General features: G+C 43.1%; 1 protein-coding gene across 3 annotated transcripts; it reads left to right on the plus strand.

Moving 5' to 3' along the window:
• Positions 1-13,921: 13,921 nt before the first annotated feature.
• LOC111953616 (trifunctional purine biosynthetic protein adenosine-3) lies at positions 13,922-49,321 on the plus strand. 3 transcript variants are annotated; one of them, XM_023973000.2, is made up of 21 exons: positions 13,922-14,209; positions 16,096-16,245; positions 16,398-16,493; positions 16,720-16,894; positions 17,066-17,177; positions 21,442-21,510; positions 21,791-21,916; positions 22,036-22,123; positions 22,240-22,325; positions 22,596-22,764; positions 29,770-30,001; positions 30,629-30,726; positions 32,070-32,179; positions 32,531-32,729; positions 33,026-33,277; positions 33,630-33,782; positions 37,948-38,151; positions 38,421-38,585; positions 47,215-47,487; positions 47,764-47,879; positions 48,575-49,321. In XM_023973000.2, the coding sequence occupies exons 2-21, from the start codon at positions 16,101-16,103 to the stop codon at positions 48,770-48,772; spliced, it is 3,066 nt and encodes a 1,021-aa protein (XP_023828768.1). In that variant the 5' UTR covers positions 13,922-14,209; positions 16,096-16,100; the 3' UTR covers positions 48,773-49,321. The 3 variants fall into 3 exon arrangements, with proteins under 3 accessions (XP_023828768.1, XP_023828769.1, XP_023828772.1); XM_023973001.2 differs by having other exon boundaries at positions 30,632-30,726; XM_023973004.2 differs by lacking the exons at positions 30,629-30,726; positions 32,531-32,729; positions 33,026-33,277; ... (4 more) ...; positions 47,764-47,879; positions 48,575-49,321 and having other exon boundaries at positions 13,929-14,209; positions 32,070-32,140.
• The last annotated feature ends 22,768 nt before the right edge of the window (positions 49,322-72,089 follow it).

Below are 72,089 nucleotides of genomic sequence, written 5' to 3' on the forward strand. Positions count from 1 at the left end.
TCCATGTTCTATTTAGCTAACAACCGTGCACTGTTTTCATAATAATCACCTGACCACATCTGCAAACTAACCTAATTACCACAATTTATGACAAGAATCTTTGGCCCCAACCCTGATTTGACTTAACACAACAGTCAACCACAACACTCATCCAGCAGTCTACTCTGACCACAACCGACCACCCTTAGAACGTCCTCATTATACCACAATTTCTCTAACTGGACCACAGGCCCTCAACCATGACCACCAAATGCTCTCTCAACTGTGTTTGTGTGTATGTATGCGTGCATGCGTGCTTGTGTGTTTCTGTATTTATTATCCACTGTTGTATACCTGTGATACATCCTCCTCTCTGTCTCTTCCCCTCTCCCAGGTGCCACACACACGCAGCTGATAACTGGGGCGCAGTAGGCCAGTGGTGGGCGTGTGCTGGGTCGCCACTTCCCCCCTCCACTAACGCCGGCAGGTGAGGCTGGTACCCTGGCTGGCACGGTGGATCCAGAAAGGGCCAGTGCCTGTGGCCACCATGAACACGCAGCTGGCATGGCACCACCAACTCATCTTTGGGGTCGGACCCAACGCTGTCTATATGACCAACCCCATGGATGTGGGTAAGTCGTGTGTGTGTGTGAGAGAGGATAGCCTGTGTTTGATTTTATCCATTCTATGTCCCAGTGAGTGAGTTGGAGGTGCATCAGGATGTGCTGCTGAGATTGACAGCTGATGCCCCTCTGTCTAGCCTATCAGACGACCAGTCTGACCCACGCTAGAAAGCCCTGGATGTGGAGGGTGAGAGAGAGATTTCACCGCTCTCTGTTACACTGGTCATATTCCCCTGCTCAGATGCTATACCTATCTAGGCGTTTTAAGATCTGGCATGCGTCAGTTATGCCTGGGCAGAGGAAGGCGCCCTCTGTCTGTCTGTCTGTCTGTTTCTCTCTCACTCTTTCACTCTTTGTCTCAGAATAATACACAAACAATTTAGTTCTGCCAAAGCAGGATGTCAATGATGAGTGTGTGTGTGTGTGTGTGCGTGCATGCGTGCGTATGTGCGCATACCTGTGCTTGCGTATATGCGCACACCTGTGCGGTTGTGTGCGTGTGGTCAGGAGGGCAGGAGCTTCTCCACAACCCTGAACTGCCTTTGCTTTGATATGGCTGGACAGTGGACACATCATTACCAAAAATCTTGCTGTGATTGGACAATACATATTTGACCTTCCCACTATTGTTGCATGTATTCGGTGAGGGGAAACTGGTGATAGAAATGTCATTAATAGAGCTGACATGGTTCTTTATTCTACAGGTAAGAGAAGCTTGTCTGTTCCACATAATATATTTATATCAGAACATCCCACAGCGTTGCACCCTTCTGAACGTGGCCCAGGCGTATTCAGTGAGGTGAAACACTCAAAAACAGATAGAAACTATAGAATTGATAGAGCTAACTCAATTTCCTATTCAGACATTCTGATATGTCTATCTAATATTGGACAGTCATGTTGTACACAATACATTTTTATCTGAACATCCAGTAACGTTACTCCCACCTGAACAAGTCCCTGCTGCTGTACAATAGGATATCCGTCCCTGACAGTAATACCTTGTTTGAACAGTTTTCTTGGTCGTATTCACTGACATCAAACAGAAGGAAATGAACCGAAACAGGGAGTGACTCCCTGAACTTACCCAATAAGAAACACTAATATTCCTTTTCCATTGCATAACGTTTTGCTACAGTATGCACTAATGAATACAACCCTGATCTTATGTGTGTGACGTTAAGAATAGCCTACTTGATGTATGCCCCTGCACCAGTGGAGGCTGCTGAGTGGAGAATGGCCCATAATAATGGCTGGAACGGAGTGAATGGAATGGCATCAAACACATAGAAACCATGCGTTTGATACCATTCCACATTACTATGAGCCCGTCCTCCCCAATTAAGGTGCCACCAGCCTCCTGTGCCCGGCACATTGAAATGTTGCACGGTTTGAAACCCTGTCTACTGCAGCAGGACAATCAACCATAATGCACCACTCTGTGCAATGCCAGATGAGCGAAATCATGTGGCACTGGAATGGAAATGTGATGTTGTGCTCATTTACTCAGATACAGATTAGGAATATGTCTGAGTGTGCTCAAGATTTTTGGCTACCACTTATTTGGCCAGTTTACCAGACACAGATTAAGCCTGGTCCTCGACTAAGAATGATGTTCAATGGAGATTCTCCATTAACAATAGCAGTTGAATCCAGGACTAGGCTTGATCTTTGTCCAGGAAACCAACCAAATATGAAACAATGTTTAAATCAATCAATGTGTATCTGTTGTCGTTCCAGGTTGTGATGTTTGTTATGTTAACTCCCTTTTATTTGTAAGCTATCAAAATACAGAAAGAGAGTTGGACAATCTATATTTAGAAACTCCCAGTAATTTCTTGGGTAAAACACCAACGTTTCGGCATCACTGTGCCTTCTTCAGGGTAATGTCATGAATGCTTGAATCAGGTTATGTAGACAAACAGTGCAATTAGTGTAACCAATGACAATAGTGAGGGGTGTGAATTAATTGAGTGAAACTGTTAAATACAGTGCATTCTGAAAAGTATTCAGACCCCTTCCCTTTTTCCACATTTTGTTACATTACAGCCTTATTATAAAAAAATTCTCATCAATCTACTCAAAGTACCCCATAATGACAAAGTGAAAACTGTTTTTTAGAATCGTTTGCAAATGTATTAACATATTTAAACAGAAATATCACTTATTTACATAAGTATTCAGACCCTTTGCTATGAGACTCGAAATTGAGCTCGGGTGCATCCTGTTTCCATTGATCATCCTTGAGCTGTTTCTACAGCTTGATTGGAGTCCACCTGTGGTAAATTCAATTGATTGGACATGATGTGGAAAGGCACAAACCTGTCTATATAAGGTCCCACAGTTGACAGTGCATGTCAGAGCAAAAACCAAGCCATGAGATCGAAGGAATTGTCTGTAGAGATCCAAGAGAGGATTGTGTCGTGGCATAGATCTGGAGAAGGGTACCAAAAACATTTCTGCAGCATTGATGGTCCTGAAGAAAAAGTTTGGAACCAGCAAGACTTCCTAGAGCTGGCCGCCCGGCCAGACTGAGCAATCGGGGGAGAAGAGCCTTGGTCAGGGAGGAGACCAAGAACCCAATGGTCACTCTGACAGGGCTCCAGAGTTCCTCTGTGGAGATGGGTTGAACCTTCCAGAAGGACAACCATCTCTGCAGCACTCCACCAATCAGGCCTTTATGGTAGAGTGGCCAGACGGAGGACACTCCTCAGTAAAAGACACATGACAGCCCGCTTGGAGTTTGCCAAAAGGCACCTAAAGGACTTAGACCATGAGAAACAAGATTCTCTGTTCTGATGAATGCCAAGTGTCACGTCTGGAGGAAACCTGGCACCATCCCTACGGTGAAGCATGGTGGTGGCAGTATCATGCTATGAGGATGTTTTTCAGCAGCAGGGACATGGAGACTAGTCAGATCAAGGCAAAGATGAACAGCGCAAAGTAAATATGTGTATCTCCCCTCTCTCTCCAGATGAAATCTCGCGTCTTGTGACGGCCGGCCGCCCAACAACCTGCCGCTTGACCCGTATCCCCTCCTCTCTTTCCAGACATTTCCGGAGACCTCTCCCTATACCTTCACCTCGCTCATCAACTCATCCTTGACGCTGGCTACGTCCCTTCCGTCTTCAAGAGAGCGAGAGTTTGCACCCCTCTTGAAAAACCAACCTCACTCGATCCCCTCCGATGTCAAAACTACAGACCAGTTTCCCTTCTTTCTCTTTCTCTTCCAACTCTCTTGAACGTGCCGTTCCTTGGCCAGCTCGCTGCTATCTCTCTCAGAATGACCTTCTTGATCCAAATCAGTCAGGTTCAAGAGTGTCATTCAACTGAGACTGCTCTTCTCTGTGTCACGGAGGCGCTCCGCACTGCTAAAGCTAACTCTCTCTCCTCTGCTCTCGTCTTCTAGACCTATCGGTGCCTTTGATACTGTGAACATCAGCATCCCTCTCCACCTCTCCGAGCTGGGCATCTCCGGCGCGGCCCACGCTTGGATTGCGTCGTCTACCTGACAGTCGCTCCTACCAGGTGGCGTGGCGAGATCTGTCTCCGCACCACGTGCTCTCACCACTGGTGTCCCCCAGGCTCTGTTCTAGGCCCTCTCCTATTCTCGCTATTTACACCAGTCACTTGGCTCTGTCATATCCTCACATGGTCTCTCCTATCATTGCTATATGCACGACACACAATTAATCTTCTCCTTTCCCCCTCTGATAACCAGGTGGTGAATCGCATCTCTGCATGTCTGGCAGACATATCAGTGTGGATGACGGATCACACCTCAAGCTGAACCTCGGCAAGACGGAGCTGCTCTTCCTCCCGGGGAAGACTGCCCGTTCCATGATCTCGCCATCACAGGTTGACAACTCCATTGTGTCTCTCCCAGAGTGCTAAGAACCTTGGCGTGATCCTGGACAACACCCTGTCGTCTCAAACCCTCAAAGGTGACCCGTTCTGTAGGTTCATGCTCTACAACATTCGCAGAGTACGACCCTGCCTCACGCAGGAAGCGGCGCAGGTCCTAATCCAGGCACTTTCATCTCCCGTCTGGATTACTGCAACTCCTGTTGGCTGGGCTCCCTGCCTGTGCCATTAAACCCCTACAACTCATCCAGAACGCCGCAGCCGTCTGGTGTTCAACTTTCCCAAGTTCTCTCACGTCACCCCGCTCCTCCGCTCTCTCCACTGGCTTCCAGTTGAAGCTCGCATCCGCTACAAAACCATGGTGCTTGCCTACGGAGCTGTGAGGGGAACGGCACCTCCGTACCTTCAGGCTCTGATCAGGCCCTACACCAAACAAGGGCACTGCGTTCATCCACCTCTGGCCTGCTCGCCTCCCTACCTCTGAGGAAGTACAGTTCCCACTCAGCCCAGTCAAAACTGTTCGCTGCTCTGGCACCCCAATGGTGGAACAAACTCCCTCACGACGCCAGGTCAGCGGAGTCAATCACCACCTTCCGGAGAACCTGAAACCCCACCTCTTTAAGGAATACCTAGGATAGGATAAAGTAATCCTTCTAACCCCCCCCCCCCCCCCCTTAAAAGAGTTAGATGCACTATTGTAAAGTGGTTGTTCCACTGGATATCATAAGGTGAAGCACCAATTTGTAAGTCGCTCTGGATAAGAGCGTCTGCTAAATGACTTAAATGTAAAATGTAAATGTAAATAGAGATCCTTGATGAAAACCTGCTCCAGACCCCCCAGGACCTCAGACTGGGGCGAAGGTTCACCTTCCAACAGGACAACGACCCTAAGCACACAGCCAAGACAATGCAGGAGTGGCTTCGGGACAAGTCTCTGAATGTCCTTGAGTGCCCAGCCAGAGACCAGACTTGAACCTGATCAAACATGTCTGGAAAGACCGTTATTTACTTTAATACATTTTCAAAAATTTTGAAAAAACTTTTTTTCTTTGCCATTATAGGGTATTGTGGTAGATTGATGAGGCAAAAAAACAATTGAAACATTTTAGAATAAGGCTGTAACGTAACAAAATGTGGAAAAAGTCAAGCGGTCTGAATACTTTCCGAATGCACTGTATATATTTAATTGTTTCCAAATTATAAAGATTTGTTACATGTAATCTTTTGGTTCAACCAAAATGCATAATAAGCATCATCAACAGGGGAAGATGTTGGGATGTATGCTGATGTTACAGTATAACTGTACGTCCGTCCCCTCGCGCGAACCAGGGACCTTCTGCACACATCAACAACGGTCGCCCACGAAGCATCGTACCCATCGCTCCACAAAGGCCGCGGCCCTTGCAGAGCAAGGGGGAATACTACTTCAAGTCTCAGAGCAAAGTGACGTCACCGACTGAAAGGCTGCTAGCACGCACCACCGCTACCTAGCTAGCCATTTCACATCGTTACATTCACCCCCCTTTCAAACTCCTCCTTTTCGCAGCAACCAGTGATCCGGGTCACGGCACCAAGAACAGTATAACTTTACATCCCTCCCCTCGCCCCGACCCGGGCACCTTCTGCACACATCAACAACGGTCGCCCACGAAGCATCGTTACCCATCGCTCCACAAAGGCCGCGGCCCTTGCATGAGCGGGGAGACAACTGAGCTGGCTCTAGGTTCATCTAGAGAATAGATTGTATCGTCACCGACTGAAAGGCTGCTAGCGCGCACCACCGCTACCTAGCTAGCCATTTCACATCGGTTACATTGATAACCCGTAGAAATGATGTATGAATTTATAAGACTTGTTCATAAAAAGTTATTGTTCATATGATGCGCCTGAGATCCAAGTAAATTTTCAGACCACTAGGGGTCAATGTTTTTAGACAGGATATCCGGTAGGCCTCCCTCTGTAGTAGTAGGATCTCAATGTTACCTCCTCTCCTTGGTAGGTGAACATGCTCAATGTCTGTGTATTTGATGGAAGAGATAGGATGGTTAGCTTCAACAAAGTGCTCTGCTACTGGATAGTCAGTCTTCTTACACCTGATTGAGCTGCGGTGTTCAGCTATGCGTTATTTTACTTGTCTTTTTGTTTGTCCTACGTAGGCTTTCTCAATGAGCAGGTGATGAGATAGATTACTTTCTTTGTCTTGCATGAGATGATACCACTAACGGATATGTGGGTGTCTGAAGAAGTATGTTTTTGTAGTGCTATTGCACTGTGTGCATGAGCCACATTTATAGTTCCCATTCGGAATGGGTGTCAAGAGTGTCTGAGTGGGCTCAGGGGGAAGGTCAGATCTCACTAAGCTATCCCCAATACTGTGACCATGCTTATAGACTACCAGTGGGGGTTCCTTGAAGAGATGCGCAATTGTTTTGTCTGATTGCAAAATATGCCAGTGCTTTGTCAGGATTGCTTTCATTTTCTCTGAACACACACTGTTGAATTGTTTATCTTCTTCGGTTTAGTTTTTAGCTTGGTGTTTGAGATATTTTCAGCATTGCAGCATCAAGGGTTTTGTCCTTGTAGCTTCTCATTTTGAATTTATCTGTCATTTTCTTAGCATTGCTGTCAAAATCTGACTCGTGGCCACAGATTAGTTTAACCCTGCGCAACTGGCTATATGGTAGACCATTCTTGAGGGGAAGGGGATGCATACTATCCGCACGCAGCAGGGTATTGCGGACTGTGGGCTTTGTGGATAAGTCTGTGTGTAATGGAGCATTCTCTTTGATGATCCATAAGTCCAGGTAGTTTATTTGTCTCTCATCAGTCTGCATGGTAAATGGGAGATATTCAGAGCTCTCGTTTAGCGGAGTTTGGAATTAATTTAGTTCCTGCTGACTTTCTTCCCAGAGCCAAAGACATCATCTATGTATCTCTTCCATAGGAAGGTTTTAGAAAGTAGGGGCTGTGTCTCTGTTTTGTAAATGAGTGCTTCCTCAAATTGTCCCACATACAGGTTTGCATAGTGGAAGCCCATGGTTACACCCCGAATTTGAAGGAAAAAGTCTGATACAAAGACAAAGTAGTTTTTGGATAATACCAGTTCAGTGAGTTACAAGATGCAATCATTGGATGAAGCAAGGGTAGGGTCTCTCTGCTGAAGGAAGTGCTGCAGTGCCTGCAAGCCTCCAGTGTGTGGAATGTTAGTGTACAAGCTCTCCACATCAAAAGTGCCCAGCAGGGTGCCCTCTGGTATCCTTAAGCCCTATATCAATGAGATCATGTGACTAATGTCTTGTATTTGACATAAGATGGGAGATTCTCAACCATCGGTTTAATGTGGTGTTCCACAAACTTAGAAATGTTGGAATCACAGAGTCAAATGCAGCTACAATGGGTCTACCTGGGGGAGGAGACACTTTTTGGATTAATTTAGCGACTCTATAAAAAGTTGGTATCTTATGAAATTTCACAGAAATTGGTTATTTGTCCTGATTCCAAACAGTTTTCCACTGTGGATGTGATATTATGCTGGAATTCTAGGGTAGGGTCATAATTCATGTCGGTGACATTCATTCACATAGTCACATTTGTTTTGTTTGCAAATTCCTCTTCCTTTGTCACATTTTCTCATGATAATCGAAGGATCTGATTGTAAAGTCCTTAAGAGACATTCTCTCGTCTCTACTTAGGTTATCATAGGATTTGTGTTTCTGTTTGTCTTTCAGTAGGTCACGTTCATAATTTTCAACAATCCTGCCGAAGGTTTCTATGGATGGATTTGGGGGGAGGTACGAATGAACTTTTTGCTCAAAATGTTGTTCTCTCAGAGATTACAGTTTACTTGCCGTTAGTCAGCACCTCTACACAAAATAATAACAAATAACAAACTAAATATAACAAACTTGTTGCAAGAAAGTACATACTCTCCAGGTCTCAAACTCAACTCTGGAACTCGAAGACCGTTTCACTGTGTTTTTTCGTTGTTACCCTCTAATCAGGGACTGATTTAGACTTGGGAGACCAGGTGGTTGCAATTAATTATCAAGTAGAACAGAAAACCAGCAGGCTCCGGACCTCATAGCGTAAGAGCCAATTTAAGCTTGACCCGGAAATGTGGTCTGAGGCGCCGTATAGATGGTGACGCAAATACGGAACCTCCATTGGCGCAGAGGCCAAAGTGAGCTCAGTACCGCATCGCAGTGAGCATCTAAAATGTTGTAAAAGGCTTAATAGGCGCTGCATGGTCAATCTGACATCGGAATTGGCCGTGCTGAATCATTTACGGTGATATGGCCTCTGCAGAAGTCAGGAAGAATGTGGCCTCTGCAGAAGTCAGGAAGAATGTGGCCTCTGCAGAAGTCAGGACATTCATACTTGCTTTGCGGAGCAGTTCAGAGCTGTTTTGAAGGAAGTTGTCAAGGAAGTGAGTTTGTGTTTATACAGGACCTCCCCCCTGCGGTCAATCAATCATGTCAATGCAGAGCTACACTGCTCAAAAAATAAAGGGAACACCTAAACAACACAATGTAACTCCAAGTCATTCACACTTCTGTGAAATCAAACTGTCCACTTAGGAAGCAACACTGATTGACAATACATTTCACATTGCTGGTGTTGCAAATGGAATAGACAAAAGGTGAAATTATAGGCAATTAGCAAGACACCCCCAAAAAGGAGTGTTCTGCAGTGGTGACCACAGACCACTTCTCATTCCTATGCTTCCTGCTGATGTTTTGTCACTTTTGAATGCTGGCGGTGCTTTCACTCTAGTGTAGCATGAGACGGAGTCTACAACCCACACAAGTGGCTCAGGTAGTGCAGCTCATCCAGGATGGCACATCAATGCGAGCTGTGGCAAGAAGGTTGCTGTGTCTGTCAGCGTAGGTCCAGAGCATGGGGCGCTACCAGGGACAGGCCAGTACATCAGGAGACGTGGAGGAGCCGTAGGAGGGCAACAACCCAGCAGCAGGACCGCTACCTCCGCCTTTGTGCAAGGTGAGCAGGTGGAGCACTGCCAGAGCCCTGCAAAATGACCTTTAGCAGGCCACAAATGTCATGTGTCTTCTCAAACGGTCAGAAACAGACTCCATGAGGTGGTATGAGGCCGACTCCACAGGTGGGAGTTGTGCTTACAGCCCAACACCGTGCAGGACGTTTGGCATTTGCCAGAGAACACAAGATTGGCAAATTCGCCACTGGCGCCCTGGCTCTTCACAGATGAAAGCAGGTTCACAGTGAGACATGAGCACATGTGACAGACGTGACAGAGTCTGGAGATGCCGTGGAGAACGTTCTGCTGCCTGCAACATCCTCCAGCATGACCGGTTGGCGGTGGGTCAGTCATGGTGTGGGGTGGCATTTCTTTGGGGGCCGCACAGCCCTCCATGTGCTCGCCAGAGGTAGCCTGACTGCCATTAGGTACCGAGATGAGATTCTCAGACCCCTTGTGAGACCATATGCTGGTGCGGTTGGCCTGGGTTCCCCTAATGCAAGACAATGCTAGACCTCATGTGGCTGGAGGTGTCAGCAGTTTCCTGCAAGAGGAAGGCATTGATGCTATGGACTGGCCCGCCCGTTCCCCAGACCTGAATCCAATTGAGCACATCTGGACATCATGTGTCGCCCATCCCCAACGCCACGTTGCACCACAGACTGTCCAGGAGTTGGCGGATGCTTTAGTCCAGGTCTGGGAGGAGATCCCTCAGGAGACCATCCGCCACCTCATCAGGAGCATGCCCAGGCGTTGTAGGGAGGTCATACAGGCACGTGGACGCCACACACACTACTGAGCCTCATTTTGACTTGTTTTAAGGACATTACATCAAAGTTGGATTAGCCTGTAGTGTGGTTTTCCACTTAATTTTGAGTGTGACTCCAAATCCAGACCTCCGTGGGTTGATAAATTTGATTTCCATGATCATTTTTGTGTGTGATTTTGTTGTCAGCACATTCAACTATGTAAAGAAAAAGTATTTTAATCAGAATATTTCATTCATTCAGATCTAGGATGTGTTATTTTAGTGTTCCCTTATTTTTTTTTGAGCAGTGTATATGGAGCCATCCGCATTATTACACATTTGAGAGGCACACTGCCATGCGGTACTAACTCATTGTGGCCTCTGCATTCTTCCAGGTGCTCGCCAATTGCGTCACACCATCCATATGGCGCCTCATTTTTGGATCAAGCATAAATGGGCTTTTACAATGCTGAGGGTCCATATAGCTCTGCATTGGCATGATTGGCTGACAGTAGGTGAGGGTGGAGGTCCTGTATTTTTTATTTTTTTACATGTATTTTTTTATTCACCTTTATTTAATCAGGTAGGCCAGTTGAGAACAAGTTCTCAATTACAACTGCGACCGGCCAAGATAAAGAAAAGCAGTGTGACAAAACAACAACAGATTGTATCTAAACAACTTCCTTCTCAACAGCTCTGTGCAGCTCCACAAGAGCAAGAAGTATGAATGCCTGACTTCTGCAGAGGCCATATCCTCAAATGCAGCACGGACAATGCAGAACCCCAGATTGACACTCAGGGCCTTTAAGAGTTGAATAACCATGCTCTACAGCAGGGGTGTCAAAGTCAAATGGACGGAGGGCCAAATAAAAAATTTAGCTACAAGCCGAGGCCGGACTGTTCGAATGTTCATTGAAAAAATTTTAAATGACGCATATAGTCTAGTGAACCTAATTGAACCTACTGAAAACCTAACAAATATATTCCAATATGATCAGATAAATAAAGCAATATTTTCTTATGCTCTGTCAGTAATCTTTAATTTTCAACAGACACAAAAGACAAATTTCCTTTATATAAAAATCCCCATAACATGAACATTAAATGAAAGAAACCGGTATTCAAGGCACCATCAGTAGCCTATATTTTCTATTTTAGCAAAAGTGGGCTAAATTTACTTCAAAGAAAAAAACTATAATAGCAATTTTCTATCATCCACTCAACTGAAATATTTTTAAAATATAATTGGATTGAAATACAAAAAATAAAGTGCAAAAATCTATTAATCAAAAACAACACTTTGTTTAAGGAGAAGTAACATGCAGTGAAAACAAATATTAAACTTTAACTTTAAACTTGAACTGAGTAAAAACTCTAAATATGTGATTGCACGTAATGTTCACTTGTTTGAGGTTGAGGGTGATACTTGGGTGTCCATCTTTTCCACAAGTTCATCAATGTTCGGGGTAAGGCTCTGAGCTGAGGAAATCCTCAGAATTGAGTGGAGTGTTCAGCAGTAAGTCGACTTCTGTGTGATGTTTTGTTCAGGGTCATCCAAAGAAAACAGTTGTTCACACAGGTATGTCTGCCAAACGATAGACAACGTTTGAGCAGCCTGGATGCGCAGCTGGGGCATTGTGTCGGGGAGGGAAACGGGCGAAATCCGAGCACCCACTGCCGCATATTTTGCCCTCAGTGCATCATTGCATTGGAGGTCAATCAACTCCATTTGGAGTTTGGTGGTGAGCTTTCCAGTCAACAGCAAATGGGTTACCGAGCAGTTCCAACCTGCTTTTTTGTGCTTCAAAGTCAGCAAATCGGCGTCGAAAGTCAGCGGCAAGCATACCTATTTTATCAGCCAACTGTGCGCTCGGAACGCACTGGTAGAGAGCTTCTCTTTCATGGTCTGGCAGCTGGGAAAGTGGGCTCAAATTTTCTTTCCGCATCTGCGTCTCCCACAGAGTCAGTTTGGTTTTAAATGCCTTCACTGTACTGTACATATCAGAGATGACATGATCCCGACCCTGGCAGCTGCAAGTTCATTGCATTCAGATGACTCGTAATGTCACACAGAAAAGCCATTTCACACAGAAACATTTCGTCTCGGAGTTGTGTTGTGTCTTTCCCTTTGCTGTCCAAGAACAGACAAATCTCCTCACGAAGCTCGAAACATCTTTGAAGCACCTTTCCCTGGCTTAGCCATCGCACCTCTGTGTGATTAAGGCAAATCACCATGCTCCGTTTCTAACTCCGTCAGAAATGCCTTGAACTGGCGGTGATTCAAACCTTTGGCTCTATAAAGTTAACTGTGCGCGTGATGATGCTCATTACATGCTCCATTTTCAAGGCTTTACCGCACAACGCTTCCTGGTGTATGATACAATGATAAGCTGTCAGCTCACCTGTCGCGTTTTCCTCTTGCATCTTTTCCCGTATCTTCGCCACCAGTCCGCTCCTGTGGCCACACATCGCAGGTGCTCCGTCGGTTGTCAAACCCACGAGTTTTTTCCCAAGGCACTCCATCTCATTTACACATCTTGACACCTCTTCATACAAATCATGCCCCGTAGTTGTGCCATGCATAGGACGTAAAGCCAAAAACTCCTCTGTCACGCTTAGGCTGGAGTGCCACTCCGCGGATGAAAATTGACAACTGGGCAATGTCAAAATGTCGGTGCTCTCATCCACAGCCAAGGAATATGCAATGAAATCTTTTCCCTTTTTCACAAGCTGCTCTTTAGATTGATGGACAACTGGTCTACTCTCTCGGCAATGGGTGTTCTGCTCAGACTCACATTTAAAAAGAGTTGCCTTTTTTCTGGGCAAACTTCGTCACAAACTTTAATCATGCAGTTTTGATGAAACCCCCTCCGTAAATGGCCGGGCTGATTTAGCGATCTCTTCTGCCAAAATAAAACTGGCCTTGACAGCAGCCTGCCCTGATTTGGCTTTTGAACAGAGCCTGCGAGATTTGAGGCCTCGTTTTAATTCCTCTGCCTTTTGTAGCCTTTGTTCCATGTCCATATTCTTGTTTTTGTCCGCGTGTTTCGTTTCATAATGTCGTCTCAGATTATACTCTTTCAGTACCGCCACACTTTCTCCACACAGAAGACACACAGGTTTTCCAGCTACCTCCGTGGAACATATACTCGCACTCCCACCTTGTTTGAAACCCCCGGTTCTCAGTGTCCACCTTCCGTTTTGCCATTTTTGATGGGTATCTGAAAGTTAATTTTACTGTGATGCTGACGACTGCTGTGCCAATAAATATTGAAATGAAGCAGCCTACTGCTCGGTGCGTCACCGTTGCATTGTGGGAAATGTAGTATTGGTGCGTGTAAAAGATCTGCGGGCTGCCGGCTTGCTGCGGTCTGCGGGCCGGTTCTAATAATAAATCAAGATCATCCCAGGGGCCGTAAAAAACCTTCTCGCGGGCCGGATGTGGCCCGCGGGCCTTGACTCTGACATATGTGCTCTACAGGCAAAAAAATATAGGGTTGGCCTAAAAATTACAACTCCCATGATTCTCTGAATGAAAAAAAACGACTACAGGCTAAGGAAGTTAAAACATGTTTTACAGAAATAAAACTTGATATGTACATGATAGACTTTATCTTAAGACCTTTTACTAGACACTACCTAAATCAATGGCCTATAGAAGTTACATATCCATTATTTGTCCCGCGTTTAAAAGATAAACAAACACAGTTGCGTATCATTTAGGGTCCACGTGGTTTGAGAGTTGATATGCTTTGTTCAAGTCATTAGTTGGAACTAAAAAAAAGTCAGAAAAGTTAAATTGTTGAACGCGGCACGTGTATAACTACAACCAGTTATAAGTCGAAAATGTACCAGTTTGCTAGTTTCGACTAGCACTTTAACGCTGCAATACTCTGTGTGTGCACACACAAGGTAGTCTGCCCCCAGCTGTGGGCAAGGAAAATAAATCTGGACGTGGGCGCTGTTATCAAAAATACGAACTTGCCACTACACAAGATACATGTGAGTTTGGCTTTAATATACTTTTTTTAATGAGAACTTGCAGTGTTGCGCGTGTGGTCACTGAGTCCGTTTTACCATCGTGATGCGATGCTAACTACAACTTGGAATCAACTGGGAAGTTGGCTACAATACCTAGATAAAAATACAAGTAACGTTACACTGCTAATTTCGAATGAGGGTGATTTTTGTCGCAGTATTTTTGCATGTGGCTGCAAATATATAGATGCGTCAATGAACTTGTTAGTGTGGCTAAACTCAAACGCTGTAGGTAACTGGCTACAGTTGTTGCTAGCTGCTGTAGCTATCTAAGTTATGTAGTTTAACTTTGCTTGTGGAGGCATTCCACCCACATTTGTGATATTGTAGCTAGTGGGCTCATTCTGCCATCACTGGTCATCAAACTTAGTAAAAAAGTTGCTATTTTTCCACCGTGTAGTTTTAGTAATACTTGCATCAATTGTGCTGATAAAAAAAGCGATGGGCTGCGGACAATCATTTGTAAAAAAAAAAAATTGCAAAATTATCTCTCAAAGTTCTCAAACCTCTAAATTAATAGTTCCATTGCCTCGAGTCACGAGTGCTTGTTTCCAATCAAAGGGAGCGAGTCGACTAATTGGGAACCACGCGCATCCTGCTACTCACATTATCTATGTAAAAGCTCCTATTTGATAGTCTGCTGATGTAACCTAGATTTTGTACAGAGGCTTATAGGCCATTCCTGGTTGGTCATGGTTTTTATTTAAGCAAACCTAATTATCCTAGCCTGTTGCTTAAGTTCTCCTAACCCGCCATAAAAAGTCAAATCTGACGTTAATTTGACAATTTATCCCTTCTGGCCATGATCTTCCAGGTGCACGTTCAGCAGGGTTGAACATTCAGATAGAAATATGCTATGTAGATCAAACATGCCTCTAATATGTAGAATAAGAAAGCAAATTGGCTCTATTCACACATTTCTATCTGCAACGTTAGATAACGTTTGGCAACTGAACATTGCTCCACTAAGATGGGAGATGGGACTGGTTTAAACTCTGACCCCTTGGTTTATTTATTGTGTGTGAGCGTTTATTGATTGGGGCAAAGGCATGTCCTCCACTTCTTCCACCCCAATATTGTCCATCTACAACAGTGATAGCAAACTTTGATGCGGGTGGGGACCAACAAAAAATCTGAAGTCATTATGATGGGCTGCCCATCCCTGAGCTACAGTGTCTTTGAGGAAAATGAAACGCATACAGTATTCAAGGGGTTGTACATGTTAGTCCCCCCCAACTTGTTTCTACTGTCATTAACACACTGATACATGATATGACACCCACATCTTTTTTTAATGCAAATTACAGTTTTTAATGGGTCCCTACACAGAATGGGCTCTTGCACAATGACAACTAATTGGAGACAGATTTTTATGGGTGGCCGTGTCCCTACCAATGTGACGTATGAATAGGTGATTTTAAGTGCTAGGCCCCAGCAAAAGGTCACCAATTCTTCACAGCAGCCTGGTGATGAGGCCTTGGGTAAGGTCCTCATTTGCAAACCCCCTGCACCATAGGTCAATTTTCACATGCATTTAAATATCTTCCTTTATGGATTATAAATTAAGTGATTGGAGAAGCTGTTTTATTTACTGTCGCTGTTAGTGCCCAGTGACTAACCTGGGTTGAATTCAGAAGGGTGCAATGTTCTGAAGGTTGCAGATAGAAATGTATTGAATAGAGCTGACAAGTTTCTTTATTCTACATGACAGAGACGTATGTCTGTTCTACAGAATTAATTTTTATATGAAAGTTCCATGATGTCTTAATGAGCACCATCCTTGTTCGATGATGTGATTTGATCATGTGTGCATGTTTTGTGATTGGTTCTTTCATCTACCTGTCATTCAGTTGCCATGGCAGAGCGGGTGCTGGTGATTGGCAGTGGTGGGCGGGAACACGCCCTGGCATGGAAGCTGGCACAGTCACCACACATCCAGGAGGTCCTGGTTGCACCGGGGAATGCTGGCACCGCCAACTGTGGAAAGATCTCCAACTCTGGTGAGAAGGACACGCATAACTGTTTCGCATATCATGATCTGTCTGGGGTCTTTTATGATCACCTGACATGACTAGGAATTGTATGATCTAGTAAAACTCTTAGCCACTCCGTTGCATCTGAAATTTGTGTGTGTCTCCCCCCTTCTGCATAGAGGTGTCTGTGAGTAACCACTCTATCCTGGCTCAGTTCTGTAAGGAGCATAGTGTGGGGCTGGTGTTGGTAGGGCCCGAGGTGCCTCTGGCAGCAGGTGAGTGGAACACATACTTATCTTCCCCATCTCATATTCAGCCATCTGAAACAGTACAGGTACAAAGGAATTGCCACGATTGCAGTCATTGTAAATAAGAATTTGTTCTTAATTGACTCATTTAAATGTATAATTATTATCAATGCACTATAAATATAATGCTTTTCCTTTCCCCCCATTCTCTGGTCCCTCTCTCCCTCGTTCCAATCCCATCTGCACCCCCCAGGCATGGTAGATGACCTGCAAGCGGTGGGGGTCCAGTGTTTCGGCCCTTCGGCGAAGGCTGCCCAGCTGGAGGCCAGTAAGAGTTTCTCCAAGGCCTTTATGGACCGTCACGGCATCCCCACAGCCAACTGGTGCTCCTTCACCGACCCCCAGGAGGCCTGCAGCTACATCCGCACGTCAGTACCGGGGTGGGGGTGAAGTTGTTGGAGAGATGGGGTCATGTTCATGGAAAACAGTGTTTCTAATTGGACAAGTCCATGTAGTCTGTCATGATGAATTTGTACCCCATCTCCTGAACTGAAATATAATTGACCCTGGCTCTGTGGCTCTCTAACCTTTAACCCCAGGGCCAGTTTTCCTGCTCTGGTGGTGAAGGCCAGTGGCCTGGCTGCAGGGAAGGGTGTCATTGTGGCCAAGGACCAGGAGGAGGCCTGCCAGGCTGTGCTGGACATAATGAAGGTATAGTTTCAAAGTGACCCAAAGTCAGTTTTGCATTTCCCACCCTAATAGTTAAGGCTATGATTCCGAGAGGGTATGCTGTATCTGTGGGCACTGACAGTAGGTGGATCAGAAAGGTTTGCATTAGAGGTTGACCGATTGGGATTGTTCAACACCGATACCGATTTATTGGAGGACCAAAAAAAACGATGCCTTTTTAAATAGTTTTTATTTATATATACAGTGGGGAGAACAAGTATTTGATACACTGCCGAATTTGCAGGTTTTCCTACTTACAAAGCATGTAGAGGTCTGTAATTTTTATCATAGGTACACACAACAAAAATCCAGAAAATCACATTGTATGATTTTTAAGTAATTCATTTGCATTTTATTGCATGACATAATTATTTGATCACCTACCAACCAGTAAGAATTCCGGCTCTCACAGACCTGTTAGTTTTTCATTAAGAAGCCCTCCTGTTCTCCACTCATTACCTCTATTAACTGCACCTGTTTGAACTCGTTACCTGTATAAAAGACACCTGTCCACACACTCAATCAAACAGACTCCAACCTTTCCACTGACCATCTGGATGATCCAGAGGAGGAATGGGAGAAGGTCATGTGGTCTGATGAGACAAAAACAGAGCTTTTTGATCTAAACTCCACTCGCTGTGTTTGGAGGAAGAAGAAGGATGAGTACAACCCCAAGAACACCATCCCAACCGTGAAGCATGGCGGTGGAAACATCATTCTTTGGTGATGCTTTTCTGCAAAGGGGACAGGACGACTGCACCGTATTGAGGGGTGGATGGATGGGGCCATGTATCGTGAGATCTTGGCCAACAACCTCCTTTCCTCAGTAAGAGCATTGAAGATGGGTCGTGGCTGGGTCTTCCAGCATGACAACGACCTGAAACACACAGCCAGGGCAACTAAGGAGTGGCTCCGTAAGMAGCATCTCAAGGTCCTGGAGTGGCCTAGCCAGTCTCCAGATATGAACCCAATAGAAAATCTTTGGAGGGAGCTGATAGTTCGTATTGCCCAGCGACTGCCCCGAAACCTGAAGGATCTGAAGGTCTGTATGGAGGAGTGGGCCAAATCCCTGCTGCAGTGTGTGCAAACCTGGTCAAGAACTACAGGAAACATATGATCTCTGTAATTGCAAACAAAGGTTTCTGTACCAAATATTAAGTTATGCTTTTCTGATGTATCAAATACTTATGTCATGCAATAAAATGCTAATTAATTACTTAAAAATCATACAATGTGATTTTCTGGATTTTTGTTTTAGATTCCGTCTCTCACAGTTGAAGTGTACCTATGATAAATTACAGACCTCTACATGCTTTGTAAGTAGGAAACACTGACGATTTTGCAGGTTATCAAATACTTGTTCTCCCCACTGTGTGTGTGTGTATATATATATACAGTGGATCCCTCGCCACTTCGCGGTTCACTTATCGCGGATTCGCTATTTCGCGGATTTTCATAATGCATTTTTTTTTTTTTTTGGTGCATTGTGCTCTGCATTCTGATTCGCTAAAAACTCACTCCCGCTTCTTGTATCAAAACATGCTACGAATTGTGCTATCATTTTGTCGTCTCGTGCAGTTATGTGTACGTACATTAAAACAGCTTGGCAAATTTACATTAAGTTGGCCAAATTATCTTGTAATTTCGAACATCTCCTAAACCCATAATGTCGACGAAACGGCCTACACGTGAGTCACTGTATTTGTATACATGTAATAGTTGCTAATTGTAAAAAAAAAAAAAGTTTTCTATTTCGCGGATTTCACTTACGCGGGTCATTTTCGGAACGTAACCCCCGCGATAAACGAGGGATTACTGTATATATATATATAATAATATATATATATATTATAAATATATATATATATACTGCTTCAAAAAATAAAGGGAACACTTAAACAACACATTAACTCCAAGTCAATCACACTTCTGTGAAATCAAACTGTCCACTTAGGAAGCAACGGTCCTGCTGCTGGGTTGTTCCCTCCTACGGCCTCCTCCACGTCTCCCTGATGACTGGCCTGTCTCCTGGTAGCGCCTCCATGCTCTGGACACTACGCTGACAGACACAGCAAACCTTCTTGCCACAGCTCGCATTGATGTGCCATCCTGGATGAGCTGCACTACCTGAGCCACTTGTGTGGGTTGTAGACTCCGTCTCCTGCTACACTAGAGTGAAAGCACCGCCAGCATTCAAAAGTGACCAAAACATCAGCCAGGAAGCATAGGAACTGAGAAGTGATCTGTGGTCACCACCTGCAGAACCACTCCTTTATTGGGGGTGTCTTGCTAATTGCCTATAATTTCCACCTGTTGTCTATTCCATTTGCACAACCACATGTGAAATTTATTGTCAATCAGTGTTGCTTCCTAAGTGGACAGTTTGATTTCACAGAAGTGTGATTGACTTGGAGTTACATTGTGTTGTTTAAGTGTTCCCTTTATTTTTTTGAGCAGTGTATATATACACACACACACACAGTATTTTTGGAATGTTTGTTCAAATCACAGTTCAGAAATTAGGCCGAGAGGCTACAAATATAAACGCAACAATTTCAACCATTTTACTGAGTTACAATTCATTATAAGGAAATTCTAAATTCATTAGGCCTTATTCTATGCATCACATGACGGGGCAGGAGTGCCGTCATGAGTGCCTTGGAGCCAGGCCCAGCCAATCTGTTTTTTATTTTTTTTCTCCACAAAAAGGCTTTATTAATACTCCTCAGGAGCCCCCACTTCCCCTCAGATGATCCCGCAGGTGTTGTAGCTGGATGTGGAGGTCCTAGGCTGGCGTTGTTACATGTGGTCTGGGCTTGTGAGGCCGGTTGGACGTACTGCTAAATTCTCTAAAACAACGTTGGAGGCAGCTTATGGTAGAGAAATGAACAACAGCTCTGGTGGACATTCCTGTAGTCATCATGCCAATTGCATGCTCCCTTAACTTGAGACGTCTGTGGCATTGTGTTGTTACAAAACTGCACATTTTTAAGGTGGCCTTTTTATTGTCCCAGCCCAAGGTGCACCTGTGTAATGATCATGCTGTTTAATCAGCTTCTTGATATGTTAGCAAACATTTTAGAGAAATAATAATTTTGTGCGTCTGGAAAAGTTCTGGGATTTAAAAAAAAATTCAGCTCATGAAACATGGGACCAACACGTTGCTTTTGTATTTTTGTTCAGTGTAGATTGTCTGTAACATTGTTCCACACAAAGATATACCATGACGTTAGTTTTATAAAAATTAAGCATTTCAAACTTTGGAATGTAGTGTTTATGTAGTTTACTGAGCTACTGCTGCTTCAGACATAATGTGGCTTTGACAGTATATTGTTTTCAGTTGCACACTGTAAATGTAGCCTACAATTCTGATGCACAAAGTGATAATTTGCTTGAAAATACAACTTTCTCCCTCGTCAGTCTTCGTTCACTGTTGCGGTTTGCCTAAGCTACTTTTAGCCAAAAGCTACCCCCAGAAAAAAAACGGGGCATTGTCTGCTATTGTGGCATTTTGCGTCACGATTGATCAAAAGGGTAGAGTAATTCTGAAATGTATATTTTTGGGGGACTATCTGGATATCAGAAGAAAAAAAATGACATTAGAATAGTGAAATTTCAAATGCCCACCCCTTGCTACTACCAGTCTCTTTCCCCTTTCTGGTTGGCTTATTTATCCTCTTCTGTGTTCATGTACTGACAGAATACCACAGTCTATCCTCTTTTGATTGTCACAAATGTTTTCTGTGGGTTTACCTCAGTACAGCAGTTTTCATAAGAATCGGCCTTGAATTTTGTTATTTTGGGTGAGATGAGGTGTCACTTACGCACACTCGCTAGACTATGAGTGTCTTGAATTTTGTTATTTTGGGTGAGATGAGGTGTCACTTACGCACACTCGCTAGACTATGAGTGTGTGTGTGTGTATATAATCTCTCGCACTATATACGTGCACATACCAACACATGCGTGCAGTTTTTTTTATTTTACTCTTACCTATCCTAATGATTCCTAGTCACTTTACCCTGCCTTCATGTACATATCTACATCAAATACCTTGTACCTCTGCACATTGATCTGGTACTCCCTTTTTTATATAGCTCCATTCTTGTGTACTTTATATTTTATTCATCTTTTGTTTTAATTAAAATAGTATTTTTAAACTCTGCATCGTTGGGAAGGGCTGGTAAGCAAGCATTTCTACACCAGTTGTATTCGGCGCGACTCAACAAATCCATCTCTGTTGCAGGACAAAATGTTCGGCTCTGCTGGGGAAACTGTGGTGGTGGAGGAACTGCTGGAGGGAGAAGAAGTGTCTGTGAGTGTCCGGCCCTCTTTCTTTTTCTTGTGAAATACCAACGTGTACATGCACAGCGGGCAGCATTTTTGTCACGCAAAATAGCACAGTTCTGGGCAAAGAATACATTGAATCATGTGTGTTCCTTGTCTATTTAAAATGTTATGGTTATTTTGCTCACTGCCATTTGCTTGTGCAAAATGTCGGCCTATATGCACCCTGACAATTCAATATGCGGTTCCATTATTGCCATTTACGAACTACTTACTCGCACTCTCTCGCTCTCTCCTTCCCTGTATAGTGTCTGTGTTTCAGTGATGGCTGCACTGTGTCCCCCATGCCCCCGGCCCAGGACCACAAACGCCTGCAGGACGGCGACCTGGGCCCCAACACCGGCGGCATGGGGGCCTACTGCCCCACCCCTCAGGTACACACACACACACACTTGACAACCACCCACCACTGTCTCACATTGCTCAGAATGTGAACAGAGAGTCCTACACAACCTGCTATTGTTTGTCCTCTGTCTGTCAATCAAACGTCCAGGTGTCTCAGGAGCTTTTGCAGCAGATCAGCGAGACTGTCCTGCAGAAGACTGTGGATGGCATGAAGGAGGAGGGTGCCCCCTATGTGGGTGAGTAATGAACTGCAGCCAGCACTGGTTGAGAGGAAATGAAAGGGGTGTGAAATCTTGTCCTTTCTCTTTCATTTGTCTCACTCGCTTGTTTATTTGTTGTTGTCCTCTCTCAGGTGTGCTGTACGCTGGGCTGATGTTGACCAAGCAGGGGCCAAAGGTCCTGGAGTTCAACTGTCGCTTCGGCGACCCAGAGTGTCAGGTTGGTCAACAGTTTGTGTGAGCATGTGTTATTGGTATATGTTACTGCTCTATGTTATCAGCTCTCTGATAAGTCAAGTTCTGCACTTGCACTCCACTAATGGGTAAATTTAAGATTAATTGAGGATGAACTGGTCCTTAATCTGTGCCTATTAGGACAATTCCGATCTTGCCTGAATTTTGCAGTGGGAAAACTGAAATTCCAGTATTACATCCCTGTTTCACTCTGAATCAAAATATTTTCTTCCTACTGAACGTGACCCTGTTCCAGGTGCTGATGCCCTTGCTGAAGAGTGACCTGTATGAGGTGCTCCAGAGCACCCTGCAGGGGAAGTTGGCATCCAGCGCCCCTGTGTGGCACCAGGACAGCTCTGCAGTTACTGTGGTCATGGCCAGCCCTGGCTACCCCGGCTCCTATAAGAAAGGTGTCACAATCACAGGTAGGTACGCTTCTGTCAATCGCTACTCAACTGGCGTGTATTCATTAGTAACACCGTTGCAAAGAGTTTTGCACTGTTGCAAAGCGTTTCCATTGGGCAAATTCAGGTAGGTCCCTCCACGTTTAATTCCATTTGTCTCCTCTGTTTTCTTTCGTATGGTTCCCTTTCGATCCTTGTGAATATTCCCGTTTGGAACAGATCTGCTGTCAGTCGAAACCGATACTGAACAACAGACCTATCAACTAATTACATAACTTTAACCAGGTTTCCATCCAACCTTTTAATGCGAGTAAAGTACATGCTGGATAAAACATGTCACGGCGGGCCTGATGGAAATGGCACATTTTGTCAGCGAACTTTCCAAATGTCGGCAAAACTACATACGCTATGCAAGGTGGGATAATTTTATGTCTGTAAAATGTATTACGTGAGAAATTGTGGTGGAAGTGCTTTTATGTGCAAATATCGATATAATAACCATATCTTGGTGACAGGCGATGGGTCGGCGGGGGGCGACAGGGGAAAAATATATACAGTTGAAGTCGGAAGCTTACATACACTTAGGTTGGAGTCATTTAAACTCGTTTTTCATCAACTCCACAAATTTCTTGTTGACAAACTATAGTTTTGGCAAGTCGGTTAGGACATCTACTTTGTGCGTGACAAGTAATTTTCCCAACAATTGTTTAGACTTATAATTCACTGTATCACAATTCCACTGGGTCAGAAGTTTACATACAGTAAGTTGACTGTGCCTTTAAACAGCTTGGAACATTCCAGAAAATGTAATGTCTTCTGATAGTCTAATTGACATAATTTGAGTGAATTGGAGGTGTACCTGTGGATGTATTTCAAGGCCTACCTTCAAACTCACTTCTTTGCTTGACATCATGGGAAAATCAAAAGAAATCAACCAAGACCTTGAAATTTGTAGACCGCCACAAGTCTGGTTCATCCTTGGGAGCAATTTCCAAACGCCTGAAGGTACCACGTTCATCTGTACAAACAATAGTACACAAGTATAAACACCATGGGACCACGCAGCCATCATACCGCTCAGGAAGGAGACGCGTTCTGTCTCCTAGAGATGAACGTACTTTGGTGCGAACCAAGCAAATCAATCCCAGAACAACAGCAAAGGACCTTGTCAAGATGCTGGAGGAAACGGGTACAAAAGTATCTATATGCGCAGTAAAACGAGTCCCATATCGACATAACCTGAAAGGCCGCTAAGCAAGGAAGAAGCCACTGCACCAAAACCTCCATAATAAATCCAGACTACGGTTTGCAACTGCACATGGGGACAAAGATTGTACTTTTTGGAGAATTGTCCTCTGGTCTGATGAAACAAAAATAGAACTGTTTGGCCATAATGACCATCATTATGTTTGGAGGGAAAAGGGAGACGCTTGCAAGCTGAAGAACACCATCCCAACCGTGAAGCACGGGGGTGGCAGCATCATGTTGTTGGGAGTGCTTAGCTCCAGGAGAGACTGGTGCACTTTGCAAAATAGATGGCATCATGAGGGAGGAAAATTGTGGATATATTGAAGCAACATCTGAAGAGATCAGTCAGGAAGTTAAAGCTTGGTCGCAAATGGGTCTTCCAAATGGACAATGACCCCAAGCATACTTCCAGAGTTGTGACAAAATGCCTTAAGGACCACAAAGTCAAGGTTTTGGAGTGGCCATCACAAAGCCCTGACCTCAATCCTATAGAAAATGTGTGGGCAGAACTGAAAAAGCGTGTGCAAGCAAGGAGGCCTACAAACCTGACTCAGTTACACCAGCTCTGTCAGGAGGAATGGGCCAAAATTCACCCAACTTATTGTGGGATGCTTGTGGAAGGCTACTCGAAACGTTTGACCCAACTTAAACAATTTAAAGGCAATGCTACCAAATACTAATTGAGTGTATGTAAACTTCTGACCGACTGGGAATGTGAAAGAAATAAAAGCTGAAATAAATCATTCTCTCTGCTATTATTGTGACATTTCACATTCTTAAAATAAAGTGGTGATCCTAACTGACCTAAGACAGGGAATTCTTACTAGGATTAAATGTCAGGAATTGTGAAACTGAGTTTAAATGTATTTGGCTAAGGTATGTTAGCTTCCGACTTCAACTGTATGTGTACACACACACACACACACACACAACCGTTCAAAAGTTTGAGGTCACTTAGAAATGTCCTTGTTTTTGAAAGAAAATAACTTTTTCTGTTCATTAACATAACACACAGTACCAGCAGTCAAGTTTGGACACCTACTCATTCAAAGATTTTTCTTTCTTTTTTCTATTTTCTAAATTGTAGATTAATAGTGAAGCCATCAAAACTATGAAATAAAACGTATGGAATCATGTAACCAAAAAAGTGTTGAACAAATTCAAATATATTTTGAGATTCTTCAAAGTAGCCACGCTTTGCCTTGACAGCTTTGAAACCAATATGCTAGTTAAAGCAGCGCGCGGTCTGGAAAGGCAGTTTGCAAGTTAACTTACAGCAGTATGTCCCCTGAACAATAACGAAGAGGTAGGTGAGAAGCTTGACCACGGAGACGGGGGTGAGAAGATGATGACGCATACTCCATGAACTAACTGAAAAACAACTGGCATTTGGAAAGTTTGAGGTGATGGAGAAAGTGTGGTGGAACAAGTATTGTTAAAACCTCTCTAGGGTATGTGGGACGGTAGCGTCCCACCTCTTCAACAGCCAGTGGAACCGCAGGGCGCCAAATTCAAAACAACAGAAATCCCATAATTTAAAATTCCTCAAACATACATGTATTTTACACCATTTTAAAGATACACTTGTAAATCCAGCCACAGTGTCCGATTTCAAAAAGGCTTTACGAAGAAAGCAAACCAAACGATTATGTTAGGTGAGTGCCTATTCACAGAATAACTCTTTCCAGCCAAAGAGGATTCACAAAAAGCAGAAATATAGATAAAATGAATCACTAACCTTTGATCTTCATCAGATGACACTCATAGGACTTCATGTTACACAATACATGTATGTTTTGTTCGGTAAAGTTCATATTTATATCCAAAAATCTGAGTTTACATTGGCGCCTTACGTTCAGAAGTTCCAAAACATCCTTTGATTTTGCACAGAGCCACATCAATTTACAGGAATACTCAAACATTGCTAAAAGATACAACTGTTATGCATGGAATTTTAGATGCACTTCTCCTTAATGCAACCACTGTCAGATTTCAAAAAAGCTTTACGTAAAAAGCAAACCATGCAATAATCTGAGTCGGCGCTCAGAGCCCAATCAAGACACAAATATATCCGCCATATTATGCAGTCAACAAAAATCATAAATGGCATTATAAATCTTCACTTACTTTTGCTGATCTTCGTCGGAATGCACTCCCAGGACTCCCACTTCCACAAGAAATGTTTGTTTTGTTCGGTAATGTCCAACATTTATGTTCAAATAGTTACTTTTGTTAGCGCGTTTGGTAAACAAATCCAAAGTCACGAAGCGCGTTCACTAAAAGCAGACAATGTCAAAAAGTTCCGTAACAGTCAGTAGAAACATGTCAAACGATGTATTGAATCAATATATAGGATGTTTTTAACAAATCTTCAATAATGTTCCAACCGGAGAATTCCATTGTCTTCAGAAGTGCGATGGAACAGAGCTCCCTCATGTGAACGCGCATGGTCAGCTCATGGCAGACCTTACTCATTCCCTTCTCTTTCGGCCCCATTTCACAGTAGAAGCATCAGACAAGGTTCTAAAGACTGTTGACATCTAGTGGAAGCCTTAGGAAGTGCAACATTACCAATATCCCACTGTATCTTCAATAGGAGCCGAGTTGAATATCGACCAACCTCAGATTTCCCTCTTCCTTGTTGGATTTTTTTCTCAGGTTTTTGCTTGCCATATGAGTTCTGTTATACTCACAGACATCATTCAAACAGTTAGAAAACACTCTGAAGTTTCTCAATCCAAATATACTAATAATATGCATATTCTAGCTTTTATGGCTTTGTAGCAGGCCGGTTACTCTGGACATGCTTTTCATCCGGACGTGAAAATACTGCACCCTACCCCAAAGAAGTTAGATATCTTGCTTAACTGATCAAATAATTGAGTTTATGGTGTGAAAATTAGCTGGCTAATAGTCAGAAAGCAAACGTTACATCAGATGAGCTCACGTTAGTAACCAATTTGCTATAGTATTACATTTTATTGGTCACATAAACGTGAGTAACAGATGTTATTGCGGGTGTAGTGAAATGCTTGCGCTTCTAGCGCCGACAGTGCAGTAATATCTAACAAATTACACATGTACACACACACATCTAGGTAGGAATGAATTAAGACTATATACATATGGACGAGTGATGTCTGCGCGGAACGGACTAAGATACAGTACAATAGTATAGAGTACAGTATATACATGAGATGAGTAATGGCAGATATGTAAACATTATTAGTGACTTGTGTTCCATTCCTTAGTGGCAGTGATTTCTAGTCTATGCCTATTGGCAGCAGCCTCTGTGCTAGTGATGGCTGTTTAACAGTCTGATGGCCTTGAGAAAGCTGTTTCTCAGTCTCGGTCCCAGCTTTGATGCACATGTTCTGACCTCGCTTCTGGATGATAGCGGGGTGAACAGGCAGTGGCTCGGGTGGTTGATGTCCTTGATGATCTTTTTGGCCTTCCTGTGCTGTAGGTGTCCAGGTACTGTAACGTTATAACTTGAGAAACGGAAAGGAGTTGTATAACGCGTTAGTTGCTTACTGGACCCAGGCAATCTGAAATGTTAACTAGCTAACATACTCTCTGTGAACTGTTTTCCCTGTACAGTATGTGGTTAATTTTCAGAATGAGAGAATTACAGTAGGTGAAAATAAGGCGTTGCTTGTTTAACAAGAGTAGCTGGTGCCTGGCTTAAGCTGGATGCCACTATAGAGGTGAAAGGAACGCCACACACTTTCCCTCTTTCTCACTTTTTCAATACAGTGGATTAAAAGTGGTATCCCAGGTGTACTCTCTGCCTGAAAGAGATCAGTTATGCTAACAAAGGGTATCATGCTCTGCTGGCACTTTGTAGAACAGATGTCTGCAGGCAGAAAGTGTACAATGTAATAATGTGCAGTGTAGCCCAAAGATATTGCTTTTCTGTTGAACTTGACAGTAACACGTGTGGGTGAAGGGGGGATTATTTAATTATTTACTCAGTGAAGGTTGTTTTTGCACACATGTAGCCTTGTGCACTTGATCGACGTCTACTATAGTGGCCGCTATAATAGAGCAAACAGAATGCCTGTTTCATTATATTTCTACTTAAGATGTATTGTTCCCAAGTGCAATATTTGTGTGTGGTCACAAGCGTTCTATTATAAAGGCTGTCATGGCTACCTGCAATATTAGTGTGTTTTTTTTCTCTCAAGACTTGAATCATTTGCAGTAAAGTCTAGACAACAAATAACATTGATTGCTTTCTTTACATTTTTTTTAGCTGTGAGTTAGGTTCACATTAACCACTTTATTTTGCACACAGACTGATCATGTAGATCATATTCTTTGTTTGATTAATTACAACCTGCATTTCCCCCTAGCAGGGATTTTCTTTGCATGTTTCAGTACAAAAAATGTCACCTTTTTTTGGGGCCCTCACCAGTTTGCATCCCTGATCATACCGCCTGATGGTTTTTGCGACTGCACTTGAATAATTAATTTTCCGGGTTGACTGAACTTCATGTCTTAAAGTAAAGATGGACTGTAGTTTCTCTTTTCTTATTTGAGCCGTTCTTGCCATAATATGGTCTTTTACCAAATAGGTATATCTTCTGTATACCACCCCTACCTTGTCACAACACAACTGATTAGCTCAAATGTATTAAAAGGAAAGAAATTACAAATTGACTTTAAGCAAGGCACACCTGTTAATTGAAATGCATTCCAGGTGACTACCTCGTGAAGCTGGTTGAGAGAATGCCAAGAGTGCAATGCTGTCATCAAGGCAAAGGGTTGCTACTTTGATGAATCTCAAATATAAAATATATTGTTTTAAAACGTTTTTTTTTTGGTTACTACATAATTCTATGTTATTTAAAAGTTTTGATCTCTTCACTATTATTCTACAATGTTAAACAGTTTTTTTTTTAAATACAAAAATTGAATGAATAGGTGTCCCAACTTTTGACGGGTACTGTATATCAGTTATTTTAAGGAACTCAGTCCAGCTTTAAATGTTCTCTTGAGAGTTGTAGTAGAATGCATAAGGTGCAATTTGGAAATTGGGTAGTGCATCACTAATTCCTCTTGTCACGTTAGTCATTGCATACCTAAGAGCTATTTTATATCTTGTTAGAAATGTCCAGATCAACTAGCCCATGTCAGCTAATGTTTTTTAGCTCAGATATCTTGTAATCCTGGAAGGGGGGGGCCCTGAGTGAAGAAGTAGAATTAAGTGATGAACTTCACAGGGTGGTGAAAGTGCACGGTGATGTGTTTGATGCTCCTTTCCAATAAATATATTCTTCTGGTGACATGATGATTGATCCTTGGCTGCTGTTTGACAAATAAAAATAGTATTTTCCCCCCTTTGTTTTCATAATAATCTCATGTAGGTTATACCAGCACTTTATCTGCGAGCTGTTCTATAATGAGTGCATGAGCCAAGACCAGAGTGTGCCTATTTGCGATATACACATTTATTATGACACAACCATCCGAGTTGAAATTGCAAAGGAAACCAATTTAACTTGTATGTGTTATTTGGTACATGGGAATTCAACCGCAGAAATTACTTTTGTACACTACGTCATTATGCACAGCCTTTTATGGAAATGTATCTCTGGTGGGGAAAATGCAACAAAAAAAATTATGCAGGTTTTAGAATGTTTGCATAAAACTGATTTAAAGTAGGGGGAGGTTATCTCCAATTCCTGCACCCCCCCCGTACCTCATGCACACTCCCTCTCTTCCTCCATATCTCTCTCTCTCATTCTCTCCATCACTCCCTCTACTCTCTCTCAGGTCTGTCTCAGGTGGAGGAGATGGGGGTGCATGTGTTTCACGCTGGCACGGCGCTGAAGGAAGGGGGTGTGGTCTCCAGCGGGGGGCGTGTCCTCACTGTCACCGCTGTTAGGTCGTCCCTGGAGATGGCCCTGCATGCAGCCAATCGGGGCGTGGCCGCCGTGGGGTTCCTGGGAGCTGTGTACCGACGTGACATCGGTCACCGAGCCATCACCCACCTCACCCAGCACAGGTGTGTGTGTGAGGGGACAGGGTGGACACACACACAGAAACACTCCTCATTCATTTCACTGTAATAGTTTGACAATCTTCAGGTTAGAACCCTACATTTTGTTTATTAGAGTACATATTGACAGGAGGGGGTATTGGCTAACCCTAGACAAAGTCTACCTCTGTGTCTGTCGTTTACACGTAGATTTGGCCTAGAAACAATGTGCATTTAGTATGAACTTGCTATGAACTCTCACATTTTGCCTCGCGTGTCTGGTACTCTAAAAAGTTGGACAGGGTTGGCATGTCTGGTATACTGTTACCGTGTAGATTTCCAGTCTGACTTTTTGTTTTCATATTTCAAAAACGTTCCTAGTTATGTTGGATTGGTGGAAGTTAACCTGGTAACCTGCATTAAACTGTAGGTTAGCCTAGCTAGCACATGACTAATGATTTGTACCCCTGGATAAGAATGGGTTGATGGACTTCGGAAAGAGAAACATTTGTAGGTAGTCTACCTAAAGTAATTCTTATACATGACAGTGAGGTAGAAGCTGAATTGAGAGGCCACTTGACATTGGTAGAGGGCAAATAGCTCTAGCCTCATCTCACCATTACCTATGACCCTTGCTGTGTGTCCCTCCCCCAGCAGAGGCCTAACCTATAAGGACAGCGGAGTGGACATCGCTGCGGGAAACCGGCTGGTAGACATGATCAAGCCATTTGCCAAGGCCACCTCTCGCTCAGGTAGTCACGTCAACCCCCCCCCCCCCTCATTGCCTTTAATCAGAACAGCTACAGCTGAGCTACTAGCTAGATAGCCTGCAGAGCTGCAGTGCTTTTCCCAGACTCATACCTATCCACTTGTAATGATCTGTGTAAGATTGGATATATGATTAGTTTCCCAAATCTCGCTGAGTACCCTGTCAGTTCCAATTCCACCTTTTTTGAACTATTCAGGTCAACTAATCATCAAGCCTCTGATTAGATAAATCAGGTGTACTGGAATTGAACAAATAAGTGGAATGGCTGGGCAACACTGGTATACGCATTATGGAAAAACCCTAAATCTAGACTATTTTTAGAGGGACAAGATGCTAGGGGTCGGTTTGGGATTGGGCATTTCATTACATGCCCTGCACTAAAGCAGTCTCTCAGTCAACCTTTCATGATTTCACCTAATCCAACTAATTACGAAGCTCCAAGACGGTAAATTATTTTCCTTTCCTTGAGAAATGAACATGAGAAAAGAAATTAGGTCTTGTCTACTTTATTTGGGTGTTGGATGATTTATTATAGTGACAAGGGCTTTAACAAATACTGTACCTGTAGACATTGTTCCAAATTCTGTTTTAGTAAAACTGTAGCGATGGCACACTTCTCGATTTGATCTACAAACACATTGCTGCAGGAAGCTTCAATTTAGTTTTCTACAATATATGTGTGGGTGGACGGATGGATGGATTGATTAATTTAGTTATTTAAAAGACAAAGGAAACCCAGTAAATTAGGGATACAAAGTATATTGAAAGCAGGTGCTTCCATACAGGTGTGGTTCTTGAGTTAATTAACAACCCATTATGCTTCTAGTCATGTATAAAAATGCCGGGTTGCCCATTTTTTATTTGGCTACCATGGCATCTGTGGCTTTGATAGAGGGGTCTCAAAGGAGCATAGGGGGTTTAAAGTGTGCGTGTGTCAGTCACCAGATCTCAACCCAATTGAACACTAATGGGAACACCAACGAAACACCAATGATGGAATTTGTTGTGAAAGAATGGTGTTGAATCCCTCTAATAGAGTTCCAGACACTTGTAGGATCTATGCCAAGGCGCATTGAATCTGTTCTGGCGTCTCGTGGTGGCCCAGCACCCTATTAAGACGCTTTATGTTGGTATTTCCTTTATTTTGCCAGTTACCTTTACATCAACCAGATGTTTATTTTGATCCTAGACTGGATAGAATATTATTTAAAAAATATACAATGTTTTTAATTATTTGGTGTATTAAACGTTTTCCCCAATCTGTTCTTTGTTTGTAAAAGACCTTTGTGTGTAAACAGTTGCCTTTATTCCCCTCCTGTCCACCAGGGTGTAACGCTGAGCTCGGGGGCTTCGCCGGCCTCTTTGACCTCAAAGCTGCAGGCTTCATCGACCCCATCCTGGTGTCTGGGACAGACGGCGTAGGGACCAAGCTCAAGGTAGGCGTGACTTCTCAAAACAGAAACGGTATATGAGACATTGCAGCCGTATTGCATATTTTGGTGCTGGAATAAAGCTGGGGAGCGTCATATTCCAAGTACAGGCTTTTCGTTCTTTTTCATGAAATGTAGGATCATGTGCATATGTTTTAGCTGTTTCTCAATTACGCCATGATTCCTCACATCTCATCTCCTCGCCGACTCTGCTGTATTGGCGGAGAAGGTCCAAGGTCCCTACCTTAGACCTCCTTCGCTAATGTGTTTTAAGCAGGTGAGGAGAGATTATGCCAGGAATCACAATGTCATTAAGATCCTACAACCTCTTCATGACTTCATCTCTGCCTTCTCTAGATTGCTCAGGCATGCCAGCAGCACAGCACCCTGGGACAGGACCTGGTGGCAATGTGTGTCAACGACGTGCTGGCCCAGGGGGCGGAGCCTCTCTTCTTCCTGGACTACTTTTCCTGTGGCCGTCTGGATGTGGGCGTGGCCTCCGCTGTGATTGGGGGCGTGGCCGAGGCCTGCGGGTTGGCGGGCTGCGCTCTGCTGGGTGAGGGGGGGGCAGTCAGATGTCATCCGTAAGATGCAAGGATGTGTGTGTGTGTGTGCGCTCACTATTTTGTGTGTTCAGGCGGTAAGAAAGTGGAGATGCTGGCTGATTTACTGGGGGTGTAGCGAAAACAACGAAGTAGAGTTTTAGCTGCTACACTGGAAACCATCTGTATTGTTGGGTGTGAGCCAGCCATCAATTTCTGGGTTCTACATTGTGTAAGTGTGCACATTTGCAACTGCATGTATGTGTGTTTTGATCATATATTTGTGTTAACTGTTTTTCCATTCATCCAGGCGGCGAGACTGCGGAGATGCCCGGTGTGTACGGCCCCGGAGAGTACGACCTGGCAGGGTTCTGTGTGGGGGCGGTGGAGAGGGGCGCCTTGCTACCCAGGCTGGGGGACATCTGCGACGGGGACCTGCTCATCGGGGTGGCCGCCTCAGGGGTGCATAGCAACGGATTCAGCCTGGTCCAGAAGGTCCTGGAGAGGGCAGGAGTCACCTACAGCTCTCCTGCACCTTTTGGGAAACCTGGACAAACTGTGGGTAGGTTAATGAGATCATATAAGCCCTTACACAGAGTAAACTTATGTTTCTTTGGGTTTGTCTGCCCAATCGTCTCTCATACTTTCTCTTGAAAGGAGGTAAATGGACAGTTTTGTGGTCATTTATCTTTTCGACTATGTAGGGTTCACCTGCATAAGGTGCGATCTTCCTGCCTGTTACCAGTCTTATCCCAGTCTCTATTGGTAATATTTTGTACTGTTCAATTGTATTATTGTAAAGTTTATCTGGGTCCAAGAAAAGTGCTCTATGAATCTAATGTATCATAATTAAAGTAATTCACCGTAGAGGTTCCGTTTCCCCGTCTAAAGTCTTCCCCCGTGTTGATCGACAGGTGAGGTTCTCCTGACGCCCACTAAGATCTACAGCCGCCTGCTCCTGCCAATCCTGCGCAGCGGCGCCATCAAGGGCTATGCCCACATCACTGGGGGCGGCCTATTGGAGAACATCCCCCGAATGCTGCCTCAGGAACTGTCCGTTGACCTGGGTGAGAGAGAAACACACACTTCTCTTATTGCCCATGTTTTTAAAGTGTAGTGGTAAACAATGTAAGCTCAGCAAAAAAAAGAAACGTCCTCTCACTGTCAACTGCATTTATTTTCAGCGAACTTAACATGTGTAAATATCTGTATGAACATGAGATTCAACAACTGAGACACATAAACTGAACAAGTTCCACAGACGTGACCAACAGAAATTGAATAATGTGGCCTTGAACAAAGGGGGGGGGGGGTCAAAATCAAAAGCAACAGTCATTATCTGGTGTGGCCACCAGCTGCATTAAGTACTGCAGTGCATCTCCTCCTCGTGGACTGCATGAGATGCTACCCCACTCTTCCACCAAGGCACCTGCAAGTTCCCGGACATTTCTAGGGGGAATGGCCCTAGCCCTCACCCTCCGATCCAACAGGTCCCAGACGTGCTCATTGGGATTGAGATCCGGGCTCTTCGCCGGCCATGGCCGAACACTGACATTCCTTTCTTGAAGGAAATCACGCACAGAACGAGCAGTATGGCTGGTGGCATTGTCATGCTGGAGGGTCATGTCAGGATGAGCCCGCAGGAAGGGTACCACATGGGGAGGAGGATGTCTTCCCTGTAACGCACAGCGTTGAGATTGCCTGCAATGACAACAAGCTCAGTCCAATGATGCTGTCACACACCGCCCCAGACCATGACGGACTCTCCACCTCCAAAATCGATCCAGCTCCAGAGTACAGGCCTCGGTGTAATGCTCATTCCTTTGACGATAAACGCGAATCTAACCATCACCCCTAGTTAGACAAAACCGCGATTCGTCAGTGAAGAGCACTTTTTGCCAGTCCTGTCTGGTCCAGCGACGTTGGGTTTGTGTCCATAGGCGACGATGTTGCTGGTGATGTCTGGTGAGGAACTGCCTTACAACAGGCCTACAGGCTCTCAGTCCAGCCTCTCTCAGCCTATTGCGGACAGTCTGAGCACTGATGGAGGGATTGTGTGTTCCTAGTGTAACTCGGGCAGTTGTTGTGGCCATCCTGTACCTGTCCCGCAGGTGTGATGTTCGGATGTACCGATCCTGTGCAGGTGTTGTTACACGTGGTCTGCCATTGAGAGGACAATCAGCTGTCCGTCCTGTCCCTGTAGCAATGTCTTAGGCGTCTCACAGTACGGACATTGCAGTTTCTTGCCCTGGCCACATCTGCAGTCCTCATGCCTCTCCTTGCAGCATGCCTAAGGCACGTTCACACAGATGAGCGGGAACCCTGGGCATCTTTCTTTTGGTGTTTTTCAGAGTCAGTAGTTTGCATAACTGTGACCTTAATTGCCTACCGTCTGTAAGCTGTTACTGTTTTAACGACTGTTCCACAGGTGCATGTTCATTAATTGTTCATGGTTCATTGAGCAAGCATGGGAAACAGTGTTTAAACCCTTTGCAATGAAGATCTTTGAAGTTATTTGGATTTTTATGAATTTTCTTTGAACGACAGGGCCCTGAGAAATAGACGTTTCTTTTTTTGCTGAGTTTATGTGAGGATGAAACAGTTGTCCATATCAGATACCTGATGCTGTTTTGATCTGTTGTAGGGCTGTCTCCGCCCCAAAAAATCTTAGTTGACCGAAAGTCGTCTCTTTCGACCAATCGATTGGTTACAATTTTTAAACGTGTATTTTTCCATTTAGACACCCTTTTTTTGTTTGTTTTAATGAAATCAACTATATGCTTTGAGCTTGTCTGATGCTTACCGTTTTGAAATAAGACAAATGCCTCAAGGGTGCCAGAGATCTAGATAACCAAAGGAAAACACCTTAACCTGACCCAACTATTCTCCTGCTGGCTTTTGCAGATTCTGCCATTACTCTTCTGAAGTTGCTGGTAATAGGCTACAAGAGGAGTCGGCAACCTTTCTCACGTGGAATGCCAATTTCTTAACATGTTTACTTATCTGCGTGCCAGTTATGGTTTGCATATGCACATTTTTGTGAAACAGTTTCATTTCATTTATAATAACATCTTATTTCAAAATCATGTGGTTTATCAAAGTCCTATCTAAGTGAAAATTATACCAACCTAAAAATTTACACCACCGTTCAAAAGTTTGGGGTCACTTAGAAATGTCCTTGTTTTTGAAAGAAAAGCACTTTAACTTTATTTTTCATTTAAAAATAACATCAAATTGATCAGAAATACAGTGTAGACATTGTTCATGTTGTAAATTACTATTGTTTCTACGAGTCCAAGTCCTCTAAACAGCATGTAGGAAGCACATATAAACCATGCTTTTTACGAAGCTAAAGTGCAGTGCTCAAGTCCCACCAGACCTTACATATTCAATTATAACCTAAAAACATAAGACAACACTCCTAAGCCAAAGATGACTCAATTACTATTTCCTCCAAGATGCAGAACTAGTCTTACAAAGCTAAAAAAACACGTCAGTTACTTTGCCACTATATTTCCCACTTAGTGACAAGTGTACAGTGCTTTAAATGCTAAACAATAATTAAGTATAGGAGATTACTTGTACATGTATCTCTGTAGAAGACATAAATGGGTTAATCAATCATGTTGGGTGTTCATAGTAATATTAGGTCCCCAAATGCATTTCTCTCTGTGTTAATTAGTTTTTACATTTCATGTTGTAAATGACTATTGTTTCTGGAAACAGCTTTTTTAGTTTTATTTATGGAATATCTATGTAGGCGTACAGAGGCCATTATTAACAGCAACCATCACTTTATCATTTTAAAGGGCTAATTGATCATTAGAAAACCGTTTTGCAATTATGTTAGCACAGCTGTAAACAAAACTATTCTGATTTTAAAGAAGCAATAAAACTGGCCTTTAGACTAGTTGAGTATCTGGAGCATCAGCATTTGTGGGTTTGATTACAGGCTCAAAATGGCCAGAAGCAAAGGACTTTCTTCTGAAACTCGTCAGTCTTTTCTTGTTCTGAGAAATTAAGGCTATTCCATGCGAGAAATTGCCAAGAAACTGAAGTTGTGCTGTGTACTACTCCCTTCACAGAACAGAGCAAATTGTCTAACCAGAATAGAAAGAGTGGGAGGCCCCAGAAACAGACACCTCACAAGTCCTCAACTGGCAGCTTCATTAAATAGTACCCACAAAACACCAGTCTCAACGTCAACAGTGAAGAGGTGACTCCGGGATGCTGGCCTTCTAGGCAGAGTTACAAAGAAAAATCCATATCTCAAGACTGGCCAATAAATAGAAAAGATTAAGATGGGAAAAAGTACACAGACAGTGGACAGAGGAACACTGCCTAGAAGGCCAACATCCCGGAGTCGCCTCTTCACTGTTGACGCTGAGACTGGTGTTTTGTGGGTACTATTTAATGAAGCTGCCAGTTGAGGACTTGTCTAGTTTGAGAAACAGACGCCTCACAACTGCTTGAGCTGCTGTTCCTCTTATAGAATATTAAAAAGTATTGTGGAGCTCCTGCGCCTCAATATAAACCGTACCAGCGGCCAAAGTGAGTATCGAACCTATTTAAGTCCAAGTCGAGCACTAATAAGTAATTAGGTAGGTCTATTTTGACGTTTCCATTGGATCAGAGCATGCCATTTTTCTCTTTCACGCTGAGTGGTTATCGAAAGGGAGAGCTGGAAAGATTTTTCAAATAGTTTTGAGGAACAATTGTAAAAATAGACTGCTTGCTGTTTGAGGTGAAAACATTACTTTGAGAAGCTCCACAGGTTATTGGTGGTGCGTTAATCCAATCAGAAATACTAGCAGATCCCCGAATCGGCACATTTATATGCCTAAATTTGCGCACAGGCCAGGTAGCCTATAAACCTTTGTGTGCGCGTCCTTACTCAACATTGACAGGAGTGCTCCAAACAACAAAAGATGATGACTAAAACCCGTAAATGGAATGAAATAAACCAAAACTTGTTTGTCACTAGTGTAGCATAGGTTGTGCACTCTGCAAAGCATGAATTGGATTTTAGTCTAGGCCTCCGCAATCAATTAGTTCACTAGTTCACTCACAAAAATATGCGTGTGTTACTGCTTGACTTAAATAATCTTGGTCGATCAAAAGCCTAACGACCAAACAATCAACTAGTCGACTAATTGGGATCAGCCCTAAACTGTGGTTGGTATTTACTTCATATTGAATGTGTGTGTGAGCTGCACTGTATGTCCCACCCAGACGCATCCCGTTGGATCATCCCCCCTGTGTTCTCGTGGCTCCAGGAGGAGGGGGGCTTGTGCGAGGAGGAGATGGGGCGCACCTTCAACTGTGGCCTTGGGGCTGTGCTGGTGGTGGCCTTTCCGGACGCCCAGAGGGTTCTGAGGCAGCTCCAAGCCCACGAGGATGCGTGGATCGTGGGCTCGTTGGCCCACAAGCAGCCTGGTGAGAGACAAGCTAAAGCATGGGTAGTGAAACTCTTATAACAATGCTACAGGAATTATGGATTCTGTATACTCACATACCGATAAGGAAACTGATTCTATACAACATAGTTAATCTGGTTAATGAGGAAATGCTCTTCAGATGTTCACATTAAATGTAATTTTTGTATTGATGGGTTCAAACGTGCGCGCATGCACACACAGATAAGACTCTCTCAGCGATTGGTGGTATTCATCTTTGTCATTTTACTGAGTTTTGTTTGTGGGAAGGGGCCGAGCCGGTGGTGATCAGGAACCTGAAGCACAGCCTGCGTTTAGGCCCCTCTCCCTGCGTAGTAGACCAGGGGCCCATGCAGAACGGAGGGTCTCAAGGGGATAACAGCAGCACCGTCCCCCGCAAGAGGACCAGGGTGGGCGTCCTCATCTCAGGCACAGGTTAGTGTTGTGTATGGTGTGTGTCACTATCTGAAATTGAAAACCCTGACAAGGGTCAACAGATGTGTATACAATTTTCTTTTTACAAGCAAACGTCATGTTCAAGTAATGCGTGCGCATGCGCTCAACAAATCCCTGTAACAGAATTGGCTATAAAACTGATGTTGGCACCAGGGTTGCCAGGTTAACTTCTCTAGGGTAGGTGAGACGCTAACGTCCCACCAGGCCAACATCTGGTGAAACTGCAGAGAGCTAACATTTTAAATACACCATTCGTTGTATTAAACATTCTTGTAAATACATATATCTTACATCATTTAAAAGATGAACGTCTTATTAATCCAGCCGCTGTGTCAATTTCAAAAAGGTTTACTGCAAAAGCAAACATGCGATTTTCTGAGGACGGCGCCCCACACACACACACACACACAAGTATTACTAGCATTTTCCAACCAAGCATTAGCGTCACGAAAGTCAGAAATAACAATAAAATAAATCGCTTACCATTTGAAGATCTTCCTCTGGTGGCAATGCCAAGTGTCCTAACTACACAGTGAATGTTTGTTTTTGTTTGATAAAATAATTTTTTATAGCCTAACACGAAACATTTGTAAACCGGTTGCGTCGTGATTTCCCTCTCATTCAACTGTGGACGAAGCGTTCGTGGTAATTACACACACTAAACAAACGTTTATCCAGTCATGGTTGGTTTCATTGCAATCCTCTGGTTGTTACTAACACAACCATACATGATGGCTCTTTTCCCGGGACATATTGACCGAAACAAACCGATTTGAAGACACCAATCAATGACCTCATTGCGCACCAATGGTAGGACCGGTCTATCGTTGATTGACTGTATTTTGGCCCAATGACCACTGATCATCTTGAAATCTAGCTTTGAGAGTTAAACGGCAATATGTAATGGTTATACGTTTGAAGACCAGCCTTTGTCATAAACTCTGGCGTAAAAGAGGTTAATTCGCCATTGCAAATCCTACTTGACGGAGCCACGAGTGTTACGCATAGCAGTACATATTCAATAGCATTTTCAACAAGTTTATATATTTAAATTATGGCGAATAAATCAGGAAAAGCTAAAACAATGTCTAGGTATACAGATTTAACCCACATTATAGAGGAAATTGATAGAGACAGCCCCCAATCTCACAGCTAGCCTTCAGGGAGCTGCTCATCCAGGAGCTTGCTAGCTACAGCAAGTCCACTGCAGCACCTTCTGCTCTGTCAACCAGTGGTGTTCACCTGCCCAGATTCATCTCTGCAGGCATGAATGTGCCTCAGGGCAAAAAGGGCACAGTGGGGAGGCGACGTTGTGCCCTTTGTCACAGGAAATGCCTCATCACTTGCACCACCTGTTCAGTAAGCCTCTGCTTTACAGCAGAAAGAGACTGCTATGGGCCATGGCACCAGCAGCACAATATTGTGTAGAGGACTGAGGGTCTTCACTATTTATTTATTTATTTATAAAATATACAATATTGTAAATAGAAAATGTGTAAATAGTTACCCTGTTTGTTTGTTTGTTTGTTTGTTTGTTTGTTTGTTTGTTTATTATTTATTTATTTTATTATTATTTTCATATATATATTTATTTTTTTGGGGTGTGTTAGAATAGCATTTATCTATTTTGTATATAGTTCTTTCCTTCAAAATGTATCACTTGTACCAATTCGGCCACTTGGGTACATTTGAGTACATTTGTGTGGGACACCTGGGTGACTTCATGCTCAAAGTCATGTAGCTTGCTCATTTTTTAAGTTATCTGTCTAAAACTTTGCTCAGCTATTGTTGCTATCTTATGTTCTTCATTCAAATCATCCACAGCATTATATCTACATGTTTGGCTGGTCATTTGAAGGTTGATGCAGCAACAATAAAAAACAAAAAACGTATGTGTATTTCCTTGTATTTTCTTCTACCAGATCTATTGTGTTCTATTATCCTACATTCAATTCACATTTTCACAAAATTCATAGTGTTTCCTTTCAAATGATACCAAGAATATGCATATCCTTGCTTCTGGACCTGAGCTACAGGCAGTTAGATTAGGGTATGTCTTTAGGCGGAAATTGAGAAGGGGGGTTACCCCAAAGAAGTTAATTCTAGCCCCAATGACCTCTCAACCCGCCCACAATAGTTTCCGCAGCAAGAACAGTTGCCACATTTATCCAGTAAACCCTTTTTCCATAACGTTATCGAGCAAATTAAGAAGGAATAGCGGTGTAATTTGTAACGAGACAACCGGCTAAAAAACTAAATGTGGTTTTCCATCAAAATAATTATTGTGAGCTTAAGAATATCAAACTCGCCAGATCATTTTCTATCAATGGATGTCGATTTTACTTGTTTTGACTGCTATGATTAAGCAATAAGGCCTAAGGAGGTGTGGTATATGATCAATATATCACGACTAAGGTCTTTTTTTGTCATACCTGTTGTACACAGTCTATGCCACAGCTTTCAACCAATCAGCATTCAGGGCTCAAACCACCCAGTTTATAATTGTAAATAAATCCCTTTTGCGCATGTGCATAACTATAGATAAATCCAACATGAGAGTTTGAGTGAGGAAGTTGGACAGACGATCTCAATATCTGTGCAAGAAACACTTGAAAAACTTCAACAAATGAATGTTGGACTATTTTCTGTCAATGGTGCCGTTATTATACTGCACAAAAATATAAACGCAACATTTCTGGTGAGTATGCAGGCCATGGAAAAACCTGGGACATTTTCAGCTTCCAGGAATTGTGTACATTTCCTTGAACATGGGGCTGTGCATTATCATGCTGAAACATGAGGTGATGGTGGCGGAGGAATGGCACGACAATGGGCCTCAGAATCTCATCACTGTATCTCTGTCCATTCAAATTGCCATTGATAAAATGTAATTGTATTCATTGTCCATAGCTTATACCTCACCACCACCATGGGGAACTCTATTCACAATGTTGACATCAACAAACCGCTTGCCCACACGACGCCATACACGTGGTCTGCAGTTGTGAGGCTGATGGATCTATTGCCAAATTTTCTAAAACGACAGGCGGCTTATGGTAGAGAATAGAACATTACATTCTCTGGCAAAAGCTCCGTTGGACATTCCTGCAGTCAGCATGCCAACTGCACGTGCTCTCAACTTGAGACATCTGTTGCATTGTTTTGTGACAACTGCAATTTTTTTTGTAGTGACCTTTTTATTGTCCCTAGCACAAGGTGTACCTGTGTAATGATCATGCTGTTTAATCATCTTCTTGATATGCCACACCTGTCAGGTGGATGGATTATCTTGGCAGAAGAGAAATGCTCACAAACTTGGATGTAAACACATTTGTGCACAACATTTGAGAGATGTGCTTTTTGTGCATATGGAACAATTCTAGGATATTTTTTACTTCAGCTCATGAAAAATGGGACCAACACTTTGCATTATGCGTTTTAATATTTTTGTTCAGTATAAATAGCCTACTTACAACTGGTAAAAAGTTGTCACGACATGCGCATGTGCTGCTCTACACACAGGCGCACAACCACCGGCCCTCCCCATCACTCACTCACTCACTCACTCAGTAATAGCCTGCTCACTGCCTGATGGATACAGCACCAGTCAAACGTTTAGACACACCTACTAATTCAAGGGTTTTTCATTTTTACTATGTTCTACATTGTAGAATAATAGTGAAGACATCAAAACTATAGTAAACAAATGAAAATATATTTTGAGATTCTTCAAAGTAGCCACCCTTTGCCTTGACAACTTTGCACACTCTTGGCATTCTCTCAACCAGCTTCACTTGGAATGCTTTTCCAACAGTCTTGGAGTTCCCACATATGCTCCATCACTCTCCTTCTTGGTCTAATAAACCCGTACACAGCCTGGAGGTGTGTTGGGTCATTGTCCTGTTGAAAAACAAATGATAGTCCCACAAAGCGCAAACCAGATGGGATGGTGTATAGCTGCAGAATGCTGTGGTAGCCGTGCTTTGAATTCTAAATAAATCACAGACTGTGTCACCAGCAAAGCACCATCACACCTCCTCCTCCATGCTTCACAGTGGGAACCACACATGCAGCGATCATCCGTTCACCTACTGTGTCACAAAGACACGGCTGTTAGAGCCAAATCTCAAATTTGTACTCATCAGTCCAAAGGATAGAGTTCCACCGGTCTAATATCCATTGCTCGTGTTTCTTGGCCCAAACAAGTGTCTTATTATTGGTGTCCTTTAGTAGTGTTTTCTTTGCAATTCAACCATGATGGCCTGATTTTCATGCAATCTCCTCTTAACTGTTGATGTCTGAACTCAAACATTTATTTGGTGTGCAGTTAACGCTAATGAACTTAACCTCTGAAGTATTGGTAACTCTGGGTCTTCCTTTCCTGTGGCGGTCCTCATGAGAAGCCATCTTGTAGTAATGATGGACTATCATTTCTCTTTGCTTATTTGAGCTGTGCTTGCCGTAATATGGACTTGGTCTTTTATCAAATAGGGCTATCTTCTGTATACCACCCTTACCTTGTCACAACACAACTGATTGGCTCAAACACATTAAGAAGGAAAGAAATTCCACAAAATAACTTAACAAGTTAGCACACCTGTTAATTTAAATGTATTCCAGGTGACTACCTCAAGCTGGTTGAGAGAATGCAAAGCTGTCAAGGCAAAGGGTGGCTATTTGAAGAATCTCAAATATAAAATATATTTTCATTTGTTTAACACTTTTGGTTACTACATGATTCCATATGTGTTAATTCATTGTTTTGATGTCTTCAATATTATTCTACGATGTAGAAAACAGTAAATAAAGAAAAACCCTCGAATGAGTAGGTGTGGCAAATTTTGCTTGGTACTGTATCTTTTTTTACAGGAAATACCATGGTGACCGCGGGACAGTTTGGAAGTAGGCCAAAAACCCGCAACCCGTGTCCAATACATTTTCACAAAGTAGTCTAATGGCAACCCTGCTTGTGATCTTGACAAACTTCGCAGTGAGTGATGACCATAAAAACACAAGACTGATGGCTATAGCTATGCTCAAGTACAGTGGCTTCAGAAAGTATTCACGCTCCTTGACATTTTCCACATTTTGTTACCGCCTGAATTTAAAATTGATTCAATTTATATTTTGTCATTGGCTACACACCAATAATACCTAATGTCAGTGTAATTTGAGATAGATCTATCCATCTCAAATTAATAAAAAATGAAAAGCTGAAATGTAATGTCTCGAGTCAAGTGATCAACCCCTTCTCTAATGGCAAGCCTGAATAAGCAATAGTGTTTGACATGATTTTTTTAAATGAACAACTTCTCAATAAGCCAGTGCATTCAAAGTATTCAGACCCCTTGACTTATTCTAACATGGATTAAATCGTTTTCCCCCCTCAATCTACACACACTACCCCATAATGACAAAGCAAAAACTAGTTTTTAGATATGCTTGCGAATCAAAACACTGAAATCACATTTGCATGTATTCAGACCCTTTACTCATTACAGCCTCGAGTCTTCTTGGGTATGACATTACAAGCTTGGCACACCTGTATTTGGGGACATTCTTCTCTGCAGATCCTCACAAGCTAAGTCAGATTGGATGGGGAGCATTGCTGCACAGCTATTTTCAGGTTTCTCCGGAGATGTTCGATCGGGTTCATGTCTGGGCTCTGGCTGGGCCACTCAAGGACATTCAGAGACTTGTCCCGAAGCCACTCCTGCGTTGTCTTGGCTGTGTGCTTAGTGTCGTTGTCCTGTTGCAGGGTGAACCTTCACCCCAGTCTGAGGTGCTGAGCGCTCTGGAGTCAGAGATCCTTGATGAAAACCCTGTACTTTGCGCTGTTCATCTTTGCCTCGATCCTGACTGGTCTCCCAGTCCCTGCCGCTGAAAAACATTCCCAGAGCATGATTCTGCCACCACCATGCTTCACCGTAGGGATGGTGCCAGGTTTCCTCCAGATGTGACGATTGTCGAGTTCAATCTCGGTTTCATCAGGCCAGAGAATCTTGTTTCTCATGGTTTGAGATTCCTTTTGGTGCATTTTGGCAAACTCCAAGTGGCCTGTCATGTGCCTTTTACTGAGGAGTGGCTTCCATCTGGGCACTACCTTAAAGGCCCGATTGGTGGAGTGCTGCAGAGATGGTTATCTTTCTAGCAGGTTCTGCCATCTCCACAGAGGAACTCTGGAGCTCTGTCAGAGAGACCATTGGGTTCTTGGTCACCTCCCTGACCAAGGCCCTTCTCCCCCGATTGCTCAGTTTGGCCAGGTGGCCAGCTCTAGGAAGAGTCTTGGTGGTTCCAAACTTCTTCCATTTTTAAGAATGATTGAGGCCACTCTGTTCTTGGGTACCTTCAATGCTACAATGTTTTGGTACCCTTCCCCAGATCTGTGCCTCGACACAAATTTGTTTCTGAGCTTTACGAACAATTCCTTAAACCTCATGGCTTGGTTTTTGTTCTGACATGCACTGTCAAATGTTGGACCTTTCTTATAGAGACAGGTATGTGCCAATCAATTTAATTTACCATAGGTGGACTCCAATCGTTGTAGAAGCTTCTCAAGGATGATCAATGGAAACAAGATGCACCTGAGCTCAATTTCGAGTATCATAGCAAAGGGTCTGAATACTTATGTAAATATGGAATTTCTGTGTATTTGTAGTAATTTTGCTGAAATTTCTAAACCTGTTTTTTGCTTTGTCATTGAGGTATTGTGTGTAGATTGAGGGGGAAGAAATTATTTCATCCATTTAAGAATAAGGCTATAATGTAACAATTTGGGAAAAGTTAAGGTCTCTGAATACTTTCCCGAAATGCACTATACATACAATTATCTGTAAGGTCCCTCAGTCGAGCAGTGAATTTCAAACACCATTTTAACCACACAGACCAGTGAGGTTTTCCAGTGCCTCGCAAAGAATGGTATCTATTGGTAGATGCACACAAAAAAGCAGACATTGAATATCCCTTTGAGCATGGTGATGTTATTAATTTCACTTTGGATTGTGTATTAATATGCCAATTCACTATAAAGATACTGGCGTCCTTCCTAATTCAGTTGACGGAGAGGAAGAAAACTGCTCAGGGATTTCAGCAAGAGGCCAATGTTGACTTAAAAACAGAATTTAATGGCTGTGATGGGAGAACTGAGGATGGATCAACATTGTAGTTACTCCACAATACTAACCTAATTGACAAAGTGCAAATAAGGAAGCATGTACAGAATAAAAATATTCCAAAGGCACTAAAGTAATACTGAAAAAAATGTGGCAAAGAAATATTACATTTTCTCCTGAATACAAGTTGCTATGTTTGGACAATCAATACAACACACTGAGTACCACTCTCGTATTTTCAAGCATATTGGTGGCTGCATCTTGTTATGGGTATGCTTGTAATCGTTAAGGGAGAGGAGTTTTTCAGGATAAAAAGAAACGGAATGGATTTAAGCACAGGCAAAATCCTAGAGGAAAACCTGGTGGTCTGCTTTCCACCAGACACTAAAAGATAAATTCACCTTTCAGCAGAACAATAACATAAAACACAAGGCCAAATCTACACTGGCTTGCTTACCAAAGGGTCTCCAACCTTTTTATAGCATGAGAGCTTCTTTTAAATCTGTCCCAAGTAACTTTTTGGGGGGGGGGGGTTTAAATGGGCACTATCTCTCCCCCTCCCTCCTGCAACACTTCCCTGGGTCCTTGGTGTACAAGAGAAAGTAATGCAATGTTTTCTGTCAATATACCAGTTAATAAACAACTCTAAGGGGGGCCCTATAAAATCCCAGATCCCCCCCCAATTTTTTCACTTTATTAATCACTCTTAAAATAACAATTGTTCATGGAGAACAACGCAATTTGAGATTCTGAGTCCATGTCGATGCTTAAATAGAAAAATACAAAAACATATTTCCCCTTTTTTAAATTGCTCATCTGGCCTCTTTTTATTGCACATTTAGCAAGTGAGGAATGTGCCAGTTTAGCGACGGTTCTGTGCTGCTCATGTCATGACAGTTTGCAAATAAGATATTTACTCATGATATACTTCTGCCAGGTAAGCCTACTTTGCAGTTAATTAAAGCTTTTGGGGAAAGTATTTGTCCACCCACAAGACGGTTTTACGTAAACTGGCTACACATGGAGCGATAAACAAACGCACGAATCCACACAGACCGACTAGCAAATAATTTACATATGCTGTGTTTGGCTTTTTAAGCCAATCGTGGCAAACCAGGGGTGGGATAATGTCAATGTTGCGTTCATTAGATAGTAGCTGTGAGCTTGCGGTGTCTGAGTTGTTGTTGTTTGCCCGTTTGCGGTGGAACGTGAAAATTGCATCTACTTTAAGAATTGTTTGGCGAGCTACTCCTAGGTGGGCTGCGAGCTACTGGTGGCTCGCGATTGACCTGTTGGAGACCCCTGCTGTAGTCCATTGTTAAAGGGATAGTTCACCCAAATTTCAACAGATAGACAACTTTCACAGTAACGACCAAGTAGAGCCTTCATGTGTAGAATTGCAGTTAAGTGGATACTAGTGCCCCATAGCTAATTGCAGTTAAGTTTTTAATCTGTATACCAGTGTTCACTGCCTTAAGTGTGTGTGTGTGTGTCAGGCACCAACCTGCAGGCACTGATGGAGCAGGCAAAGAGAACGTCCAGCTCAGCAGAAATCGTGGTGGTAATCTCCAACCGGCCGGGGGTCTTGGGCCTCAAAAGAGCCTCTCTGGCCGGCATTCAGACACGGGTGGTTGACCATAAGCTGTATGGTAGCCGGGCAGAGTTTGACGGCACCATTGACCGCGTGCTGGAGGAATTTGACGTGGAGGTGGTGTGTCTCGCTGGCTTCATGAGGATCCTCACGGGGTCCTTCGTCAGAAAATGGAAAGGTAGGACCACCCAGCTTTGTGTGTGCATCAATAGTAGGTTTGTGTGTTTTATCTGTGATGACACTGTATCACAGAAACGGTGATTTGTTCCAAAAAAGCATTCCTTAAATTCACTTGCTTTCCCTTGAAGTTACATGGTTTAAGGAATGCTTTTTTAAATCCCTCAGAGCACCTGATTTTCCTTTTTTTTAATCAAGCTGGACTGGAGTGTGTTTGGGTATGCTTTCATTCTATTAAAGATGCGTGTGTGTGAATAATATATTTTGTCTGTTTTAGGAAAACTGCTTAACATCCATCCATCCCTGCTGCCCTCCTTCAAGGGGGTGAATGCCCAGAAGCAGGCTCTGCAGGCGGGGGCACGGGTCACCGGCTGCACCGTCCACTTTGTGGCTGTAAGTACTGTACTTGGAACAGATCCTGCCTCCGCTTACCAATACTAACCATAACCAGATGTTATAAAAATTAGCTCGGATCAGATCTTAAAGCCAAACTTATCCTGTGTTTCCTTGTCCACTGCAGAACATGGTTGAACATCTTTCCATTAGAAGAATGGATGCACATTTAGTTTGTTATCCATATCTTGAGATCGAAAAGGCTTTATCTAGAAACCCCTCACCCCTAGGGTTAAGCACAAGCTCGGATTTCTCTGATACATTAGGTGGAATTCTAGCCATATTGCCTACACCTATCCGGTCCTTTCAGATACATAAGTGCCTAGGGTTAGAGGCTAGGGGTTGTTCTGGGACAGGACCGTAGACTTGGATGACGCATCTTTTGTATCTGTCCCATTATGGTGTCTGAGCACTGCCATTGAGGTCATCTTCATTTTGAAGTGGAGTTCTTCTACTACTGAAAGGGTGCATACCCGGAGTGTGTTGTTTAAATAGGTATAAAGCCAATGTTTGTGATTTACTGCCACCTACAGTTATGGAATGTTTTATCACAAGTATAATTCATTGGCTGATCTCATGATGGATGGAATTATGTGATCCTTCCTTTAACACATAGGAAGTCTCACCCAGTTGACTACTTCAAAAATGTTGTCTATGGACAGGACTTAAATATTTCCCTTCCTTCTCAACCATAGGAAGAGGTTGATGCCGGGGCCATCATTGCTCAGGAGGCAGTGCCTGTGTTGATGAATGATACTGAGGAGAGCCTATCAGATCGCATCCGGGAGGCGGAGCACCGGGCCTTCCCTGCCGCCCTGGAGCTGGTGGCCGGGGGTGGCGTGAGCCTGGGGGATGACGGACGCATCTTCTGGAACCCAAACGCACAGGGCTAAACCTCACCACACTACCACCACACCCTGGCCCCCATCCCCAAAATACCTTACCCCCTTACCTCAGAATACATTGGTCCCTACTTAAAAGCAGTGGCTCTACTGACCTGTGTAGTAAATGGATTGCCTTAGTGTAAGCAATGTCTCCCAAAAATCAAACTCTTATTGTTTATAATAGATATTTGGTCAAAACAACGAGGCTATAATGGAATTCTTCAAAGACCCTCCCTCATCTCTGGTAGCCACAAACTGGTTTATTCCAGATACATTCCTTGTGCCATTGCTACAATGTCGAAATAACTCATTCCCTTTGCGCACATTCCATTGGTACTATTATGTAAGAATGTTACAGTAGTACTTGAACTATGATTTTCGGTATATCCTCGAGACATTGTGTCAATCTATATTGTTTGCTATGCCAGCTGGGCAAGTCGTTGTAGTATGATTATCATGAAGTGAGTCAAGGTTGTTCTCTGCATATACTTAGCGACAATGCCCAAACTGCTATTTCTGCCTGCCCTTGCATTAAACTTGCACTGTTGAACAACTTTCTTTTGTAGTTTTCATCGGCAAACCAGTAAGACTTCTTCGTCAGACTTAACATGCAATAAAGTTATATTGAAATGTAACGAAAGGCTTGACAGTCTTCCCTGCAAACCAAAATCGGTTCTGTGAATGTTCTCAGAACATGTCATTAGGTTATGGGACAGGTGTACAAACATACCAAGTGTTCCAACATAAATAAAATCTAATTTACTGAATCATTTAATGTTCGTATTTAGGTTGCACACAACATTCCCTTGTTACAACTGAAAACATTGAACAAATTAACAACATTTAACAAATTACCTTTCTCTAGCTCCGCTATACTTTATCTGCACTCCTTGTGCGTGGTTAGGATTTTCAACCCTCTTACGCTAATCATTTCAAATTTATAAAGGAGAGTGAAGTGTACACTTCAGGAGAAAGGACGCAGACCTGGGCCACATTCAGCATCCCTTGACGTAATCACCAATTACAAATGATTGGAAAGGTGAAAGCTGTGTGCAATCAGTTATTACGTTAAGGCATGCCCTTGATTTCTCAAGTAGTCTTTCCTCGATTCCTCAATGCACAATGGAGAGCCAAGCTCCTAAAAAAATGCATTTTAAGGAGGTGAGGGCAGAAGACAAACCGGGATAATTGCGAATGAGCCCTGGAAATGTTGCTCAGTTGAGGTTATTTTATGAGGGGATTCGATTAATTCCTCGGGTAAACCTGGTTAGCGTTGATTGCCTCCCAGGCGGGCGTGAGCCAGGTGCTTCGTTTTGGCCCAAGGCGAAGTCGGCTCAAAACAAAAGTGATGTGCACACCCCTTGAAATTAGTGGATTCTGCTATTTCAGCCACACCCGGTTGCATAAAATCGAGCACACAGCCATGTAATCCCCATAGACAAACATTGGTAGTAGATTGGCCTTACTGAAGAGCTCAATGACTTAACATGGCACCGTCATAGGATGCCACTTTTCCAACAAGTCAGTTCATAGCATTTCTGCCCTGCTAGAGTTGCCCCGATCAACTACCGCGATGTGGTAGGCCACACAAGCTCCCAGAACGGGACCGCTGTAGTGCATAAAACTTGTCTGTGCTCTGTTGCAGCACCCACTACCGAGTTCGAAACTTCCTCTGGAAGCAACGTCAGCACAAGAACTGTTCGTCGGGAGCTCCTTTGCCGAGCAGCCGCACAAGCCTAATATCACCATGCGCAATGCCAACTGGAGTGGTAAAACCCGCCTCCATTGGACTGGGGAGCCGTAAAAACACGTTCTCTGGAGTGATGAATCACGCTTCACCATCTGGCAGTCCGACGAACAAATCTGGGCTTGGCGGATGCCAGGAGAATGCTACCTGCCCAAATGCTTGTGCCAACTAAAGTTTGGTGGAGGAAAAATGGTCTGTGGCTGTTTTTCCTGGTTTGGGCTAGGCCCCTTAGATCCGGTGAAGGGAAATCTTAACGCTACAGCATACGACATTCTAGATGATTCTGTGCTTCCAACTTTGTGGCAACAGTTTGGGGAAGGCCCGTTCCTGTTTTAGCATGACAATGCCCCCGTGCACAAAGCTAGGTCCATACAGAAATTGTTCGAACCCTGACCTCAATGCCATCAAACACTTTAGGGATTAATTGGAAAGCTGACTGCGGCTCAGGCCTAAGTGCCCGACCTCACTAATGCTCTTGTGGCTAAATGGAACTGCAGCGAAGTCCCTGCAGCAATGTTCCAACATCTAGTGGAAATCCCAAAAGAGTGGAGGCTGTTATAGCAGCAAAGGGGGGACCAGCTTCATATTAATGCCCATGATTTTGGAATGAGATCTTCAACGAGCAGGTGTCCACATACTTTTGGTCATGTCGTGTAGGTTAAGCACGTAGCATAATGAGTAGGATTCTGAGTTTTCACATGCAAAAGTGATTGCTTTTTCTGCCTTCCCAATTTCAAACTAGTTTGAAAAATCACTACACACAGGTTGCGACCCGCAAGGTTCTCAATTCAACTCCTGGTTGCGAACTTTGTTTTCCAACCTTCCTAACATCTAATCTATTCACATCTTAATTGACTGAGCAGCTTTTAATAATGTGCAACATCGACATTGGTGCCCTCCCCTTTGTTGGCACTGCACTAGTCCCTATCCCAGTGCCTAAAATGTCACATGTTTGAATGTTGCTGGTGCCCTTTTATCAAAATAAAGGTAACCTTCAATCTTACACTGTCGACAGGACGCCTTCTAAAGGCAATTACTTCAACTTTCGTAGAGATCGCATTCACCATATATGCTAGACAATTTCAACTCTGCTCATAACATTATTTGAACAGCATGTTACACCAGCCTTAGTGTGGGTCGTGACGTGTCAGCGTACATTTATAATTGTTTCATTAATTACTGGAAATTATTTGGCCAAGTGCATCTGCGCGCTCTGTTCGGTGCGCTTTCTGCTTAAGCAGCGGTCTCTGCTCAGTTTGGCAGCTGCGCGAGTGTGAGAGGGAGATGCCCGTGTGCTTCACGGTTTACTGGATCTTTTTTTCTGCAGTTTTCTTGAGGATCACTCCGCGACACACACGATGCAGCGCTGTCGTTCAGGCAGTGTTGCCAATTTAGCGGTGGGACCCATCCCGTCCCAAAGCACTCACAGGCGGCCCAGTCCTCGGGCAGCAGTTGCTGCAGTCAGAGCAGGAGATGTTCACCCCTCCGTGTCCAGACTGCAAATGAATCGCGCATGCGGGAAGCCGCCGCTGGCTGATCCCGCGCTGGCTTACATTCATGGCGGGATGTAAATGTAAAAAACGAAACATTAAAATAAAAAATGAAGTAACTTCGCCAGTGACTCTTTTGGGTCACTTTTGCCGGTCCCAAGCACTGATAAAGGAGGAGGGTTGGAATTGTGACATAAAAGAATCAATAGAAGAAAGTTAATTTGTAGTTCTAAACATATTTATGGTGTTTTTTACTCACTTTTTGTCTCCCACGAAGTTATTCCTCTCCTACAGCGTCCATCACAATTACATGCACATGGCCAATTATGCAAATTATGCGATGTCATTTAGTGACTTTTATGACAGCCAATAGCTACTTTTCCTTAGAGGAGTTGGCAACACTGCGTTCAGGCAGAAGATGTTGCAGCGCTGTCAGCCACTGACTTGTCATTCCCGCTCGCAGTCGCTCACCGCTGTCATCAAATGGACTCATGCTAGCTGCAAGTTCTGACTGAGCACAATTGTCATGAAAGGCATATACAGCGATGCGTTTCTCGTTCATACAAGCTTAAAATAATGAGCGCCCACAATGTGCTTAGTAATGAGTCTCGCATAACGAACAAATTTAAAAAAACGACAAGTCCTGACCAAACATCCACAGCATGATGGTAAACCCAGGAAGTTATTTCAGAACAGTTCTCTGTATATATCAATGATGTCGCTCTTGCTGCTGGTGATTCTCTGATCCACCTCTACGCAGACCACACCATTCTGTATACATCTGGCCCTTCTTTGGACAATGTGTTAAATAAATAACAAACCAAACCTCCAACTGCTCTTAAATGCTAGTAAAACTAAATGCATGCTCTTCATCCGATTGCTGCCCGCCCGACTAGCATCACTACTCTGGACGGTTCTGACTTAGAATATGTGGTGTCTACAAATACCTAGGTGTCTGGTTAGACTGTAAACTCTCCTTCCAGATTCACATTAAGCATCTCCAATCCAAAATTAAATCTAGAATCGGCTTCCTATTTCGCAACAAAGCCTCCTTCACACCCTTGTAAAATGGACTATCCTACCGAAATGGACTATCCTACCGACCCTTGACTTCGGCAATGTCATTTACAAAACAACACTACTCAGCAAATTGAATGTAGTCTATCACAGTGCCATCCGTTTTGGCACCAAAGCCCCAAATACTACCCACCACTGCGACATATATGCTCTCGTTGGCAGGCCCTCGCTACATATTTGTCGCCAGACCCACTGGCTCCAGGTCATCTATGTATTTGCTAGGTGAAGCCCCGCATTATCTCAGCTCACTGGTCACCATAGCAACACCCACCCATAGCACGCGCTCCAGCAGGTATATTTCCCTGGTCATCCCCAAAGCCAACACCTCCTTTGGCCGCCTTCCAGTTCTCTGCTGACAATGACTGGAATGAATTGCAAAAATCACTGAAGCTGGAGACTGATATCGGCCTCACTAACTTTAAGCATCAGCTGTCAGAGCAGCTTACCGATCACTGCACCTGTACACAGCCCATCTGTAAATAGCCCACCCAACTACCTCATTCCCATATTGTATTTTATTTTTTTGTTGCTCTTTTGCACCCCAGTATCTCTACTTGCACATCATCATCTGCACATCTATCACTCCAGTGTTAATGCAGTGTAACTCCAGTGTTTTTGCTTTATCTTGGCCAGGTCGCAGTTGTAAATGAGAAATTGTTCTCAACTGACCTACTTGGTGAAATACTTATTTAAAAAGAACCGGGCACAATGCTTCAGGAAACAGTGCCTCAACAGTGGAAAGGTCAGCTAGCAAGGCATTGTCATTTTATAACAGGTGATGATAAGCAGAAATGAGGGAGTACTAACTAACTCTCATAGTGGTAGATGTTAGTTTCTCTTTAATAATCCTCTGTCCTTGTACAGTCATGGCCAAAAGTTTTGACAATGACACATATATTAATTTTCACTAAGTCTGCTGCCTCAGTGTCTTTAGATATTTTTGTCAGATGTTACTATGGAGTACTGAAGTTTAATTACAAGCATTTCACAATTGTCAAAGGCTTTTATTGACAATTACATGAAGTTGATGCAAAGAGTCAATATTTGCAGTGTTGACCCTTCTTTTTCAAGACCTCTGCAATCCGCCCTGGCATGCTGTCAATTAACTTCTGGGCCACATCCTGACTGATGGCAGCCCGTTCTTGCATAATCAATGCTTGGAGTTTGTCAGAATTTGTGGGGTTTTGTTTGTCCACCCACCTCTTAAGGATTGACCACAAGTTCTCAATGGGGTTATGGTCTGGAGTTTCCTGGCCATGGACCCAAAATATCGATGTTTTGTTCCCCGAGCCACTTAGTTATCACTTTTGCCTTATGGCAAGGTGCTCCATCATGCTGGGAAAGGCATTGTTCATCACCAAACTGTTCCTGGATGGTTGGGAAAAGTTGCTCTCGGAGGATGTGTTGGTACCATTCTTTTTTCATGGCTGTGTTCTTGAACAATATTGTGAGTGAGCCCACTCCCTTGACTGAGAAGCAACCCCACACATGAATGGTCTCAGGATGCTTTACTGTTGGCATGACACAGGACTGATGGTAGCGCTCACCTTGTCTTCTCCGGATGATAAGCTTTTTTTCCGGATGCCCCAGACAATCGGAAAGGGGATTCATCAGAGAAAATGACTTCACCCCTGTCCTCAGCAGTCCAATCCCTGTACCCTCTTGCAGAATATCAGTCTGTCCCTGATGTTTTTCCTGGAGAGAAGTGGCTTCTTTGCTGCCCTGGTCACCAGGCCATCCTACAAAAGTCTTCGCCTCACTGTGCGTGCAGATGCACTCACACCTGCCTGCTGCCATTCCTGAGCAAGCTCTGTACTGTTGGTGCCCCGATCCCGCAGCTGAATCAACTTTAGGAGACGGTCCTGGCGCTTGCTGGACTTTCTTGGGCGCCCTGAAGCCTTCTTCACAACAATTGAACTGATCTCCTTGAAGTTCTTGATGATCCGATAAATGGTTGATTTAGGTGCAATCTTACTGGCAGCAATATCTGTGAMGCCCTTTTTGTGCAAAGCAATGATGACGGTATGTGTTTCCTTGCAGGTAACCATGGTTGACAGAGGAAGAACAATGATTCCAAGCACCACCCTCCTTTTTGAAGCTTTGTCTGTTATTCGAACTCAATCAGCATGACAGAGTGATCTCCAGCCTTGTCCTCGTCAACACTCACACCTGTGTTAACGAGAGAATCACTGACATGTCAGCTGGTCCTTTTGTGGCAGGGCTGAAATGCAGTGGAAATGTTTTTTTTGAGATTCAGTTCATTTGCATGGCAAAGAGGGACTTTGCAATTAATTGCAATTCATCGGATCACTCTTCATAACATTCTGAAATATATGCAAATTGCCATCATACAAACTGAGGCAGCAGACTTTGTAAAAATTTATATTTCTGTCATTCTCAACTTTTGGCCACGACTGTACACAGCTAATGGCTAACATTCGCCAAAGCAAGCTAGCTACTCATAGTGCAACCCTAAGTAACCGTACAGATGATGATGGGAAAATTATGAGGCCTACTGTACATCTTACTGTAGAAATTATTGTTGAAAACTAATCTAGGTTGGAACTGTTGCTGTTAAAATACAATAATTGTTATTATTAACTGGAATAAACTGAAACAAGATGCTTTTTGAGGCAAACACACTCACACAGTTCCGGGTTGCTCATCTACAACAGGAAGCGGTCGCCTGACTGAGAAAGCAGTAGATGTTCTGGTCCAGTTTGGCACCACATACCTATGCGAGTCAGGGTTCTTAACTCTGAAAAAAACAAGTACAGAAACAGTTAAGGCTGAGCATGACCTCAGTGTTGCACTGTCAAAAACAGAGTCCAGAATACACATCTGTGGATTAGATGGAGGGGTTGAGGTCAGGAGGTGAGGACATGTCATCCTGAAAGGAGTAATAAGGGTTTGGGATCTTGTTACTCTTTTCCTGTTAAACCAGAAGAAGGATTGGAGAGAAGGACTGTCTTAAGTGGGATATAAATATCTGGATGGGACAAATGTTGGGTGGTCTGATTACCACTGTACAGAACCTTTGGGAAGAATTCAACTTGGTTAAAGCTTCTATAGTGTCCGTGGGTTATTTACTCTGGAAAATAAGAACCTAACATCACACAGATATAGACGAGAAAAGGACTGTGGGTGTTTTCTGGTCTCTATCTGTGTGATGTGATCAATCAGTTTATTCCAATTCAGAATGAAAATAATTTATTGTATTTTAACAGCAACAGTTCCAACCTTTCTTTCAACAATAATTTCTACAGTAAGATGTACAGTAGGCCTGATCATTTCTTATCTGTACTGTTACTTAGTGCAAACCTATCAAAAAGCCTGTGTATTCTGTTATTCATCTGTGTGATCAATCTGTTTATTCCAGTTCAGAATGAAAATGATTTGTTGTATTTTAACAGCAACAGTTCAAACCTAGACAGATGTAAGTGTTTTAATGGGGGAAAATAAACATGAAATAGATATTTATATGTATATTTAATTTCACAAAAGAAAAAAATGAAAAATTTCACAAAAGAAAATAATTAAACTCACCAGATCTTTTTCAATCTGTGGATGTCGATTTAACTTGTTTGACTGCAATGATTATGGCACAAGGGTGTATGGTATATTGCCAATATATGACGGCTAAGGGCTGTCCGTAAGCATGATGCAACGCGAGTGCCTGGATACAGCCGCTAGCCGTGGTATATTAGCCATATACCACAAACTCCCGGGGTGCCTTATTGCTATTATAAACTGGTTACCAATGTAATTAGAACAGTAAAAAGAAAAAGTGTTTATACCCGTGTTATATGGTCTGATATACCACCCGGTTTCTAGTTAAGTGATAATGCCCTCGAAACCGGTGTTACGATATATTGGTGTTAGGCCTGAGACTTTGTCACTCTTATACAATGGGTTACCAACATATTCAAATAATAATTGACATTTTCATTAAACGTTATTTTGAATAATTTAGTCATACTATTTCATCCTTCCACAAGATATTGAACGACTGTGTCGGGACATTCTTTTTGTTCTGTATCTATGGACGCGACCCAGTTCTGCATCCCAGTCGTTCGTTCTAAATGTACCATTACCATACTGGCTGGCAATGTTCTTATCCCTTGCTTGCTAGCTATCCAACTACGGCTAACTTAGTCACAACAAAAGTTGCAGCCAGAATAACAGTAAAGTAGCTGGATTTAAATTTGTTTAAGCTGTTTTCTAGTGACATTTATTTATATACATCCATAACAATGAGCTAATGAGCTGCGATTTCGCCTGGGATAGAAAATGTGCTCACTCGTCAGGACACTATTGTTCAGAGGAGCTAGCCAACAACACAGCTATTGTAACAATCACTTCAAACTGAAGCTGGAGAGACTGCAAATTAGCTGTGTTTCGTTTGACCTCTTTTCAATTTACATATTTTTTTTGTAAATATCCATAAAAACGATGCCAGATGATTAAATGATTTAGACACTGTTTTTTTTGCCAGTCTCGTCACGACTCCCAACACGTTCATTACTATGGGACAGAGGGAGATCGAATTTGAATATTGAAATAATGTTGCAAATGTCAGAGACAGACAGCAAAGTTTATACAAATCTCATCTGTTAAACTAAATGTTAGTCGAAAAGAAATGTGAGATCATGTCTTGATGCTTTTTATAATGGAGATCAAGTTTATAAATTGCCTGGCTGGGCTGATGAGACAGTGGATTGCGCAGTCAGATGGAACAGAGTAAATAGGCATTTTAACATCATAGATTTAGCCGGTGGAACAGACACCGGATGGATGCTGTTTTAACCAATCCATTCAAGTTTAGACCCTACCCGCTGTATAAGAAAACAAACATGCTAGAAGTGATGCGCATCAAGAAATAACTGCCAAAGCCCTAGAAAACAAAGAAATGTCAATTCAAGAAAGGTGAAACGCTGCAGAATGCTGTGGTAGCCATGATGGTTAAGTGTGCCTCTAAATATATCACTGACAGTGTCACCAGTAAAATCACCCTGACACCATCACACCACCTCCTCCATGCTTCACGGTGGGAACCACACATGCGGAGATCATCCGTTTACCTACGCTACGTCTCACAAAAACACGGCGGTTGGAACCAAAAATCTCATTTGAACTCATCAGTCCAAAGGATAGATTGCCACCGGTCTAATATCCATTGCTTGTGTTTCTTGGCCCAAGCAAGTCTCTTATTCTTATTGGTGTCCTTCAGTAGTGGTTTCTTTGCAGCAATTTGACCATGAAGCCCTGATTCACGTAGTCTCCTCTGAACATTTGTAGAGATGTGTCTGTTACTTGAACTCTGTGAAGCATTTATTTGGACTGCAATCTGAGGTTCAGTTTACACGAATGAACTTATCCTCTGCAGCAGAGGTAACTCTGGGTCTTCCTTTCCTGTGGCGGTCCTCATGAGAGCCAGTTTCATCGTAGAGCTTGATGTTTTTTGTGACTGCACTTGAAGAAACTTTCAAAGTTCTTGATATTTTCTGGATTGACTGACCTTAGTTTTAAAGTAATGATGAACTGTCTTTGCCATATAGGGCCATCTTCTATATACCACCCCTAACTTGGTATAACGCATACAGGAAAGAAATTCCACCCATTTCACTTTTAACGAAGCACACCTGTTCATTTTAATGCATTCCAGGTGACTAACTCATGAAGCTGGTTGAGATAATGCCAAGAGTGTGCAAATCTGTCAAGGCAAAGGGTGGCTTACTTTGAAGAATCTCAATATTTTGATAACACATATGGAATCATGTAATTTGATAGTTGATGTCTTCACTATTCTACAATGTAGAAGTGGGAAAAAACGTTGAATGAGCAGGTGTCAACTTTTGACTGGTACTGTATAAATGTATATAAAAAATGTACCCCCTTTTTTGATCTTGTCTCATCGCTTCAACTCCCCAACGGACTCGGGAGTCGAAGGTCGGGTAATGCGTTCTCCGAAACATGACCCCGCCAAATCGCGCTTCTTAACACTCGCCCGCTTAAGCCGGAAGCCAGCCGCACCAATGTGTCGGAGGAAACAACGTTCAACCGACGACGTCAGCCTGCAGGCGCCTTAAATCTACCAGCCACTCAGATTTTTTTACCAGCCAAAATAAATGGTTTTTCCCCCTCAATTACACCAACAAAACACCAAAAACTGATGAGCATGCTTTGTAATGTTTCTAAAACAAATGTTTTACTAGTAAGAAGTAATGTGGTATATTGTTTAATTTCATTGCATTTTTGTGACCTGAGTCTTTAAACCAAAATCTCACAGATGAGACAAATTTACACCTGCCCCTTTAAGGGCTGAGGTTACCGTGGTTACGTGACTAGAGTCATATTTGTGCCTGTGAGATTGAGTCTGACTACTAGCTGCATTGTCTTCCCTTCCCTAGCAGTTGAAACGCAACAAAAAAAGCTAACATTTCCCCCCCCTTATCTGATAGTAGGGTGGTAGATGTCCAGTTTCCCTTATAGCTCAGCTCAGGCACTGACATGAGAGGTCCAACTCCGTGGAAAATCCGTCTCCCTCCAGCAGGTGGTGTTTTTTCATTGTTTTGCCCACCATGCAAGGAGTTTTTGTATGGAGGTCAATGAGTGTCGAATTTGGTCAACCAAAAATGTATGGCTTATTTGATCAATTAGAAGTTTCGCAATGCTTAAGTTGTTACGAGTGTATTGACATAAGTAGGACACGTGAAATCCTGGCAACTTTGAGAAAGAACACTTTATATTGGAGTTCTCTCAAGATGGTTATGCATAATCATGACATGTATTCATAGCATCGCTCTCCATTGAATACAGGTGCTTGACTTCAGCAACCCTCATCGAATATTCAAAAACGGATTACAATAATGAGATGTATCCACCAATCCAAAGAAAGGATAGGAGGGAGCTTGACAGCCCGCCGTGCGGCTTTGTGGACAACGACTCCCATTGTTAGGGCGAATAGCACCGAATCGTGTCAAACCAAAACGTATCATTCCTGTATTGTATCTAGCTACGTATCAAATCATCTTGAAAGAGAAAGATGCACATCCCTAGTGTGTGTCTCAAGTCAGTGATGATGGGCTGCAGACTAACGCCGTTATAGCGAGACGTCTCCAGAGTGCATTGGGCTGCTGCGGGGTTCACGTCGGTACAGCTGGGGAGGACATAAGTCAAACACACATCACTTAAAACACACATACACAAGACCACAAGTCACAAGACCTCTAGACAAAATGATTGTTACAAAATGTCCTAAACACAGATATAGGCATGTTACTAAAGCACATCCTAACAAACAAATACAGACAGGCAGTCTCTCACACACCCTCCTACTCACAGGTATAGAGCTGTAGGTCCCATCACGGATGCCAGAAAGGCAGACACCACCCCAGAGCCACTGCCCAGCTCTAGACACAGAGGGGCTGGAGAAGAGGGTCAAAGGTCAGTAACTGTATTGTTGACTAGTAACAGGTTTCAGGGTGGTGTTCATTAGGGCACGCAACAGAAAGCAACAATTCTTATTGGACCAGTCCAGGCAGTACCTCCCCTTTCAGTCTGTTTTCTTCCGTTTGGTGCCTAATGAACACAACCGATGAACACAACCCGCATGGGAGTACAACGGGGTGGGAAAGGACATCTGGCCCACTGACTTACACACACACACACAGGATGTCAGGCAAGAGCCAGTGACGTGCTCCACGTCATGAAGCCATCTTCGATGGTCCACTCATTTTGCCCGACTAGAGGATGTACAGAGATGGACACACACAGAACTATTAGGTACATGTCTGTCCTCCAAAGGTTGATACAAAGTGCTGGAACTCTGAGATTTCAGACAACCGGTAGAGGTCAAGGGGTTATTGGATGGTCATAGGAAGAAATAACTGCACTAAATTAACCCAAACAGCACCTTGGGTGGCCATAATTCTGAGACCACTGGCCATAGGCATACATGTTTTTTAGGGAACACAACCAATGACTGGGTTCAACAGAAGTGTGTAAAATTTCATGAAGCTGTTAAACATTCATGACAGTATTTTCACAATTTTAACAAGCAGTGTTTTAACTGCATGAAATGCCTGCAGCCATGTGAAAGTGTGGAAAAACAAAAGGATTAGGATAAGAGTCTATTTTCTGGGTGCCATTTATGATGACCATTATACACTCATAAACAACTTTCACTTTAATAAACTGCTAGGCACGATGTTGTGATGCATAAACCTATTTAAGTAGCTACACTGAACAAAAATATAAACAACATGCAACAATGTAATAAATCTTTTCGCTTAGGGATGAAGAAACCAGAAGTAATTAGGACTACAAGCTGGCAAGCTCTTACCAAAAATAGAACAATCAGACAACAAAACAATGTTTTGCTTGGTAGAACTTTAGGACTTTTTAAATGTCCTAAACTTTACCAACTTGTTTACGTACTGCTGTGCGGTTTGTTGGTAACCTTACTTTGCTACCTGACAACTTGGCGGTTTTTACTTTTTAATTAACGTTACCGTTTTATTTTTACTCTCCCTTCGCTCGACTTTTTTCATTCAACTTTTTCCACTCCGGACGCTTTATCAGCCGAAGCTAAGTAACGTTAGTAACATTATGCCTTCTAATTGCAGTCGCTGTACTCATACAGGAGAACGATCGCCTTAGTGCGAGGATAGCTGTGCTGCAAACCCAGCTTCAGAAGCAATCGTTACGCAAGGGTAATTTAAGTGTAGGAAAGGATGAAACGGCGTCTGTGCCACCAAGAAGTACAGATAGTAGTATGAATCCCCCCGCACAGTCCCCGCAGCCGGACAATTTTCTCATGGCTTCTGGAAGGAAATCCCGTAGGAATGCTCAACCGGTGTCGCTCATTCAGCCGACAAACTTTCAACCGGTCCTCCCCATTAAGCAACGGGTCAAAGGCCAATCATTCTCTGGTCTCTACTCCTCCCGTTACGGGGTCTGAGACGTCGAAGCCTCCCACCATTAGCTCTGAAAAATTGAAAACCCTAGTCATTGGCGACATGTAGACTTAAAACAAATCATCCAGCGATCATACACTGTTTACCAGGGGGCAGAGCTACTGACGTTAAGGCTAATCTGAAGATGGTGCTGGCTAAAGCTAAAACTGGCGAGTATAGGGATATTGTTATCCACGTTGGCACCAACAATGTTAGGATGAAACAGTCACCAAGGTCACCAAGCGCAACATAGCTTCAGCGTGTAAATCATCTAGAAAGATGTCGGCATCGAGTACTTGTCTCTGGCCCCCTCCCAGTTAGGGGGAGTGATGAGCTCTACAGCAGTCTCACAACTCAATCGCTGGTTGAAAACAGTTTTCTGCCCCTCCCAAAATATAGAATTTGTAGATAATTGGCCCTCTTTCTGTGACTCACCCACAAACAGGACCAAGCCTGGCCTGCCGAGGAGTGACGGACTCCATCCTAGCTGGAGGGGTGCTCTCATCTTATCTACGAACATAGACAAGGCTCTTACTCCCCTAGCTCCACAATGAGAGAGGGTGCAGGCCAGGCAGTAGGCTGTTAGCCAGCCTGCCAGTTTAGTGGAGTCTGCCACTAGCACAGTCAGTGTAGTCAGCTCAGCTATCCCCATTGAGACTGTCTGTGCCTCGATCTAGGTTGGGCAAAACTAAACATGGCGGTGTTCGCTTTAGCAATCTCACTGGAATAAAGACCTCCATTCCTGTCATTATTGAAAGAGATTGTGATGTCTCATATCTCAAAATAGGGCTACTTAATGTTAGATCCCTCACTTCCAAGGCAGTTATAGTCAATTAACTAATCACTGATCATATTATTGATGTGATTGGCCTGACTGAAACATGGCTTAAGCCTGATGAATTTACTGAGTTGAATGAGGCCTCACCTCCTGGTTACACTAGTGCCCATATCTCCCGCGCATCCCACAAAGGCGGAGGTGATGCTAACATTTACGATAGCAAATTTAAATTTACATTAAAAAGACGACTGCGTTTTCGTCTTTTGAGCTTCTAGTCATGAAATCTATGCAACCTACTCAATCACTTTTTTTTATTTTTATACCTACTGTTTACAGGCCTCCTGGGCCATATACAGCGTTCCTCACTTTATTCCTATCGGACCATGTCATGGCAGATACTATTCACATTTTTGGTGACTTTAATATTCACCTGGAAAACATATCGAACATATCAATGCTGTTTCAACGACAGTTTTTCCCCATCTATGTAACATTGCAAAAATCTGAAACTTTCTGTCAAAAAATTATGCAGAAAAATGAATCCATGCTTTTGTCACTTCTAGGTTAGACTACTGCAATGCTCTACTTTCCGGCTACCCGGATAAAGCACTAAATAAACTTATTGAGGTAAGTAAAGTTATTGCTAAACACGGCTGCTAGAATCTTGATCAAAATCATGATCATAATTTGATCATATTACGCGAGTGCTAGCCTCTCTACACTGGCTTCCTGTTAAGGCAAGGGCTGATTTCAAGGTTTTACTGCTAACCTACAAAGCATTACATGGGCTTGCTCCTACCTATCTTTCCGATTTGGTCCTGCCGTACATACCTACACATACGCTACGGTCACAAGACGCAGGCCTCCTTACTGTCCCTAGAATTTCTAAGCAAACAGCTGGAGGCAGGGCTTTCTCCTATAGAGCTCCATTTTTATGTAATGTTCTGCCTATCCATGTGAGAGACGCAGACTAGGTCTCAACCTTTAAGTCTTAATTGAAGACTCATCTCTTCAGGAGGTCCTATGATTGAGTGTTGTTTGGCCCAGGAGTGTGAAGGTGAACGGAAAGGCACTGGAGCAACGAACCGCCCATGCTGTCTCTGCCTGGCCGGTTCCCCGCTCTCCACTGGGATTCTCTGCCTCAAACCCTATTACAGGGGCTGAGTCACTGGCTTACTGGTTCTCCTCCATGCTGTCCCTAGGAGGGGTGCGTCACTTGAGTGTGTTGAGTCACTGAAGGGATCTTCCTGTCCGGGTTAACACCCCCCCCCATGGGTTGTGCCATGGGGGAGATCTTTGTGGGCTATACTCAGCCTTGTCTCAGGATGGTAAATTGGTGGTTGAAGTTATCCCTCTAGTGGTGTGGGGCCTGTGCTTTGGCAAAGTGAGTGGGGCTATATTCTGCCTGTTTGGCCCTGTCTGGGGGTATCGTTGGACGGGGCCACAGTGTCTCCCGACCCCTCCTGTCTCAGCCTCCAGTATTTATGCTGCAATAGTTTTTGTCGGGGGGCTAGGGTCAGTCTGTTTTATCTGGAGTATTTCTCCTGTCTTATCCGGTGTCCTGTGTGAATTTAAGTATTCGTTCTCTCTTTTTCTCTTTCTCTAATGGAGGACCTGAGACCTAGGACCGCTCAGGACTACCTGGCCTGATGACTCCTTGCTTTTCCCAGTCCACCTGGTCGTGCTGCTGCTCCAGTTTCAACTGTTCTGCCTGCGGCTATGGAACACTGACCTGTTCACCGGACGTGCTACCTGTCCTAGACCTGCTGTTTTCAACTCTCTAGAGACAGCAGGAGCTGATCGGCTATGAAAAGCTAACTGACATTTACTCCTGAGTTGCTGACCTGTTGCACCCTCTACAACCACTGTGATCTCCACCCAGCACAGCCAGAAGAGGACTGGCCAACCCTCATAGCCTGGTTCCTCTCTAGGTTTCTTACTAGGTTCCGGCCTTTCTAGAGTTTTTTTCCTAGCCACCGTGCTTCTAATCCTGCATTGCTTGCTGTTTGCGGTTTTAAGCTGGGTTTCTGTACAGCACTTTGTGACATCAGCTGATGTAAGAAGGGCTTTATAAATACATTTGATTGATTGACAGATTGACAGATATTTCACCAATAGGAGCCTATCCCAGCTTGGCCCATTCTTAGATTTCACACTTGTTTTAAACGCGGAATTTGTCGGTGTAGACTGATTTGAAGATGAGCGCTGAATGACCCGTTAGTTAGCTAGGCTTACGAGAATGAATTTCACGATGTAATGCATTTACATGCCAAATTCAACGACACTGACTGACAATGTTAGATTACATTTACCTGAAGCTTATGGTATGATATGTTTGTTTGAATCTGATGAAGAGGCGCACGTGTAGCTAACTAGATGTTTTTCCTGGTTTCTGTTGCAGTGCATTGTGGGAATTGTAAGTCTGGGTAGCAGACTGTTGCAACAATAATTATGTGAGATTCAGAAGAGCGTGGCATTTATGGAGTTCGATGCGCAAAGAGTTTGTTCTATTAGTACATAAAAACATTGTGCTAATTTGTACATAATGAGAGACTGGGTTGATAGGAGATTTTAAAAAAGATAAGTGAAGTGTAAGATTCGAATTAACGAGTGGGTAAAAAGTTAAGAGGGAAATGAGTCCACTAACGGTACTACAGTACAGTTTAATTCAGTAGAGTACAGTTTAGTTCAGTAGAGTAGGGTACATTAGAGTAAAGTTGGTTACTTTTCTATAATGTACTGTAATATATACTCTACTTTTCTTTACTGTACTGTACTGTAATGTTCTGTATTCTGCTGTGCTCTACTGTAATGTGCTGTCCAAACTTTTTTCCCTTTTTTGGTGCAATTCGGCACATCCTTAATTTCAACGTTCAAGGACATAGATTTTTGGTCCAGTCCAAATCTGAACCAATTACAGATGTCTACGTTTGGGCCAAATCAAGGCCGGCCGGACCAGACCACATCTGAACCAAACATAGACGTCTATGTTTGGTTCCGACTGGACCAAAAATCTATGTCCTTGGAATCAAGGATGTGCCGGATTGCACCAATTAAAAGAGGGAAAAAATACAGACGGTCCAAACAGGACCAAAAACAGACGTTGCTGTCGGTAAATGCTTGTACTATGCGTTAAGTGTGGCTTGCTGATGCTGAGCCTTTTCAACTGTAACACCCTGAACTAGAGCGAGAATACTCTGCCATATTGCCTCAGAACACTAAATGTGCTCTTTAACTCGTTAACGATCTCTTTCGCTCTGGATTACAGACACAACCGGGACCAATAAAAGCAGGGCCGTAAAAACATGTAATTTTTGCGAGTGATAAAAACAAGTTTTGATTTAATCTCAAAGAGAGCCATGGATTAATAGGGCCCAAACACACCAAATGGAGGCTGCGTGTTGGAGGCGGGGCATAGATGGGCTGAACACCAATAACAGACTGCAGGCCTACGGGCTGCTCAGATGTGGCCACGAAGGCGATAGTGTTATGATTGGGTGGCTCTATAGCTCCTTTTCATACATTTCTGTGTATTATGAGCTGTTGTATGACAAGTGATGATGTGCCTGGCATGAGGTTAAGCCCACCTGGTCATGTCACTAATCCTGCTCAACCTATGCCCATGGCCCTCCCGATCTGTGACCTCTGTTACTGCCTGTAACTGCCTGTTACTGCCTGTAACTCTTACCTGGATGTGGGTAACCCTCCTGTTGCTCCCTCCCTCTACCTTCAGGCAGGGTGTCACTCTCTAAAGGGCAAATCATAACTTTCATGAAAGCTACATTTTCACTTAGTCAAAGAATTTTAACTTCCAATAAGAACCATTTCTACTTTGTCATGTATTGATATCAATGGGGATGTTACACTCTACATGGCGAAACCTAACTTTCACTTAAGATTAATTTTCACTTAGTCATGTATTCAAATCAAATTATATTTGTCACATAAGTGTTTAGCAGTTGTTATTGCGGGTGTAGCGAAATGCTTGTGCTTCTAGTTCCGACAGTGCAGCAATATCTAACAAGTAATATCTAACAATTTCACAACAAATACCTAATACACACATCTAAAGAATGGAATTAAGAATATATAAATAAATGGACGAGCAATGTCAGAGCGGCATAGACTGAGATACAGTATATACATATGAGATGAGTAATGAAAGATATGTAAACATTATTAAAGCGACATTAAAGTGACCAGTGTTCCATTTATTAACGTCACCAATGATTTCAAGTCTGTGTATATAGGCTGCAGCCTCTCTGATAGTGATGGCTATTTAACAGTCTGGTGGCCTTGAGATAGAAGCTGTTTTTCATTCTCTCGGTCCCAGCTTTGATGTACTGACCTCGATTTCTGGATGATAGCGGGGTGAACAGGCAGTGGCTTGGGTGGTTGTGGTCCTTGATGATCTTTTTGGCCTTCCTGTGACATCGGGTGGTGTAGGTGTCCTCGAGGTCAGGTTGTTTGCCCCCAATGATGCGTTGCCATACGAGGCGGTGATACATCCCGACAGGATGTTCTCAATTGTCCATTTTTAAAAGTTTGTGAGGGTTTTAAGTGACAAGCCACATTTCTTCAGTCCCCTGAGGTTGAAGAGGCGCTGGTGCTCCTTCTTCACCACACTGTCTGTGTGGGTTGACCATTTCAGTTTGTCGGTGATGTGTATGCCGAGGAACTTGAAACTTTCCACCTTCTCCACTGGTGTCCCGTTGATGTGGATCAGGGGGGTGCTCCCTCTGCTGTTTCCTGAAGTCCACGATCATCTCCTTTTGTTGATGTTGAGTGAGAGGTTATTTTCCTGACACCCCACTCCCAGAGCCATCACCTCCTCCCTGTAGGCTGTCTCATTGTTGTTGGTAATCAAGCCTACTACTGTTGTGTCGTCTGCAAATTTGATGACTGAGTTGGAGGCGTGCTTGGCCACGTAGTCATGTTTGAACAGGGAGTACAGGAGGGGGCTAAGCACGCACCCTTGTGGGGCCCCAGTGTTGAGGATTAGTGAAGTGGAGATGTTGTTTCCTGCCTTCACCACATGGGGGCGGCCTTTTCAGGAAGTCCAGGACCCAATTGCACAGGGCAGAGTTCAGACTAGAGGTCGACCGATTACTATTTTTCAACGTCGATACCGATTATTGGAGGACCAAATAAAGCCGATACCGATAAATCGGACAATTTTTATTTGACTTGTAATAATGATAATTACAACATTACTGAATGAACACTTATTTTAACTTAATATAATACATCAATAAAATCAATTTAGCCTCAGATAAATAATGAAACATGTTAAATTTGGTTTAAATAATGCAAAAACAAAGTGTTGGAGAAGAAAGTAAAAGTACATATGTACCATGTAAGAAAGCTAACGTTTAAGTTCCTTGCTCAGAACATGAGAACATATGAAAGCTGGTGGTTCCTTTTAACATGAGTCTTCAATATTCCCATGTAAGAAGTTTTAGGTTGTAGTTATTATAGCAATTATAGGACTATTTCTCTCTATACCATTTGTATTTCATATACCGTTGACTATTGGATGTTCTTGTAGGCACTTTAGTATTGCCAGTGTAACAGTATAGCTTCCGTCCCACTCCTCGCTCCTACCTGGGCTCGAACGAGGAACGCATCGACAACAGCCACCCTCGAAGCAGCGTTGCAGAGCAAGGGGAACAACTACTTCAAGTCTCAGAGCGAGTGACGTTTGAAACGCTATTAGCGCGCACCCTGCTAACTAGCTAGCCATTTCACATCGGTTACACCAGCCTAATCTCGGGAGTTGATAGGCTTGAAGTCATAAACAGCAGAGCTGCTGGCAAAACGCACGAAAGTGCTGTTTGAATGAATGCTTACGAGCATGCTGGTGCCTACCATCGCTCAGTCAGACTGCTCTATCAAATCATAGACTTAATTATAACATAATAACACACAGAAATACGAGCCTTAGGTCATTAATATGGTCCAATCCGGAAACTATCATCTCGAAAACAAAACGTTTATTCTTTCAGTGAAATACGGAACCGTTCAGTATTTTATCTAACGGGTGGCATCCATAAGTCTAAATAATCCTGTTACATTGCACAACCTTCAATGTTATGTCATAATTACGTAAAATTATGGCAAATTAGTTCGCAACTAGCCAGGCGGCCCAAACTGTTGCATATACCCTGACTCTGCGTGCAATGAACGCAAGAAAAGTGACACAATTTCACCTGGTTAATATTGCCTGCTAACCATGATTTCTTTTAGCTAAATATGCAGGTTTAAAAAGATATAGTTCTGTGTATTGGTTTTAAGAAAGGCGTTGATGTTTATGGTTAGGTACAGTAGAGCAACGACAGTCCTTTTTTGCTAATGCGCTTCGCATCGATTATACGCAACGCAGGACACGCTAGATAAACTAGTAATATCATCAACCATGTAGTTAACTAGTGATTATGATTGATTGTTTTTTATAAGATAAGTTTAATGCTAGCTAGCAACTTACCTTTGCTTCTTACTGCATTCGCGTAACAGGCAGGCTCCCATGGAGTGCAAAGTAAGGCAGGTGGTTAGAGCGTTGGACTAGTTAACCGTGAGGTTGCAAGATTGAATCCCCGAGCTGACAAGGTAAAAATCTGTCTTCTGAACAAGGCAGTTAACCCACTGTTCCTAGGACGTCATTGAAAATAGGAATGTCTTAACTGACTTGCCTAGTTAAATAAAGTTGTAAAAAAAAACGGCCAAATCGGTATCCAAAAATACCGATTTCCGATTTGTTATGAAAACTTGAAATTGGCCCTAATTAATCGGCCATTCCGATTAATCGGTTGACCTCTAGTTCAGACCCAGGGCCCCAAGCTTAATGATGCGCTTGGAGGGTACTATGGTGTCAAATGCTGAGCTACAGTCAATGAACAGCATTCTTACATAGGTATTCCTTTTGTCCATATGGGATAGAGCAGTGTGTGATGTGATGGTGATTGCGTTGTCGGTGGGGCGGTAAACAAATTGGAGTGGGTCTAAGATGACAGGTAAGGTGGAGGTGATATGATCCTTGACTAGTCTCTCAAAGCACTTCATGATGACAGAAGTGAGTGCTACGGGGCGATAGTCATTTAGTTCAGTTACCTTTGCATTCTTGGGAACAGGGACAATGGTGGCCATCTAGAAGCATGTGGGGACAGCAGACTGGGATAGGGAGAGATTGAATATGTCCATAAACACACCAGCCAACTGCTCTGCACTTGCTCTGAGGACGTGGCTAGGGATACCGTCTGGGCCGGCAGCCTTGTGAGGGTAAACACATTTAAATGTCTTATTCACATTTAAACGTGTTAACCCTTGCATGCGGAGACTTAAGTCAAAATGCAAAGTTAGGAAGTAAGCATTTGCCCCAATATGAAGACTATATCCATAATATTTTAATCTGCCATTGCTTCATGGGCAACTATAAATATGTAGTGAAGGTCTGATGATGGTGTTTCTTGACTTTTCTCAAAAAGTGTTATTTTAGCATCCGTGGCCACTGGAGGGCAGCATGGATCTTTACAACGAACGAACACAGACCGACCCAGAAATGGATTGTGTGTGTACACTGTGTTTTCCTGACACTGGTCTCTCTTGAACAAGGAAAAACATTGTGTTTACTTTCTTTCGCTCTCCTCTGTTTTGGGAGGTTTGGAAGAGGACAAGTAGTGCTTAAGCATTTGACAATTCTTTTTCATTTTTTTTTTCATTTTTTTCTGTGGTCTGGACTGGCCTTGATTTCAAAATCCACGGACGTAGATTTTTGGTACGGTCCGAATCAAATCTGAACCCATCATAGACATCCACTGAAGTCCGGTCTGAACCGGCCTATATTTGGTCCGAAGATTGCATTGAAAAGACAGGTCTAGATATACGAAAGTCGCAATGTGGTCGGATTTTGTTCAGATCTGGCTGGCCACTTCAGGAGGTGGTCAGGAACACATTGTGTGCTGATTTCTCCCCATCTGGTAAATCAGGCTACCGAAAGCGAATACAGTGGGCAACATTATCAGCACTCTGCCCACAAGTCTCCAGAAAACATGTGTTTTGGGAGCGAAAGGCACCTTTTTTCTTTAAACGTTGGAGGAAATACATTCTTAGTGTTTGAGGAATGTGTTTGCTGGCTTCATAAATGCAAACTAGCTAGCTTATTTAGAAGAAAAACAATGTTTGGCTAGAGTTATGCTAACCTGTTTGCAATCCCTTTTGCTTTGCTAGCTAGCGTTGCTGTCTAGTTAAAGGTTAACCGGCTATTTAGCTACAGTAGCTACTGCCATCAAGTTGTTGTTATTATCAGATTTAACCTGTTCCACCGTTTTCAGAATGCATACTGGTATTTGAATATAGCGCAGGGAAAAGGAATCCAGACACAATGTGGACACAGTAGACACATTCAAATGTAGGTATAGATGCATGATGTGTTCGGAATTCCATAATCAGAACTCCAAAAGCTGCATGAACTGTAATGTCTAGATACGACCTATGTTTCACAAATTTCACTTCACAAGACAGAAGAGCACACCAGAGTACAGTACATTATAGTACACAGTACAGTAAAAAAAGTAGAGTACAATACAGCACACTAGAGTAAAGAAATATATAGTGTACTTAACTAAACTGTACTGTAATATAATGTACTCTACTAAATTAAACACTACTGTACTGTAAAATACTGTACTGTACTGAAATGAACTATACTATTTTCTACTGTACTCTACTGAAATGAACTATACTATTTTCTGCTGTACTGTACTTTACTGTACTCCACTAATAAATTAAACTCTACTGTACTGTACTTTACTGTACTCTACTGAATAAAACTACTGTCCTATGTTGTACTGTACTCTTCTGTGTTGTACTGTGCTTTACTGTACTAAAATGTGCCTTACTGTACTGTGATCAAAATTGTGAAACAGTGCATTTGGAAAGTACTCAGACCCCTTCCCTCTTTCCACATTTTGTTACATTACTGCCTTGTTCTAAAATGGATTAAATAATTTTTTCCCTCATCAATCTACACACAATTCCCTATAATGACAAAGCGAAAAAGGTTTTTAGACATTTTTGCAAATGTATATATACAAAAAATACCTTATTTACATAAGTATTCAGACCATTTGCTATGAGACTTGAAATTGAGCTCAGGTGTATCCTGTTTCCAGTGATCATCCTTGATGTTTCTACAACTTGATTGGAGTCCAGCTGTGTTCAATTCATGATTTGGAAATGGCACACACCTGTCTATATAAGGTCCTACAGATGTCAGAGCAAA

The sequence above is a fragment of the Salvelinus sp. IW2-2015 genome, linkage group LG27 (assembly GCF_002910315.2).
Source record: "Salvelinus sp. IW2-2015 linkage group LG27, ASM291031v2, whole genome shotgun sequence".
Classification (NCBI taxonomy): domain Eukaryota; kingdom Metazoa; phylum Chordata; class Actinopteri; order Salmoniformes; family Salmonidae; genus Salvelinus; species Salvelinus sp. IW2-2015.

Bases quoted from the DNA above. Each gene is read 5' to 3' on its own strand.
- LOC111953616 (XM_023973000.2), top strand. From the start codon at position 16,101: ATGGCAGAGCGGGTGCTGGTGATTGGCAGTGGTGGGCGGGAACACGCC. The intron at 38,152-38,420 runs GTGAGAGACAAG...GTTTGTGGGAAG, and splicing joins GTTGGCCCACAAGCAGCCTG to GGGCCGAGCCGGTGGTGATC. The intron at 47,488-47,763 runs GTAGGACCACCC...TGTCTGTTTTAG, and splicing joins CTTCGTCAGAAAATGGAAAG to GAAAACTGCTTAACATCCAT.